The sequence below is a fragment of the Cryptomeria japonica genome, chromosome 9, assembly GCF_030272615.1.
Source record: "Cryptomeria japonica chromosome 9, Sugi_1.0, whole genome shotgun sequence".
NCBI lineage: Eukaryota > Viridiplantae > Streptophyta > Pinopsida > Cupressales > Cupressaceae > Cryptomeria > Cryptomeria japonica.
Window position 1 is genome coordinate 407,896,519 of NC_081413.1, and position 72,089 is coordinate 407,968,607.

The following is a 72,089-nucleotide window of genomic DNA, read 5'->3' on the forward strand; positions in this document are numbered from 1 at the left end:
GTTCCAAATATAGTTGGGAGGTTTCCCATGTGTCGGTGCCTTGGAAAAAGGTATATGAGTTGTCAAAAGATGCCTTGTCCATAGTATAATATAGGAGGGCCATTTTTAGAGATTATATGACACATTTCATGTTAGTTATGAGGGTCAAAAATAAGGGATAAGAGTTTGGACGTGAGTAACTATTTTTAACCTGGTTTTCTTATCTTGGAAAAACAAATGTCAAGGGTGGAAAACATGTTTCATGGAGGTTTTGCCTATGGTATTGTAAAACCACAAATGGTTTCCAGGTTGTAAAATTCCTATGTAATGAGGGCTTGGGGAGGAGTTTGTATGATGGAGTTTGGTTTGCAAGGCTGGGTGCTAGAAGGATGCTAGTGAAGTCTCTCCAAGCTTGAGTTGAGGTGATGCTCTTGTAAGAACTTGCATTGAAAGTTTATTGTGTCTTGTTGATTTGTTAATATATTATGCAGGTTTTAGAGTGTGGGGTTTTTCACCAGTATGGGTTTTCCCCACGATAATCACTGTGTTATGTGTTTATTGTTTTATTTCTACTCTAGCTTCTTGTGATCTTTGTAATAGTTAAGTTGAAATTTGCATAATCGTCCTCTCAAGATTAGCATAGGAAGCATTTCCACACACCTTTGCTTCCTTACATCCATTTTGGGTTAGGGAGACATTTTGAAGAATGTGTTAGTATTCAATTATCAATTATTTATTTGGGTAGGGTGGTTTTAGATGATAGCTTCTGGGTAGACAGTAGTTGATAGAGGTTGGTTTTCTATTGAACAATTGTAATACTAATTTTTTATACTAATTTATAGGTGCATCCCCTAGCTACTATTAATCAATAAAAAAAATTATATTTATATATTTAATAATTTATACTGTATAAAATATAATAATAAATCTATTTTATATATTTCATCATTATCTCCTTAGGCTTGTTGAACATTTTCTTCTATCGTTGTACTCCACAAAATCACATATTAATGGGGTATTTCATCAAACATTCTACTAGCATTGTCCAAAATTCTACATTTAATAGATATGCTAACAAGGTAGCTCATTTCAAAGAGGGTGGCCTAAAATCTAATGACATTCATATGTTTCATATGTTCATGGATTAACTTGCCTTGATGCAAGGCTTTCAAACTTTTATAGCCAAGAAAAGACAAGTGTTTGTATAATATATCTATAATAACTTCATTTCTCTACATTTGTGTGTTTTTGGAACTTGTTGGGTTTTCATTTCCACTTGACATAACATACTCATTAGATTGTTGCTCCTTGTAGACCTAGGGGTGATTCTCATAGTATTTCATTTATTACTCTAGTTCTAAATACACTTGGGCTAAGATAACACACATTTCTATGGCACCATTACCATTGGTTGCCCATGGAGATCAAAAGACAAAACTATGGTTGACAATTCATGATTAGCCCTAAGTAGCCCCAAAAATTCCTCCTTTTCTAAGTTGGTAGTTTATTAAAGATTATAATTTCATGAAGATTTGGTTTCATTTCTCCCATATCCTCTATCACTTTGTTTTCCTATTCATATGGCATCTTTTAAGCATTGTCATAATTTATATTATATTTTGGAGTATTGTTATGTTGGTGTTTCATCCTTTGCGTGTAGAAAAAACAAATTTTCATATTGGAATTTATATTTTGCACTCTAGATTTAGTCGCACATGACCTAGATGACAACATGTGACTTAGACTATAACTCATGACCTAGAGTACAGTGCATTGTGTAAATATCCATGCATCACGACCGCATCTTGGGTAGAGAGCTCCGTCTTTTGGGGCCAAGTTCTTATCTCCCTTCTATTTGTAATTTTGGATTGAATAGATATGCTAACAAGGTAGCTCATTTCAAAGAGGGTGGGCTAAAATCTAATGACATTCATATGTTCATGGATTAACTTGCCTTGATGCAAGGCTTTCAAACTTTTATAGCCAAGAAAAGACAAGTGTTTGTATAATGTATCTATAATAACTTCATTCCTCTACATTTGTGTGTTTTTGGAACTTGTTGGGTTTTCATTTCCACTTGACATGACATACTCATTAGATTGTTGCTCCTTGTAGACCTAGGGGTGATGCTCATAGTATTTCATTTATTACTCTAGTTCTAAATACACTTAGGCTAAGATAACACACATTTGTATGGCATCATTACCATTGGTTGCCCATGGAGATCAAAAGACAAGTGTTTGTATAGCCAAGAAAAGACAAGTGTTTGTATAATGTATCTATAATAACGTCATTCCTCTACATTTGTGTGTTTTTGGAACTTGTTGGGTTTTCATTTCCACTTGACATAACATACTCATTAGATTGTTGCTCCTTGTAGACCTAGGGGTGATGCTCATACTATTTCATTTATTACTCTAGTTCTAAATACACTTAGGCTAAGATAACACACATTTCTATGGCATCATTACCATTGGTTGCCCATGGAGATCAAAAGACAAAACTATGGTTGACAATTCATGATTAGCCCTAAGCAGCCCCAAAAATTCCTCCTTTTCTAAGTTGATAGTTTATTAAAGATTATAATTTCATGAAGATTTGGTTTCATTTCTCCCATATCCTCTATCACTTTGTTTTCCTATTCATATGGCATCTTTTCAGCATTGCCATAATTTATATTATATTTTGGATAATTGTTATGTTGGTGTTTCATCCTTTGCGTGTAGAAAACACAAATTTTCATATTGGAATTTATATTTTGCACTCTAGATTTAGTCGCACATGACCTAGATGACAACATGTGACTTAGACTATAACTTGTGACCTAGAGTACAGTGCATTGTGTAAATATCCATGCATCACGACCGCATCTTGGGTAGAGAGCTCCATCTTTTGGGGCCAAGTTCTTATCTCCCTTCTATTTGTAATTTTGGATTGAATAGATATGCTAACAAGGTAGCTCATTTCAAAGAGGGTGGGCTAAAATCTAATGACATTCATATGTCCATGGATTAACTTGCCTTGATGCAAGGCTTTCAAACTTTTATAGCCAAGAAAAGACAAGTGTTTGTATAATGTATCTATAATAACTTCATTCCTCTACATTTGTGTGTTTTTGGAACTTGTTGGGTTTTCATTTCCACTTGACATGACATACTCATTAGATTGTTGCTCCTTGTAGACCTAGGGGTGATGCTCATAGTATTTCATTTATTACTCTAGTTCTAAATACACTTAGGCTAAGATAACACACATTTGTATGGCATCATTACCATTGGTTGCCCATGGAGATCAAAAGACAAGTGTTTGTATAATGTATCTATAATAACGTCATTCCTCTACATTTGTGTGTTTTTGGAACTTGTTGGGTTTTCATTTTCACTTGACATAACATACTCATTAGATTGTTGCTCCTTGTAGACCTAGGGGTGATGCTCATACTATTTCATTTATTACTCTAGTTCTAAATACACTTAGGCTAAGATAACACACATTTCTATGGCATCATTACCATTGGTTGCCCATGGAGATCAAAAGACAAAACTATGGTTGACAATTCATGATAAGCACTAAGCAGCCCCAAAAATTCCTCCTTTTCTAAGTTGATAGTTTATTAAAGATTATAATTTCATGAAGATTTGGTTTCATTTCTCCCATATCCTCTATCACTTTGTTTTCCTATTCATATGGCATCTTTTCAGCATTGTCATAATTTATATTATATTTTGGATAATTGTTATGTTGATGTTTCATCCTTTGCATGTAGAAAACACAAATTTTCATATTGGAATTTATATTTTGCACTCTAGATTTAGTCGCACGTGACCTAGATGACAACATGTGACTTAGACTATAACTCGTGACCTAGAGTACAGTGCATTGTGTAAACATCCATGCATCATGACCGCATCTTGGGTAGAAAGCTCCATCTTTTGGTGCCAAGTTCTTATCTCCCTTCTATTTGTAATTTTGGATTGAATTTGTTAATTTTGTATTCTAGTTTTTTTTTTTTTTTAAATTAGAATTTTATAACTCCACTCCCATCCTCTTTCACTTAGTTTAAGTAGGAAAGATGAAAATTTATCTATATTAGGTTCTAATTAATATTATTTTCTTGAAACAACAAATTTAGTTTTGAAAATTAAAAATACAAATATATCATTTCATTTAAATCTTGTTGAGCTAATGTGATGTGAGATTAGTTGTTAACCAGGAATTTAGGCAAATAAAACATCATGGGAGATAAAATCTATCACGATCTAAGCTATTCAAATTGATATACTATGAGAGTTAAGTTGTAAAGTGCTATTTGGAAACAACTAACTTGAAAAGAAAAAAATTAAAAAAGACATTCCAAAATTTGAATGAAAATAAATCACTTTACCCTTTCCCTTGGCTCCTCTACTCTTTTCTTCTTAACAAGCCTCCTCTTAACTAACAAAATGTTAATTATTAAATAACGAATATTAAAATATGAATATGTTTTTTATTTATTTACAATGAATGCATTTTATAATTTTATACACTTCTAATATGAATATATATTTAGCCCATAGGCGGCTCGGTCCTATGGGAGGGGCTTGGGCTCTATTTTTATGGAAAACGTGGTCTCATGGAAAAAAATTTTGACTAAAAGATTATTTGGAATCTTCTTCTAAAAATAGGAGTTCCTACTTATTAGATTTTCATTTTTGAGCATGTGCAAATGGAGTGGGGCTGGAATTAGCCCCTACAATTTAGAGATAATTTGTCAATTATAATTTAATAAAAAATTATTGCTAAAATTGCACACTACAAAAATAATTAATCCTTAAATTTAAGAACTAAAATCTGTTCATGAGATCACTAACTTCATAAGAACTTAAATTTTTTAAATAAAAATGCTCACTAACTTCATAAGAACTTAAATTTTTTAAATAAAAATGCACTACAAATTTCATTTCATGAGACCACCCTATCTATTTTTTAAGGATGTCCCCCTCCATAAGACCCACGGAAAATTTATTATGTGCCCTCGAAATTTGTCATCTGGGTGGTTGGTTGCTTCTTCCAGGCAATCAAGCAGCTGAAAACGGAGCAGGTCTACTGGCAGCGGAAATCTATTGCCACGTTTGGTGTTGGCGTGGCTGGCTTTTTGCAAAGGAGATCAGATTAAACTTATCACCGCCATGAGGATAAACTGCCCACGAGATAGATAAATGGAGTATTGCCGAGGAATAACGGCAAAAGGATTTAGGAAAATAGCATGCATATGAAGGCTGTTCATACAACATTTTTCTCCAACATTTTTCATACTACATACGGCAATTTGCAGAAGAACATGGGAAATTCTGGAGTTACAGGAGTATCAATGGTTTATTTTTTTACATTTAACATGTATATTTGTTCACTGCCTTTAGATCTGAAGTTTCCCTTAGTCTTGTTTTTGCTTGAAACCCTACCATATAGACTTTTGGCATAGAAATGATTGGAATCGGCAAGAATGAAACCGTAAACAAATTCCCTGCCCTGGCTAAGGCCTGGCGTTGAAATAGAATACCGTCTTGATTGACTTTGCTCTCGAGAGAGAAAAGGAAGCAAATCCACCTGGAGAATGAATTCAAAAAATTTTGCACACCCAAATTGTTATTCTTCCTCTACTTTTTAGGACACCCAGATGAAAATTGGATGCAATCGGGCTAATTATGGCCTTCACAATTTAGGGGTTGAGCCCTACAAATATATCTTTTAATTCACAGCACCTGCACGAGTCAACTTTGGTCTTAATTTATTGCAATCTCGTCTACTGTTAATGGACAGAGTTTCAAGGGAGGACAAGACATAAAAGGCGCTCTGCAATAAGTAAGTCATTTACACAGCATTGAAAAAGTAGTAAAAGTGTAAATTGCTAACCATTCCCTCCGGTTTACTGGTTACCCCCCACGCAGGGCAAGAATTAGGAGGATGAAGATAGCGGGTCTGCTGTCTACTCTTCATAGAATTTGCAAACAAAAAATAAATATTTAGTGTGCAGATAAAAAGGTAATTGTAAAAGTGTGAAAAAGGAAAATGTTGAGACACGGATATATTAAGGAGGCAAATTATTAATCCTAAGTTTGGAAAGCATGGCTGACTATCTGTTTATGGTGTTTAGCCTGAAAACTCATGGTAATCAATTCCATCATATTATTTGAATTTAAGAAAAGAAATCGATATATCAAATCGATATTGCAAATCTCTGAATTTTTTCATAAAATCTTATTCATGTCACATAGTTTATGCAACAAAGCTAGAAACAACCTGCTGACACATGGTTATCTAGGTTTCCGTTTCCAAGAAAGTTGAAACACATCTACACGATGAACCGTTACTTGGACCAAGAAACGCAAATTGAACAATTCTTTGCATTTCTTATATCTAAGATGAGGACATATATCTGTACAACCCATTGTGGCGAGCATAGCTCTATTTTATTAAATCTTTAAAAAACTAATTATGCAATTTCACCTACATCCAATGTTATGATGGCGGCTTATGTAAAACACAAGGCAAGTATTGCAGCGAATTACATCTCCAGCTTCAAGGAACAGCCACGGTTCCTCTTCCGGAATTCCACCTCTCCTATTTGACACAGGACTCAAACTTCCAAATGTTGTTTCACATAATTACTAATAGCTTTTGGTTCCTATCATTGTTGTTTCACATTATTACTAATAGCTTTTGGTTCCTATCAATGATATATTTTGAGGATTATGATCCTCCCGAACAGCAAGTTCTAATAATTTGTTGCAGATACTCTATGAAGTTCAAATTCCTCAAATGATAATCTACAACACCTATTAAAGATGATGGATGCTTTCTCAGCCGGTCGCTGCCCGTCCAGCCATTCGAGATAGCTCTCATCCTCTGCGAACATAGTGGTGGACTGAACGACATCTCTGTGCGCCAGAAAATTGGGAAGAGATAGAGGAACCACTGCCACAGCAGGACATCGTTTATTGACAGTGCTGCTACTGCTTCCTTCCCTTCCAACTCCACCGTGTTAACCAGCATGTAATCACCTCTGTTTTGCATTTGGCTTTCATACATGATAACTCTTCTAACTAAAGCATCTGAGGCACACTCGGCGTGGTAGAAGAAGATGAGATCGGTTGGCAAAATAGGTGGAAGAGTACCCGGCAAACAGGTGATCAAATTCTTTGGCTTCTTCGCTTCTCCCACTGAAATCACCCACCATAAAGTATTTGTGACAAAATATTTTTGCTTTTGCTGCCATTCCTATTATAAATACCAGATCCACTACCAGCCCCCAAATTATATAGCACAGGCATATTACCTAAATGGACTGAGAAAGACTAATCCTTTGGCAGCAAGAAGTCCTCAATCTGGTGATCTTCAGGATTACTGCCCTCGGACTACATTTTAGACATTTGCACTTTTTTAATTTCCTCGTTTTCCATGTTATTCTCTTGGAAAAAAATGGAAGCGAAGAAACAGAGCAATTCCAAATTGCAGAGCAGCTGAGGTTAACAATAAGCAAATGGGAATTTTACAATGGTGATGGACATTTTAAAGCCTTTTAACTCTGTGGATCATGATGGCAGCACCCTCAAAGGAACCATAAACAAATGTAGCATTAAAATACATTCTACCTGCATTTTATGGCACTGTATAATCATGGGTTTAAATAACCCCCTAGACCAATCATTATTTATAAGCACGATATGATTCTTGTAAGCTGTTCCACTGTACATTATCAAATTTGTGGGACCTTCTCAGTAATAGTGTGTTTATCTATTGCCTTGTGTTTGCTAAATTGGCTTCATGCAGGATTAAAACATTCATTTTAAATATTAGCAATGGGAGAATAATATAGTCATCAACAGTTTGGTTCTCTGTCTCTTTATAATCTCCGTTTCAGGTCTTCACAATCTTTTCCTGTAACATTTATCAATTTCTTCTCTACTCTGCTCTAAAAAAGGATTAATCCAATTAGCGTTGTCTTTAACATCCTCAACATTTGTAGCAACATTATTATCACTCGCATAAGGGAGCAGATTAAAAAACATTGAAGATTAATCATAATATCTATGCTTATGGAAAACCAACCTCATATGCATTATTAGATATCTATGCTTATAGAAGACCAAACCTAACCTCATATGCATTATTAGATATCTATGCTTAAAAAAGACCAAACTCATATGCATTATTAGAGAATTTTTGTAAGGTCCAATTATCTTGTATTTCAATTTATTATTTAAGACTTTCAGGTTCCTGTATTATGAATTCCAGTATTATGAATCCCATGTAACTGTATCTTTGTATCAAAAATCAGTAGGTAGAATCATCACAAGCATTCCATGTAATTGTATCTTTTGTATTTAAAATCAGTAGTTTTTGCTTATGCGCATGCAATTATTGTCATAGTTTTTGCTTATGCGATGCAAGTATTGCCATAGTTTTTGCTTGTAATGCCCTCAACCTTTTGGAAGTTTCCAGAACCTTTTCAGACAGTTTCCAGATTATAGAGATCTATATTAAATTATTTACTGTTAACACCAAATGCGTGGTTATCTTCCACTCAAGCTTAACACTTTTTGTACTTAGGCTTAACACTTTCTGCAACTAACAAGCTTTAAAGCTCTTTGTATTCTCTCTGTCCTTTTCTAACTCTATTAGATGGAAAAGTTCCTATTAAGCACAAATTTCTATTAGCGCACCGTTGCATATATATAAAACAGGTATTTCATTATAAACTTTTTGTATAGACATTAGGTCTAGATTCTTTATCAAAATCTAAAAGGCTTTACATTGCAGGGAAGAAGTACATGTAATGGAGGATATCATCTGACCCTTAAAGAAGTCGATAAGTATTTTTCAATTTTATGCAAAAGAATTTCTTAAAAAAATGGCTTCTCCAAGTATACATTTGGAAATAAAGACATTTGTGCTAAAGTGATCTGGTACTGAATTCAGCACGGCGGCAAAAAAAAAATTTCAAACTTTTCATGATTGGCAGCTTTGTGAAGAAGGCTAAGAGAGCAATATACTGAGAAATACCAGAATAAGAATAAATGCAGAGCAGTGGGAACAAGATTGGGGCTGAGAGCTGAACAGAGGAGGCCCAGGTGGAGGATTCCCATACAGGGCAGCGGCGCCCATGGTATCATCTTCACTGAGGAACCGGCGGACGACTCTGGGTGGGAGTGAAGGAAACATGATAGAATGAGGAACATTCGAATGGTCCAGTCCAAGAAGATGCCCAATTTCGTGCAGAGCCACGGTCTGAAGATCGACGGCGTCGGAAGAAGAAGTCCGCTGCAGGCTGACCGTCCAAATCTCTGCCCTGTCCAAATGGAAACGCCCATCTTCTGGGGCAAAAGCATGGGACAAAATTCCCAACACCCCGTCGAAAGCCCACCCATCACCGTGCTCTCCTTCGAGGAACTCGATCTTGATCATGGCGTCCTCGAAGCTATCGACCTCCTTGAAACTCAGAGGAACCACCGCCGCCCAAGTGTAGAATGCCGCCGCCATTGCAGACCTGATGTCCTGCTCGGATAGAATGGGCGATTGAACAGAGCCAATTGTGGAGGAAAAGGCGTAGGTCAGGTTGCTGCTGCTGGTCCACTTCTTCTGCCCTGCAATCAGATTCCATTGCCCCGCCATCCACTGTTTTCTTGGAAGGAGCATCAGGGCCGCTCCTCCTCGGACGTCTTCTCGACCGCACCTTGGGAGACTCAGGCTGTGGATTGTTGGGCCGTCAAGAAAGCCCGTCACTGGCAAATTGAAGCTGCTTTGGTACAATCTCAAGCCCGCTTCCAGTCGCTCATCGAACAATCCATCGTCTGCCCCTGCATTGCCCTCTATGTAGCCCAGCCTGTACAGTTGAAGCTTTATGTCTGGAAGCAGGGCATGGGTGTCGCCTTTCTTCAGCTCCAGCTTCTTCATTGACTCCAGTTTTGAGATTAATGGCGTTCTGGAATTGGGTGGAATCCGTATGCCCATATCCAGTTCTTCTCCCTGTGAGATGCTGATCTTGGCCACCAGAATTGCTATCAGAATTCCAAAGCCTACCACACAACTGCAGGAAAGAAACCTGCGTCTCTCCATCTTCTTTCAATCACAAGTTCCTTCGCCAACTCATTCACTTCTTGCTGCTACGTTTACCTAGGAGGATGAATGATTTCAATATGCCTTGCATTCCATAAAAATGAGCCTCCAAATTCAAATTTTCTTTTTTCTTTTTTCTTGGCTCGGAGTTGCTAGGTATTACCATTTTGGTTTTTGCCTTTCTTTTTATCTTCTTGGCTTCTTTTTCTTTTGATGAATAGGCCTTCTTTATTAGATAAAAATATTAAAGTACATATTCACAAAAAAACGCTGGGGGATACAAGATCACTCCGCAAGAGTCACATGGAAAGAAGTCGGATTCAAAAAACAAAGCTATTCATCGAAAAAACTTCCTCAAGCAGCCAAAGCAGAGGCAGCCGAGGGGGAGGATCTGGATCATTTTTCTTGCCCCATACATCAGCGGGGCCAAGAGTCGGGTCCGACACAGACCATCCATCTTCAAGGTCTTTTTCTTCTTCTCCTTCCTCGCCTGGGAGGCGAAATAGCCAGAGCCAGGTGAGGAAACTTGGAGGTGGTGGTAGTAGGCCACCTAGAGCCCAAGGCAGAGCCACGATGCGGAGGAGAAGCCGAGCGGCGCCTCTACGCGTCATCTCTCCCATCAGAGGAGTGACAAGAAGCCTGGGACCGCGGGGTCTGAGAGCGTCGGGTAGAGGAACTTCGGCTACGACAGCGGCCACGAGGCGGAGTGCAGTCGATAGAAATAGAATCCGGTGACACTCTGGTGACACTCTGGCAATCGCACAAGGGGTATTGCCCCAATGCTGAAGGAGCTCCTGTAAGTGGCCCACCTCAAGGGCCACTTTATTTGCCTGTAGCTGAATTTGCATTAATACATTATTACAAATGCAAGTTTTAGCATAAAGCGAGACATTAATATCCAAGAGATGTGAGTAAAAAGAATTGCATTTCTATCTTTCCAAAGAGTAAATAGGATCTCCATTCTGAAAGCATGCCATATTTCAGAAAACTTGAAGGGGATTCTAGGCGAATCTTCCAGAAGAGTCATATGCCAAGAAAAGGGCTCAGGCCGAAAAGGCCGAAAGAAATCATGGATCTAGCTCCAATACTGTTGAGCTCTTCTACAGAACCAAAAAATGTGCATAAAAGTTTCTAGGTGACCACAAAAAGGGCACTAGGGATCAGGAACCCCCAAATGCTTAAGTCTGGAACCCAAAGGCAACCCTTGAAAAAACACACATCAAGCAAAGTGTGCAATCTTGGGTTCAGTGGTGGTGGACTAGACAACAAGAAATCCTGAAGACTGCAAATGCCACCACTGGTTAAGAATATGGACCATAGGCAAATGGGGGTACCAACCAGAGATAACCCATTTTGGGTTTATAGCTGGTGAAAGGAGTCCAAGGATACCACTTCCAATCCTTCCACCAAGGTCTGACAAACTGAATGTCAAGCTTATGTAACAAATGTGAGGGTAAGGTCGAAACCAAAAGGTCATAAGTCTGTCGATCAGGTCGAGACAGATGAAATTGGATCTGGAGGTCATCCCATGACCAGAGGCTCATAGAAACTCTGGAAAACATATCCTTAGGCGTTCGAATGTCGCGTTTGTGAAAACGTAGTGTACTAACACCCTGGATTTTGGCCAGTGGTAACCCTTGCACCTAAAAAAGAGGTGACCACTAGAAGTTGTGTTGATTCATGGAGATCCCATCATGAAAACCATCACCCGCCTGCCGAAGCCAAGGCTTAATAGCTTCCCAAGCACACCAGATGCTTTTAACGACAAAAGTACACTGGATCTGAACTGGGTCCTTCATAATGAGCAGGGTTTGAAAACCAATCCCCTTCCAAGCCGGCCTATCGGTAGGAAATCCCGAAGAAATGCAATGTTGAAGAAGGATTTTGCAAGCCTCGTCGCCAAATAAGGCTATGATAATCCATTTAGCACATAAGGCAAGCCCTTGTTTCTGGGTAGAAATAAGGCCAAGCCCTCCGGACTCCTTGGGAAGGCAACAATACTCCCAACTGACTCTGTGAAAACCTTGATGGTCGTAACCAGAGGCCCAAAGAAAAGCTCGCAAAAGTCTTTCCAATTTCATGTAAGAGGTGTTAGAAGGAGCCCAACATGAAGAGTAATAGACATGAGTGGCAGCCAAAACCTTCGAGCAAATTTGAAATTTACCAGCCAGAGAGAGGCTTGGTTATCCAATAGGCTAACTTTTTCTCAATCCTAGCTAAAACAACATTCCAAAGATCCACAGGCGAAGCTTGAAAGGCAAAATGAATGCCCAGAAAGTGAAAAATTTCACCATGATGAAGCCATTTTCAGCCATATTGAAGAATCCAAGGCGGGGCGGGAAGAAAAGACTGCCTATAACATTGCATCTTGTGCCATTGAATGGCCAAGTCGGAAGCCAAGCAAAAAGTGTCCAGACATTGAAGAGCAATCTGAACATTATCTTCTTCCTCAATGAGAGTGAGAAAGGAGTCATTCGCAAAATGGCCATTGACAAGTTGAGAAGGTGACTCAGGTAGGGAGATTCCACGGACACACCCAACAGAGATGGCGTTAGCAAGTAAGTACCCAAAACCCTCTACCGCAAGAACATATAAAGCAGGAGCCAGAGGACAGCCCTAGTGAATGGATCTAGAAAGATCAAAAGCCTCAGACTGACGGCCATTGATGTTGATGCAGGCCGAGGCATCTTCGAATAACATCTGAATCGACTGAATGAATCTAGGGCCGAAGCCAACAACTTTGAGCATAGCCAAAATAAATGGCCACTCAATGCGATCATACGCTTTAGCAAAGTCAATCTTAAGGAAGATTGCCCGTTGTTTGGAGCGTCGGGCCTAGTCCATCCCTTCCCAAACAACAATAATATTATCTAGAATAAACTTGGACTTGATAAATCCAGTCTGCTCCAGATGAACAATCAAGGGTGGGAGATGACAAATCTCGAGAGCCAAGGCTTTGGTAATGATCTTATATGAGACATTGAGCAAGGTAATAGGCCTCCAATTGCAAATGTCCTCCGGATCCCCAGCCTTAGGGATAAATTTGATGTTACCCCAATTAAGCATCTTTCCCAGGGACTGGGAGTGAAAAGCTTCAAGGTAGACCTTATGTAGGTCAGGATCAACACAAGGCCAAAGGGCTTTGTAGAACTCGCAAGGGAAACCATCACACCCAGGGGCTTTATCATCCTCCATAGAAAAAATGGCTTCCTTGAGATCATCAATGGTCAGTAAAAGATCACAAAAGGTTTGTTGAGACTCGGAAAGCCTTTTGGGAACAACAACTAAGCAATCTTGCAAAGCTTGGGCTCTGGCCGGAGAGTTTCCCTGCGCTGTGAACACCTTCTCATAATGACGGACAAAGGCTTGCAAAATATCAGGCAGCTCGGTGAGAACAACATGCCCTTCTTTGATTTTCTTAATCCCTACAGAGGTATGATGGGCATGCAAAGCCAAGAAAAATTCTTTAGAGGCCCTGTCACCCACCTTGAGCCAATGTAACCTAGCTTTGATTTGAGCTCCTTTGGTAGAGTAGTTATCTGCAAATTGTTTCTGATGACAAAGCTGAGCTAATCGAAGTTGCAGGTTAGAATCAAAAAGATTCGAGGCCAGAGCTTCTGTGGCAGCATAAAGATCTTTGGTGGTCGCATCATACGAGCACCTACGGTACATGGCAAGTTGTCTACCATAAATGCATAGAAACCTCGCAGAGCAGGTAATGGCGTCATTCCACCACGCAATCCAACCAGTGTGATGATGAGGCCTTGGTTCCAAATTCCAAACCATTTGAATGTGGGCCATCGTGGCCCAATGATGCAGGAGAGACGTGTTGAGGTAAAACCGCGTCTTGGAAGGACGCGACCTAGCTGGCTGCCATTCAATGCTAAACTTTATGGGGAAGTGATTTGACAATGTCACATCAACGAGAGGAGTGACGGGTAGATCTTGATCTTTAGAAAAAAAAAAAAAAAAGATTGCACATTTATCATAGCACGGTCAAGTCTTTTAAATATTCTGTCTGAGCCAACTCTGAAATTAGACCAAGTGTGTCAAACCCCACCTAGGCGGCGGCGGGTTGTGTTGGGGTTGAAAAGACCCAACTTATTACGCATATAGTACCAGGCTTCCCTCTCGCCAGCTATCCATCGAAAAGGCAAAATTTTGTCCTTATTGGTCGCCACCTCAACCATATTGAAGTCACCACACATGACCCAAGTTGCAGGTGGCAAATTGTCAGCAATCCAACACCATAAGTGTGATCTATCAACCACATCGTTGGGAGCATAAACATTAACAATCCCAACAAAATGATTATCAATTGACAACAAAACCCATACAGCGTGCTGCATGGGATCAAAACCGTGAGAAATAACCGCAGAAAGCCAATGAGGTGAAATGAGAGTAGCAACTCCACCTCGACCAGCTTCATGCTGGGAAGCAAAAACAAGGCTATTCGGCCAAATAACACGACATGCAATAGTAAGCATGAAACCATCAATTTTAACTTCCTGAAGGCAGAGAACATCCAGGCCTAAAACACGTTGATGAACATCTTTAACAGAATACTTTCTGGTGAGGTCTGTGAGACCTCGAACATTCCATGAGATGTAATTCATGAAAAATCTTGCATGTCATCCTCGTCCTTAAGAGAGGAGAAGCTATTGCGCAAAATATCTAAATTGAGATCGGGAAGAGAGTCCCCATCGGAAATAACTTGTCTTTTTTCTGAACCACCATCTACAATCTCATCATGCCCAAAAGGGCTGCGAGAGCAGCACAAAGAGAGTGGAGCAGAAATCGCAGATGCGACCTGAGGAATGCGAACCCAAGGGGGTCGAGCGGCACCTTCAGAAGAATCCTTCCCTTGCTGGCCAGGGTTTGAAACCAAAGCAGACGACGTAGAGACCACCTGGGTAGATAGTGTCTGCGTAGGAGGCTCCGTCATCGGCTGGGAACTTGACCCAACGGGTGGCTTTTGGGCCAAAGCCATAGAGTTTTTGCCTTTGTGAACCACAACGATCCATTCATCCTTCTTACCTCCTTCCACAGGTTGAGAGCCAGTCTCCTTAACAAGGGGTTTTATTTTCGGTATAGCCAAGGGACAATCCTTGATTTTGGGTTCCGTCGACTGGCACCGATAGCAAGTGTTGGGAAGGTTCAAATAAAGCACCTTCTAGGTGAAGGTATTGCCACCCACTTGAATATCAACAGTTTCTTTCAGATCGCGGGAAAGGTCGACCTCAACCCAGACCCTCTTTTGAGGGCGAGCATTAAAAACACAGTCTAGTTCAAGACAAATAACTTTGCCAACAGACTGAGCAATAGTTTGCATGAAAGGCTAACAAGGCAAAGGAAGCCCAGGGAACTCAACCCAGACCGGGACTCGCAACTTTTTGTCATCTGAGACAGAAAAGTCTCGAGACCAACGCTGGAAAACCAAAAGGAAAGACCGAACGGTCCATGGCCCATGAGAGAGGATAGCCTCAACATGCGAAGGGTTCGAAAAGCGAAACAAAAAGAAACCCTTGGTGAGGCTTTGGATGCCATCAAGCCGGACTCCATGAGGAGACCAGACTTTGGCGACCCAGTCATGAAGCATGCTTTCAGGAAGGATCCTACCCACAAAATAACCTATCAAAGTGCATTTTTCAAGCCACTCACATGCATTATCAAAATCTTGAATAGGAAGCACAACATCAGGCGAGGACATACCTCATGAAACACTTTCGGAACAAATTTGCGAGGGTGTTTGTTCTGAGGTGCCATGAGGGTCCATCGCAACAACTCCAGCACCAACATCAATTGCTGGGCTAAAGTTGGCCCGAGCCATAATAAACTCTAAAGTCTCGTAGTAAATGCGGTCTGAAAAAAGAAATACGCAACCTCAAACCCTAGCAGAGCTCATTCCCAACATCTCCCCTTTTTCAAATGTCATCTTATTTTCTTCTTGGCTTCTTTTCTAGAGAAGCCAAATAGAGTTCAACACACTCTCGTATGGAGAAGACAAACAAACTTCTTCAACACAATCATTTAAATTTATGTGAGGCTTATTACAATTAATAACAAGAATTAAGATTTATATGAGGCTTATGAGAATTGACAAAAGGTGTCTTTTTAAAAGAAGATTCTATCATTATTATTAGCAATCAAAGTTTTATTTATTGTTTTATTTTTTATTTAGGTAAAAGAGGAATATAGAAAATAGCAATAATTGTTATTAAAATTAATAGAATGAAAATCTAAAGAAGATTATCATTAGACCAGTTTTAAGATCTATGGTGAATTAATTAGGCTAAAGGAAATATGGAGATTGATAAAGGGATTAGGACTCCTAATTTGAATCATTACATTTATTATTAGCCGTATTAGCCGTAGCAACCCATTTAGTAGAATAATTAACAACAACATTCCATTTATAAATAATATAAACAAAGGAGATGAAATCAAAATTTCAACAAGACAGAGAATATGCTCCACATTGCCACAAAAGGATGCCAACTACTAGAAGTGTCATCAAAACTCCCTTTGTTAAAAAAAAGAAATCAAAATTATGGAACCTATTTCACAAATAACATGTTTCCAACCCGAGTCACAAGTTTATTCTCATGCCACAAGTATAACATAGTCCTCCATTTGATTATTGGTACTAAGTTGCCCCATAATAAAGAAAAAAAAAAGAATCAAACCATTATTATCACATCTAATATCAACAATCTCAACCTCACCAAGATTACCTTAGGAAGAACCATCAATATCTATTAAAAAAAAATTCCAATAGGAAAAAAGACCATTTACTAACTCCATCAATCTTATAAAAAGATTTTACCTAAAGAGTTAGAAGGAATAGATCCAACTAGATGACCCAAATATATCTTCTTCAAAATCAAATTACCAAAGAAAAATATGACTTGATCAAAAAGACACTTAGCAACCAAATTTTCTCTAATGCGTCTATTTGTTTTGACCAAACATGCCCAATAAGACTCCTATATCCCTAGAATATCCTATGATTTTTCTCCAACTAAATTTTCCCAAGGTTTTAAATGTAGGACAAGTATCTCAAGAAATCAAAAGGAAAAAGGAAAATGTAGGAGGGCACCCCAAACTACCCAAAAAATAAAAAAATAAGTAGCATAAATAAGGGATCAATTCTATATATGCCATCACTACCTCCAAAGACCCTAAAAAAAGTGGCACCAAAAGAAAAAAATAGAACACATTTCTTATTAACCTCACAGAGAACACATTTAGAAGGGCCTTTAAATCCCCTCTTTCTAATACTTTCCCAAGTACAACATTTGGATAAAGAACTCGAAGAAAAAAATTACCCCTAGGCCAACAAAGTTTATTCTAGATCTGTTTTCACCATAGGAAATTTTGAAGCCATTATTTTCCTCTTCTAATAATTAATATCAACTGCAAACTTAATAAACCCTTTAAGACCGTAGCCTTGAACTAGAACATCAACTGCTTTTAAAAAACAAGGTTGATTAGCTCATATAGAAGCAAGGGGAGCACGAGACTTTGGATCTCCACCCATAGTCCAACAACTCATAAAAAATAACTTACTCAAAGGGTGGAGAAGATGGAAACTAGAGAGTGTTGGCAACAACAAAGGAAAACTGAGAGGGGGGGAGGGTGGTTTCAGTTTTAACTGAATCAAACAATTTAAGGACTATCTCAGATCTGATCAATTGCAACAAAAAGAAAGATAACGACCATAATAGAAACACACATAACATCAATATTTTTTGACATGGAAAACCCGATCAAGAGAAAAACCATGGTGCAAACCTACCCACAATGAGATGATCCTCTGCAGTAGTATTTATAAATATTACAATGGGTAATGCACATGCATTCAGGCACACTGCATAGAGTTCACTGCTCAAAATACAATGACCCAGAAGGATACAACCCTCAAGGAAGGTTCACTACCTTACAATAATGTCTGGACTACAATCTAGCAAAGATGAACTTCAAAGATAGCATCTGCTAATGCTTGATGACATTTTTAGTTAAGCTCGTATGTCTGCCCTACAAAACTCTCTGCTCAAAACACCACACCAAATGATGAATTTGTTGTCTCGTACATGCACCACTCTCTAATAATGCAGACTCAACACCAGCACATAGATTACATGAATATAACACCTATTTATACAAATCATCAACCTTGACTACAAGGTCAACCAAACCCTCAACACCTAATTACAAAATTACATCACCCGATACATAAATTAACCACCGAACCAATATAATATCATAGACAACATAGCATTGGCCTAAATCAACTCCTCGCATGCTCACCATCACCGAAAATCCTGCCAAGATCAAGCGCAACACCTTACACCATAAAAAATACCGCATAACACGAAGAATATCACCAGACCTATAAGATCATCAAGAACATGCACAATGATCAATGTGGGCCATCAAAACAAATAAGACATGATTAGGAAACACCAACAAGCATGTTAGAATCATCTGCAATAGCTACACGAACATCACAACCGAATCTTCATCGCTCAACATGCTAACACTCAAGAACACTTATTAGAAGCAACTCAGACAAGAAAGATAGCTTGCAGAGCATTAAATCATGCATTGTTTGAAATGAAGATACACATGAACATCCTAAACACTCTCACAAATCCACAACATAAAATATGATCATACTGGAGCACAATGGATCAAACACCAAAACACTACAACATTGAACACTTAAAACCAAACTCCATACCAGAATCCTCAACTTGATCAAATCATCACATAACATCATGGAATCAATAAAGAATGAAGTATCTCTAGTTGAATCAACATCCCAAACAAACAAACCAACCAAATCAACTCACTACGATACCAGATCACCTAACAACTTTCAATAATATCAAAACACAGAAATATGTTGACATCAATGACAACAACATATCCTAGCAGCAACAATATCCAACATAGAGGATAGAGAATTAAGATCCCATGAATTAGTCCAACAAAAGTCGAATCACCTAATTTAATAATCAAGAAAAGACCTCACTTAACAAGAGAAACAACCTTCTTGATAGTATTCCAAACCACAAAGACTTGCCTAAACAATTCAATTCTTGGAAACTCTTCAACAATAGCCTTATGTAAATATTTGTAACTAAGAAGTTTAACACAAAATTGATCATATTACATGTACATCGTTTTTAAAAAAATTTAGTTGTTAAAGCTTGACTATTAGTTTTTTATTTTGTAAGATTGAGACCACCACTTCGTTTATAATAAAAAACCTTGCCCCAACTAATAAGATGAACCATTAACTTGCAATACATGGTTTTTTCTAAAGGAGGATCAGTGTTGCTCCTTCTTAGACATCTTCTGTCCTGCACCTTGGGAGAGACTCTAGACTATTAGGCTATTAAGAAAGCACATCCCAAGGAAATTGAAGTTAATTTGATATAGCCTCATGCTGTAAGGTTCAAAACCCAAATTTATCACATAAATCCAAATAAATATCATATATACAGTATTGACAAAGTTTATTTTTTATTACATCAACTAATGAGCAATTTCTCAATACATGCTACATCATCACGCATCATAATATCCAAATCAAGAACCATAAGTACATTTTTAAACATGGTACAATAATTGACTTTGGCCGTCCATTGCCAAGAAGCCAAATAATACAATTAAGAGTGCAAGTGAAGTGTGCAAACACTGGGATCTCTAATAGTCCAATCCAATGATCTTTTGCAATCAAAGACAAAAACATGGTCAAGGTTCTTTTTCCACCCATCCACAAAGCTTACGCTTCCCTTGAGAGTTCTTCCTGACATGAAGAACCCCCTAACCTTGCACGAAAAAAAAATTCATCTTTTGGTGTGGTGTTTTAAGCAGAGAGTTTTGAGGGGCAGACATACGAGCTTAACTGAAAATGTCATCAAGCATTAGCATACGCTATGTTTGAAGTTCATCTTTGCCAGATTGTATTACAAACATTATTGTAAGGTAGTGAACCTTCCTTGAGGGTTGTATCCTTCTGGGTCATTGTATTTTGAGCAGTGAGCTCTAGGCAGTGTGCCTGAATGCATGTGCATTCCCCATTGTAATATTTATAAATACTACTACAGAGTATCATCTCATTGTGGGTAGGTTTGCACCATGGTTTTTCTCTTGATCGGGTTTTCCATGTCAAAAAATATTGATGTTATGTGTGTTTCTATTATTGTCGTTATCTTTCTTTTTGTTGCAATTGATCAGATTTGAGATAGTGCTTAAATTGTTTAATCCAGTGAAAACTGAAACCCCCCTCCCCCCCTCTCAGTTTTCCTTTGTTGTTGCCAACACTCTCTAGTTTCCATCTTCTCCACCCTTTGAGTAAGTTATTTTTGATGAGTTGTTGGACTATGGGTGGAGATTCAAAGTCTCGTGCTCCCCTTGCTTCTATATGAGCTAATCAACCTTGTTGTTTTTTAAAAGCAGTTGATGTTGTAGTTCAAGGCTACGGTCCTAAAGGGTTTATTAAGTTTGTAGTTGATATTAATTATTAGAAGAGGAAAAGAATGGCTTCAAAATTTCCTATGGTGAAAAAAGATCTAGAATAAACTTTGTTGGCCTAGGGGTAATTTTTTTCTTCGAGTTCTTTATCCAAATGTTGTACTTGGGAAAGTATTAGAAAGAGGGGATTTAAAGGCCCTTCTAAATGTGTTCTTTGTGAGATTAATAAGAAATGTGTTCTATTTTTTTCTTTTGGTGCCGCTTTTTTTAGGGTCTATGGAGGTAGTGATGGCATATATAGAATTGCTCCCTTATTTATGCTACTTATTTTTTTATTTTTTGGGTAGTTTGGGGTGCCCTCCTACATTTTCCTTTTTCCTTTTGATTTCTTGAGATACTTGTCCTACATTTAAAACCTTTGGAAAATTTAGTTGGAGAAAAATCATAGGATATTCTAGGGATATAGGAGTCTTACTGGGCATGTTTGGTAAAAACAAATAGACGCATTAGAGAAAATTTGGTTGCTAAGTGTCTTTTTGATCAAGTCATATTTTCCTTTGGTAATTTGATTTTGAAGAAGTTATATTTGGGCCATCTAGTTGGATCTATTCCTTCTAACTCTTAAGGTAAAATCTTTTTATAAGATTGATGGAGTTAGTAAATGGTCTTTTTTCCTATTGGAATTTTTTTTAAATAGATATTGATGGTTCTTCCTAAGGTAATCTTGGTGAGGTTGAGATAGTTGATATTAGATGTGATAATAATGGTTTGATTCATTTTTTTTTCTTTATTATGGGGCAACTTAGTACCAATAATCAAATGGAGGCCTATGTTATACTTGTGGCATGAGAATAAACTCGTGACTCGGGTTGGAAACATGTTATTTGTGAAATAGGTTCCATAATTTTGATTTATTTTTTTGACAAAGGGAGATTTGATGACACTTCTAGTAGTTGGCATCCTTTTGTGGCAATGTGGACCATATTCTCTGTCTTATTGAAATTTTGATTCCATCTCCTTTGTTTATATTATTTATAAATGGAATGCTGTTGTGAATTATTCTACTAAATGGGTTCCTACGGCTAATATGGCTAATAATAAATGTAATGATTCAAATTGGGAGTCCTAATCCCTTTATCAATCTCCATATTTCCTTTAGCCTAATTAAACCCTCAACACCTAACTACAAAATTACATCACCCGATACATAAATTAACCACTGAATCAATACAATATCATAAACAACATAGCATTGACCTAAATAAACTCCTCGCACGCTCAACATCATCGAAAATCCCGTCAAGATCAAGCGCAACACCTTACACCATCAAAAATACCGCATAATACGAAGAATATCACCAGACCTATAAGATCATCAAGAACATGCACAATGATCAATGTGGGCCATCAAAACAAATAAGACATGATTAGGAAACACCAACAAGCACGTTAGAATCATCCACAATAGCTACACGAACATCACAACCGAATCTTCATTGATCAACATGCTAACACTCAAGAACACTTATCAGAAGCAACTCAGACAAGAAAGATAGCTTGCAGAGCATTAAATCATGAATCGTTTGAAATGAAGATACACATGAACATCCTAAACACTCTCACAAATCCACAACATAAAATATGATCATATCGGAGCACAATGGATCAAACACCAAAACACTACAACACTGAACACTTAAAACCAAACTCCATACCAAAATCCTCAACTTGATCAAATCATCACATAACATCATGGAATCAATAAAGAATGAAGTATCTCTAGTTGATTCAACATCCCAAACAAACAAACCAACCAAATCAACTCACTACAATACCAGATCACCAAACAACTTTCAATAATATCAAAACACAGAAATATGTTGACATCAACGACAACAACATATCCTAGCAGCAACAATATCCAACATAGAGGATAGAGAATGAAGATCCCATGAATTAGTCCAACAAAAGTCAAGTCACCTAATTTAATAATCAAGAAAAGACCTCACTTAACAAGAGATACAACCTTCTTGATAGTATTCCAAACCACAAAGACTTGCCTAAACAATTCAATTCTTGGAAACTATTCAACAATAGCCTTATGTAAATATTTGTAACTAAGAAGTTTAACACAAAATTGATCATATTACATGTACATCGTTTAAAAAAAAATTTAGTTGTTAAAGCTTGACTATTAGTTTTTTATTTTGTAAGATCGAGACCACCACTTCGTTTATAATAAAAAACCTTGCCCCAACTAATAAGATGAACCATTAACTTGCAATACATGGTTTTTTCTAAAGGAGGATCAGTGTTGCTCCTTCTTAGACATCTTTTGTCCTGCACCTTAGGAGAGACTCTAGACTATTAGGCTATTAAGAAAGCACATCCCAAGGAAATTGAAGTTGATTTGATATAGCCTCATGCTGTAAGGTTCAAAACCCAAATTTATCACATAAATCCAAATAAAAATCATATATACTGTATTGACAAAGTTTATTTTTTATTACATCAACTAATGAGCAATATCTCAATACATGCTACATCATCACGCATCATAATATCCAAATCAAGAACCATAAGTACATGTTTAAACATGGTACAATAATTGACTTAGGCCGTCCATCGCCAAGAAGCCAAATAATACAATTAAGAGTGCAAGTGAAGTGTGCAAACACTGGGATCTCTAATAGTCCAATCCAATGATCTTTTGCAATCAAAGACAAAAACATAGTCAAGGTTCTTTTTCCACCCATCCACAAAGCTTACGGTTCCCTTGAGAGTTCTTCCTGATATGAAGAACCCGCTAACCTTGCACAAAATGCTTAACAAAAAGGAATCTGTGAACATGAGGGAATCTAGTGCATGCCTGATATTATCTACATGCATAATCGTATCATACAAGAACATGCTATAATCGAATATAGGATATAGCAATGAGCAATATATATAAATAAATCCATTTATTTCAATGGCCTAAAGTAGCTTGGCCAAGCATATACCATATACAGTAAAATAAAAGTAGAATTGGAAAAAATAAATCTATGCTCCTATAACCCCATATTCCGTACCCATCCCAAAAGGTAAACTTTCCAAAAACACTCATGAAGACAATATTTCTCTAATTTAACACCATAGCTTGCATGAATAGCAAGGAAATTTTAACATAGCTTGAAATACATAGAAAAACATGCATTTTTCATTCACTTGCATACATTATTGACTAGTTCAATTTACCAATTTTTCTTAAAAGAAAAATCTCATACAAATCATTTGTGTGCATTGATTTCCCTATTTTTAGTAATTTTTTAATAAATTCCTAAAATGTAAATTTCAAGTAATGCAATGAAAAAAATCCATATTCATAAACGAAGAAATATATTATATGTGTATATATGCACACATGGACACCATGATTATAACCAAGAATAAAATAAAATTATAGTTCCAAAACAAACAAATGTATTTTTTAGCCATTAATATTGCAATCAACAACAAGCATAAACACATAAACATTTTCAGATTTGCATACATCATTCTAACAAAAATATTAAACTATATATCATAACTTTAGATTGACAACCATTTATAAAATAATTAAATGATTTGTTTAAATATATTGTTTAAATATAATCATAATTTGCATACACAATCTACTTGTGCATGCATATAATTGGTATGCAAACATACATATTTATCTTGCATTTCTAAAAACAAAGATAAAAGTCAGCAAATAATATTAAAATCTTACTCTACTAAATAAAATCTTACTCTACTAAGTAAACTAAAGTATATTTTTATTAAAAAAAAACAATAAAATTTTAGTTTCTTATTTTATTTATTTTTCATTCTTTTAAAATTATATATATATATATATATATATATATATATATATATATATATATATATATATATATACACTTTAAAATAAAAATGAATATATTAAAATAAAAATAAAAATATTAAAAAATATATTTTTTATATAAAGAACTAAGTTTAGGTTTAAATGTAAATATAATAAATATTAATATTTATTTATTTAATTTACAAATAATAATGAAATAACACATTTTAATTTATACATTTAATTTATAATAATTACTCATTTAGTTTTTCATTAATAAATAACGCAATAATAGCTTTCATTATTTTAAATTATATATTAAAAGAAAATTCATTATCAAATAAGAAGACTTATATCTTTTTTAATTTTTCATAATATTCATTTATTGAAATCAAATTAACATATTTAAACACATATAGACTAACTGTTTTTTTAATTTTCGATCAAACAAAAAATATAAACTCGCAGTCATGCTTGACCATTATTATGCAATGCAAGAATGAATAAAACTATGCGGTGTGTGCAAGATTCCTTCATATTCATTGATTTCAATCGGCTAAACACCCATACCTTGCCCATGTTTTCGTCTTTGACATTGTAACAACATCCATTCACATTCAATTTCACATTAGTAGGGTTAGTCCATAAACCAACAAATGAAGCAATACATGTGCATTATATCATCATGTAATTTAACTTATGTGTCAAAATCAAATACATCTGTCATCCATAACATCACATGTATATCAACACACGATACTATGTGGGGGAAAAATGTGCGTGTTAAACTAAACAATTGAAATAACAAAGAAAACAACCAAACAAACCATTAAACTCGACACTTCGAGATAAGAATGTTAAAATCAAAATGAAGAACACAAATGACAAGCAATGCAAACCAATATCCTCGCTTTGATTCGCTTATTCCAGGATTTGATGTGTGCTCATGATGTCAACGGATGTTCGATTATGCTCCATGGATGCAAATATGAGTGAATATGAAAGTAATAATGAGGACGAGTAGTGATTTCGACAAAGTAATGATGCAAGTGAATGAAAAGTGTATCCTTTGCATAGAAAATGGATGGTTTATATAGAAGATGAGAGGAAGGAGAGGGGGTGTGAAGAGGAGACACTTGTCCTCAAAGGGGACAATTGGCTCAACTAGAGGGGAAAGAGTGACATGTGTTCCATGTCTATTTTGGGCAAAGCCACCCAAAATAGGATATTTTCCCCAAAAAGGGGGAAAAGAGGTTAGGATGTGCACATATGGAGGTTTGGAGGATGACTAGGTTGGGGGAGGTTAGGATAGATAGGGTTGGTTGGGAGGTTTGGAGGATGACTAGGTTAGGGTTGGTTATGATAAGGGTTAGGTTAGATGGGGGGTTAAAGTTAGGAGCCATGTACTCAAATGTGATAGAGAATTAATTAAATTAACTGATTTAATTATTTCATGGTATTGGGAAAGAAGGGGCATTGATTAATTAAATTAATTAATCAAAAGGGGGAAAATGGACATTAATTAATTAGAGGAGTAGGATTGGGGGATTAATTAATTAAGAATTAATTAATTGGAGGAAAGGGGATAGGGAAATTAATTAATCAGAGGAAAGGGATTTAAATTTGATTAAATTAATTAGTCAAATTTAGGTGTCTACATTTTTCCCCTCTTTGTGGTGGTGCTAAAATAGCGTCAGTGCGAAGAAAAATAAAATACCCGAGAGCGAGGAAGCGAAAAAAATTCCCCAAGCCCGACTGACAACGAAGGACGATGGAAGGGGTGCCCCCTCGAGAGGGTGCACGGGAAAAAAGGGGCCCAGGTGGCATCTTGAAAAAGACATTGCTCCAACCAACAAAAAGAAAGGGTACAAAAAACTGAACCAACAGGTGAAAATAACACCTCAAAAGGAGGTCTGGGGAAGGAGATATGCTCAAAACAATTTTATGGGGGCGCAAGGCGAAGAAAAGAGCTAAAAATGCACTATATAAGGCAAAAAAGTGCTTTTTGAAATTCATTCGTGCATGCTCATTTTCAGAAAAAAGAGCTTTGGAGAAGAAAACCTAGTGAAGGTAAGATGGCGGAACGGGTGAGACCGAGGCACCAAATGGACATGGTGCGGAACGTGAGGTGGCACGGGAGACCAGATTAAGAGGTATGTTCTAAAAAACAAGCTCTTTGTTAAATTTTTCACGAATTTTGGAATTTTTTCTATTTTGAGCAAATCAGTGTTTGCGGGGGAGGGGGGGGGGAACAAGGGGGGCAAACGTGGGGGGCAACCCTACGATGTGGGGGCGCAAGCCCGCTAACATGGGGGTTCATCCCCATTAACGCGGGTGTGCAACCCTGCTAACGTGGGGGTGCATCCCTGCTAATGCGGGTGTGCAACCCCACAGGCATGAGGGCGCTTCCCCGCTGACACCAGGGTGCAAACCCCCCGACGTGGGGGCACAAACCTGTGCACAGAGGGCCACACGGAAAGAAAGGGGGCGAAGAAGAAAAAGAAAAAGATGGGAGCGGGAAAAAGAAAATTTTCCCCATGGGTAGACGTGGTCTCACAAAAGGGACTGATAGATGGGCCGATGAAAAACACTTATTCATCGAAGAAGGGAAAGCAAGTTGCCAAAAAGGCGAATGAGGGGCTGGGGAAAATAAAGGCAAAGGAATGATAAGGTGTTGTTTGCTTGACGTGCAGTGGAGTGTGGACATTCTTATGAGCCGCGAGAGATATCTCAGGGTACTGAGGCTCAGAGAGGAGATAAGTGATGCAGAGCGGGCACACGTCGATGCGATAGGGCTGGGCTATGTGGTGTGGATGCCACACATTCGGTCACATATGACGATGCTAACAACATTGATAGAGCGATGGAGGAGCGAGACCTCTACCTTCCACTTGCCTATAGATGAGATGACTGTGACTCCTGAAGACGTATATCAGATCATGAGACTGCCGATACGAGGAGTTTGGCGTATTGCGAGGAGGATCGAGCAGGTGGAGGTCGTCAGACTCCTAACTGGAGGAGAGTTTCCCTTGCATTGGAGGATGCTATCACTGGAGCATGCGGCGACACAAGCACCGCCAGATAGATTGATATACATCTATATCTGTGCACTTGTTATTAGCTACATCATTCTAGATCGTGGCAAGAGGCCTATCGTACTGGGGATGATCCCAGTGGTTGTAGAGGCAGTGGATAGCAACGAGAGACCTATGGCTTGGGGTACCTTGGTTCTGATGGAGCTATACACAGAGCTCCATGAGATTGTACATCATCCGGGAAGGGGATTAAAAATTTTCACACTCTTACAGGTATGGGCATGGGAGCATATTGTTGTCACGTGACTAGTGCCCAGATTGGATAGGGAACCAGCCGAGCCCGTGGCATTCAGCTAGAGGGGAACGTTGAGATACGAGGTTATTGATGATATTAACCATTGGAGGAAGACGCTTGATAGATTGACAATAGATGCTATCACATGGAGACCATATATGGGGATCACTCCATGGCCAGAGGATCAGTGACACATGTCGTACATGATGACAACGGGATACATCGTTGGGAGGTGGGAGTGGTTGATCGAGATGTATCGTCTGGACCGACTGCAATGATAGTTTGGGCAGGTATAGGATGTAGGTGCAACACCACATAGATTCTGACGTACCACCCGAGAGAGAGTGGTAGAGTTTGGGTCCTCAGTACAGGATAGAGCAGGTATCATTTCCACGTGGACTCGGATGGCTCCAGTTACATGGGATCCACGAGGGGGACCTGCAGATGTAGGGGTCACAACAACTTATAGAGAGTGGTGGGTGGAGGCTAGACCCAGGCCAGTCGGGAGATTGGGATTGGCACCACTCGCAGAGAGGAGGACATAGCCACTAGCCAGGGGGAGTAGGATTGGACACTATCAGCCAACCAGATGACCAGCCGAGACAGTGGAAGAGCGTGTGTTTCAGACAAGGTCCAGATCAATAGCAGGGTCTCAGAGGAAAGCAAAGGAGAGGAGAGAGGAGAGGAGAGAGGTGGGAGAGGAGACAACACCCATGGATTTGGACTCATCACCATAGGCAGAGATAGGGGGATCAGAGGAGGAGGGGAAGGCCAGAGGTAGGAGCTCAGTAAGACCGATACCCGCCAGGATAGACAAGAGGGATGAGAGGGGAGAGGGGTCTGAAGAATCACCAGACCAGGCGACACATATTCGCACCCTCGATGAGGCACTAAGGAGGTTAGAGCACAGACTACAGGGTGTCACTATAGAGAGAGACAACCTGCATAGGGAGAGAGAAGGACTACACGAGGAGAGAGATGTTGTAGAGAGGGCTAGGAGACAGCTGCAGATAGATAAAGATAGGCTCCTCCAGGAGAGGGACACAACAGAGAGTGCCAGGGAACAACTACAAGTAGAGAGGGACAGTTTCCTCCGAGAGAGGGATGCAACTATAGCTGCGAGAGAGGTGATGGAGTACTCTCAACGGAGGACAGAGGAGACAGTGGCCAACTATCAAAGGGAGAGGGATGAGGCCAAGAGATAGGAAGGATCGAGCAGCAGAGGAGGGGGGGAGATACTGGCAGGTATGCTAAAGAGACAAATGGCCGAGATAGAGGCTCTATCTCATCAAGCGGGATGGTATAGGGCCAAGTATGAGCAGGTAGTACCATCAAGGCAGAGGAGGGAGGGGGTGTTGGCATGATTGGCATAACTGATGCAGATCAAGAATGGTGACTGGACCGATAAAGGACTGTTTGTGATGACATTGTGATGAAGAGATTGAGATTGCATGATCGGATGACTTTGATTAGTTATTTGTGTTGTCATTGATGGCAACTAATGTTTACTATGTTATATTTTGTCATCTAAGTCTTTTTGGTCTACCGTAAATGCCTTACCGGTATTATAGATAGTGAACTAGGAATTCAGACCTTAACCGATAAACGAGGAATGTTTTGATCTAATTTGGCGATTGGAGATGATTAAAGTGTTGTGGTTTGGAATGTGAACTTTTATCATTGTAATATGTATATGACCAAAACCGCATCATGTTTTGGTTATCAGAAATCATGTTTATGAATTTTGTTGTATTTTTGCTAGGGTTTAAGGCTTGGTAAAAAATTCTCTTAACCAGTAATGATTTTTGGTTTGGCGGTGATCTACATCAAGTTCAAATGTTGGTGATGATGTGGCACAAACCGCGTGAAGTGTTTGAAATATGTTTTGGCGCGTTTGGAGAGAAAATTTCTTGGGAATATGCAAAGTTCTTAGCGAAGTGTTCTAAGGGTTTGACTTTGTATGAGATCGAGATGCGATGATCATTCAATGGTTGTAGTTGATTTGTAATTGATTGTAATGATCCATATGATGATCAATGATGATTTGTAATGACCTATAAAATGTTGGTGATGATGTGGCACAAACCGCGTGAAGTGTTTGAAATATGTTTTGGCGCGTTTGGAGAGAAAATTTCTTGGGAATATGCAAAGTTCTTAGCGAAGTGTTCTAAGGGTTTGACTTTGTATGAGATCGAGATGCGATGATCATTCAATGGTTGTAGTTGATTTGTAATTGATTGTAATGATCCATATGATGATCAATGATGATTTGTAATGACCTATAAAAGATCTGTGATGATCTATGTTGTAAGTCTTAGGGTTTTGTAACCGACTAAGTTGAAAAGGTTATTTATGTCGGTACAGTTGATGTTTGTGGTGTCGGTGGTTTTTGAGAAAAGTGTGAAGTTGAACCAGAGTATAAGATCTACCAGAGTGTAACATATTTGGAGCTTAATTGGATCTGATCAAGAAAGCAGTTAAGTGTTGTACCCAGATCATTCACTGTTGTTCTCTAACAATTGCAGCAATCAAAATCTCTTAACCGGGTAGGTCCTAATAGGCCTTACATTGTAAATCCCTTAACCGGGTTTCTCTATACCAGAGTGTTAAATCCTTAGGTCAAAGCTCCTAAAAGGATTCATCATCTAAATCCCTTAACCAAATGACTCGTAACAGGGTCTGCTCCTAACAGGGCATGTTCGGAAAGAGTGCACATTTTTTGTGGGCACCAATTCCCATCGTGGTTTTTCCCTATTTAGGTTTCCACATGAAAAACATGGTGTTCATATGGTGAATTTTTTTATGAGCTATTATGTTTTACTTTCAGTTTATGCATATTGATGAACACTTAATGAGTTGTTCTGATAAACCGGTTTAACAGTTGGTTATTAGTGATTGTCGATAATGGTAAAGAGTTTATTACTGGTTTATGTTTGATTTGAAGAAGTTTTATAAGTTCAAGTTTTAAGTTTGAAATTATTGTTAATGCCAATTCAAACCCCCTCTCAGTATTAAACGGATCCTCTAAGATTATCAATTGGTATCAGAGCATTTGTCCTCTATGTGTAGAAATATAAACAGCTTGAGGGAAAGATCCTGAAGAAAGTTGATGAAGGAGGGTCCCAAGTTTACCAAGGACAACTACCGGATATGGAAAGACCGAATGAAGGTATACATTTAAAGATTGGGTGCTCAATATTGGAATCATGTGATGAACAAGTATGTTCCTCCTACTACTAGCCCCTTGACACCAGATGAGCTTAAAGAACAACAAGAAAACATTCAAGCCTTGGAAGCAATTGTAATTACTTTATTTGATTCTGAGTATATAGAAATTCATGGATTAGAAACTGCATTTGAGGTATGGGAGAAATTAGAATTGATTTATGGAGGAGATGAACATGTTCAAAGAGCAAAAGAAGAAAGTTTAAGAGGGAAATTTGATGACATGAAAATGGCTAATGGTGAGAAAATTGCACAATATGGTCAAAGGATTAAAGAGGTTGTAGGTGGCATTAAGAGTGTTGGAGGTAAGATTGATGATGATATTGTTGTTAGTAAAATGCTTAGAACTCTCCTACCACAGTATGCTATTAGAGTTTCTACAATTCAAGAATTGAGATCTATCTCTAAAGATAAAGTCACTATTGATTCTCTTATTGGAAAGTTGACTGTGTTTGAGTTAAACAACTTTGATAATAATGTTTCAAAACCATCTGAATGTTCTTTTAAAGCTTCTGTTACCGGTACATCTATTAGGAAAGGAAATGATATTTGTCATAATCATGACTACTGGTCTTGTCATGGCGGTAGTAGAGGCGAGGATGATAATTAAGATCATCTGATGGAACTTGAGGCACTATTAGCTAACAGATTTCCTAGAGGCATTGGTAAGTATAAAGGTAAATTAACCTTGAAGTGTTTCTCTTGCAATAAAATTGGACACATAGCTACTAATTGTCCTAACACTGATAAGAAAGAGAAGTTCTGGAAATTGAAAGGAAAAGGGCAGAAACATTGCTATGTTGCAGTTGATGAAGGTGTGATTGACGAAGAATCAAAAGTTGAAGACAATGAGGAGATAGTGTTTGTTGCTGTGAAGGAAGATCCAACTGATGAAAAGGCATTGGTGTCTCACATGGATAGCAGTTATGAATGTATAATAGATAGTGGTTGTTCACACCACATGACCAATGATAGAAACAAGTTCTTATCCCTTGAACAATTTGGTAGAGGTATAGTAAGATATGGTAACAACTCACCCTAAATGGTTAAAGGTAAAGGAACTATTTCATTAAATGGAAAACGCAATGCAGATGATGTCTTTTGGGTTGATGGATTAAAGCATAACCTTTTGAGTGTTATTCAATTAAATGACAAGGGTTATCTTCTAGAATTTAAAAGTGGAGTGTGCAAGATTCTTGGAAATAATGGAGAATTGATTGCTACTAGAAAGCAGACAAGAGGTAATCTTTTTCATCAGAATACTAATGTGAATATTTGTTTGGTGGAAAAGATTGAAGATAACTGGTTATGGCACAAGAGATTTTGTCATGTTAATTTTGACAATTTAATAAATGTTAGTAAATCAAGTATTTTGAGAGGTTTTCCCCATCTTGTTAAACCAGATAATGTGTTATGTAAAGATTGTCAGATGCGTAAGATGACTTATCTATCTTTCAAGAGTAAGTCATTCTCCTCAGAAAATATTCTTGATTTGGTTCATACTGATCTTTGTGGTCCTATGAGAACTAAGAGTTATTTTGATGATAGATATTTCATGATTTTCAATGATAATTTTTCCAAGATGGTGTGGGTAAATTTTCTGAGAGAAAAGTCAGAGGCATTCAGTAAACTCAAAGCATTCAAAGCTTTAGTTGAGAAAGAAACGGGGAAGAATTTGAAATGTTTAAGATTTGACCAGGGTGGAGAATTTACTTCTTTGTGAAGTTCTGTGATGAACATGGAATCAAGAGGCAGATGTCAGCTCCTAGAACTCCACAACAGAATGGGATAGCAAACAGGATGAATAGAACAATTGTTGAAGCTTCTAGAACCATGTTGATTCAAGGTGAAGTATCGAAAATGTTTTGGAGATAAGAAGTTAGCACTGTTGTTTACACTTTAAATTGGGTACTTGTCAAGATAGGTAACAACAAAACACCTTATGAATTATGGCATGGAAAGACTCCTACTATAAGTTACTTTAAATTTTTTGGGAGTAGATGTTTCATTAAACGTGATGATTACACTGGAAATTTTGATGCAAAGTGTGATGAAGGTATTTTTATTGGTCACTCTACAAAGAGTAAGGCTTTCAAATGTTATAACAAGAGAACAGAAACAATCATTGAGAGTGATAATGTGAAGGTAGATGAACTCTCTAAGAAATATGATGAGACTAGCAGATCTGAACCTGAGAAAGATGAAGATAAACTTGTGTTTATTAAACCAGAGGTACAAAAGAATGATGAGCAGAACAATGTAGAAATAGGTGCTCGAGCGGTAAATGAAAAGAACGATGGAGAACATGAGGCAGAAGGCACAACATCGAAACTGGTAATACCAAGATATATTAGACTGAATCACTTAGAAGAAAAAATTATAGGAGATAAAAAATGTTGGTGTACAAACAAGAAGGAAAATCAGAGAAAACTCCTATCTGATTTCAACTATATAGCCTAAAATAGTAAGAGAGGCATTGCAAGATGATGATTGGATTAATGCCATGAATGAGGAATTGGATCAGATTGAGAAGAACAAGACATGGACACTTGTTCCCAGATCAAAAGACAAGAATGTGATCGACACTAAATGGGTCTTTAGAAACAAGTTGAATGAAGAAGGCAAGGTTGTGAGGAATAAAGCAAGGTTGGTATGCAAAGGATATGCACAAGAAGAAGGATAAGACTATGGATAAACCTTTGCACTGGTGGCGAGGTTGTAAGGAGTAAGAATGTTACTTGCTTATGCTGCATTTAAAGGATTTAAGGTCTACCAGATGGATGTTAAATCTACTTTTCTTAATGGAATCCTTGAGGAAGAAGTGTACATAGAACAACTGGATGGATTTGGTTTAACTAAGGATAAAGATATGGTTTTTTAAATTACATAAGGCACTGCATGGATTGAAGCAGACACTGAGAGCATGGTTTGAAAGATTTCATGCACACCTGATCAAGATAGGATTCTAGCGTACCAGTGAGGATATTAACATATATCTTAAGACTGATGGAGAGAAGGTATTGATAGTTGAAGTATTGGTAGATGATATAACTTTTGGAGGTGATGATGATTTATGTATGGTGTTTGCTGAGGAGATGAAGAAAGAATTTGAAATGTCTCTTATTGGTGAAATAATGTTTTTCATTGGGTTTCAGGTCCAACAAATGGATGGTGGAATATTTATCTGTCAGAGTAAGTATGTAAAATAAGTGTTGAAAACATTTTGCATGGAGCATTGTAAACCGGTTGGTACTCCGATGGTGATAGGTTGTAAATTGTTTAAGCAAGATGATTCACCCTTTATTGATGAAAAATAATACAGGTCCATGATTGGTAAGTTGCATTATGTTGTTCACAGTAGGCCTGATATTTCACATGTTGTTGGTTTTCTTTCTATATTTGAGAAGGATCCCAAGTAGGCTGACTTGGTAACAGTGAAAAGGATATTCCGATACTTGAAAGGCACAATAGATTATGGCCAATGGTATCCTTATAAAAATGATTTCTCTTTGGAAGTGTTTACTGATGCAGATTGGGCAGACAATGTTGATGACCGGAAAAGCACTACCGGTGGAGCTTTTCTTCTTGGAGGTAGATTGGTTGCTTGGACAAGTAAGAAGAAAACATGTGTATCACAGTCAATAGTAGAGATAGAGTATGTTGCAGCATCAATGAATTGCACGCAGACAATCTGGATGAGACATGTATTAGAAGGTTTTAAACTTGATATGTCTGAATCGGTAACTATTTATTGTGACAATGCAAGTGTCATTAATATTTCAAAAAATACTTTGTTACATGAAAGGACAAAGCACATACAATTGAAATATCACTTTCTGAGGGAGAGAGTCTAGGAGAAGCAAGTCAGAATGGAGTATGTGACAAGAAAAGAACATTTAACTTACATTTTTACTAAACCATTGCCGAAGACTACCTTTGAGTACCTCAGAGGTAAATCAGGGGTCAAATCCCTACACAAGAAGAACTACGATGCAGGAGATGTATCAAGTGGGGTTACTAAATATTTTTCATTGAGGATTGATGAAATGGTGGCTACTCCGTAGGGGGAGAAACTTAGATGAGATTTGATGACTGACGATGCATATGCACCTTTGACATTGCTGTCAAAGGGGGAGAATAAATATATTAGCCTAAGGAGGAGAAGATATGTAATAGAAAGGGGGAGAAGAAATGAAGATTTAGTTCCAAGTGAAGAAGAGTGAGTGAACCGACAAAAGAGTAAAGTACAACAGAGAAGTTTCAGAACCGAGCAACATGATTTTAGTTGCATATGTTGGAGTTTATGTTGGTGTTTCCATCAATGCCAAAGGGAGAGAATGTTCGCATGATGGGCATAACTGATGCAGATCAAGAATCGTGACTGAACTGGTAAAGGACTGTTTGTGATGACATTATGATGAAGAGGTTGAGATTGCATGATCGAATGACTTTGATCAGTTATTTGTGTTGTCATTGATGGCAACTGATGTTTACTATATTGTATTTTGTCATCTAAATCTTTTAGGTCTACTGGAAATGACTTACTAGTATTATAGACAATGAACTTAGAATTAGGACCTTAACTGGTAAATGAGGAATGTTTTGATATGATCTGGCGATTTGTAATGATTAAATTGTTGCAGTTTGGATGTGAACTTTTATCATTGTAATATGTATCTAACCGGAACTGTATCATGTTTTGGTTATCAGAAATCATGTTTATGATTTCTGTTGTATTTTTACTAGGGTTTAAGGACTGGTAAATAATTCTCTTAACCGGTAATGATTTTTGGTTCAAAAGAAGTGATCTACATCAAGTAAAAATGTTGGTGATGACGTAACACAAACCGTGTGAAGTGTTTGAAAGATGTTTTGGTACGTTTGGAGAGTGAATTTCTTGGGAAGATGCAAACTGCTTAGTGGAGTGTTCTAAGGGTTTGACTTTATATTAGATCAAGATGCGATGATCATTCAACAGTTGCAATTGATTTTTAATTGATTGTAATGATCCATATGATGATTAATGATGATCTATAATGAGCTATAAAAGATCTATGATTATTTGTGTTGTAATTCTTAGGGTTTTGTAATCGACTAAGTTGAAAAGGTTATTTATGTCAGTATAGTTGATGTTTGTGGTGTCGGTAGTTTTTGAGAAAAGTGTCAAGCCGAAACAGAGTATGAGATCCGCTAGAGTGTACTAGATTTGGAGCTTAATTGGATCTAATCAAGCAAGCAGTTAAGTGTTGTACCTAGATAATTCACTATTGATCTCTAACAATTGTAGCAGTCAAAATCCCTTAATTATAAACTGCATTTGAGGTATGGGAGAATTTATAATTGATATATGGAGGAGATGAACATGTTCAAAGAGCAAAAGAAGAAAGTTTAAGAGGGGAATTTGATGACATGAAAATGGCTAATGGTGAGAACATTGCACAATATGGTCAAAGGATTAAAGAGGTTGTAGGTGGCATTAAGAGTGCTCGAGGTAATATTGATGATGATATTGTTGTTAGTAAAATTATTAGAACTTTCCTACCACAATACTTTGTTAGAGTTTCTGCAATTCAAGAATTGAGATCTATCTCTAAAGATAAAGTCACTATTGATTCTCTTATTAGAAAGTTGACTGCGTTTGAGTTAAACATCTTTGATAATAGTGTTTCAAAACCATCCGAATATGCTTTTAAAGCTTATGTTACCGGTACATCTATTAGGAAAGGAAATGATATTTGTCATAATCATGAATATAGGTCTAGTCATGGCAGTAACAGAGGTGAGGATGATAATTAAGATCATCTGATGGAACTTGAGGCACTATTGGCTAAAAGATTTCCTAGAGGCACCAGTAAGTATAAAGGTAAATTACCCTTGAAGTGTTTCTCTTGCAATAAAATTGGACACATAGCTACTAATTATCCTAACACTGATAAGAAAGAGAAGTTCAGGAAGTTCAAAGGAAAAGGGCAGAAACATTGCTATGTTGCAGTTGATGAAGGTGTGACTGATAAAGAATTAGAAGATGATGACAATGAGGAGATAGTGTTTGTTGCTGTGAAGGAAGATCTGACAGATGAAAAGGCATTGGTGTCTCACATGGATAGCAGTGATGAATGTATAATAGATAGTGGTTTCTCACACCACATGACCAGTGATAGAAACAAGTTCTTATCCCTTGAAGAATTTGATGTAGGTATAGTAATATTTGGTAACAACTCACCCTGCATGGTTAAAGGTAAAGGAACTATTTCATTAAATGGAAAAATAAATGCAAATGATTTCTTTTGGGTTGATGGATTAAAACATAACCTTTTGAGTGTTGGTCAATTAAATGATAAGGGTTATCTTCTAGAATTTAAAAGTGGAGTGTGCAGGATTCTTGGAAATAATTGAGAATTGAAAGCTACTAGAAAGTAGACAAGAGGTAACATTTTTCATCTGAATACTAATGTGAATAATTTTTTGGTCTCAAAGATTGAATACAACTGGTTATGGCACAAGAGATTTTGTCATGTTAATTTTTACAATTTAATAAAGGTTAGTAAATCAAGTATTGTGAGAGGTTTTCCCCAGCTTGTTAAACCAAATAATGTGTTATGTAAAGATTGTCAGATGGGTAAGATGACTTATCTATCTTTCAAGAGTAAGTCATTCTCCTCAGAAAATATTCTTGATTTGGTTCATACTGATCTTTGTGGTCCTATGAGGACTAAGAGTTATTTTGGTGATAGATATTTCATGATTTTCACTGATGATTTTTCCAAGATGACATGGGTAACTTTTCTAAGAGAAAAGTTAAAGGCATTCAATAAATTCAATAAATTCAAAGCATTCAAAGATTTAGTTGAGAAAGAAACCAGGAAGAATTTGAAATATTTAAGATCTGACCAGGGTAGAGAATTTACTTCTGATGAATTTGTGAAGGTGATGAACAGGGAATCAAGAGGCAGATGTCAGCTCGTAGAACTCTACAACAGAATGGGATATCACAGAGGATGAATATAACAATTATTGAAACTGCTAGAACCATGTTGGTTTAAGGTGAAGTACCAAAAATATTTTGGAGAGAAGAAGTTAGCACTGTTGTTTACACTTTGAACCGGGTACTTGTCAAGAGAGGTAACAAATAAACACCTTATGAATTATGGCATGGCAAGAATCCTACTGTAAGTTACTTTAAAAATTTTGGAAGTAGATGTTTCATTAAACGTGATGATTACACTGGAAAGTTTGATGCAAAGTGTGATGAAGGTATTTTTCTTGGTTACTCTATAAAGAGTAAGGATTTCAAATGTTATAACAAGAGAACAAAAAAAGATCATTGAGAGTGTTAATGTGAAGGTAGATGAGCTCTCTAAGAAATCTGATGAGACCATTAGATTTGAACCTGAGAAAGATAAAGATAAACTTGTGTTTATTGAACCGGAGGTACAAAAGAACGATGAGCAGAACAATGCAGAAATAGGTGCTTTACCGGTAAATGAATAGAGCGATGGAGAAGTTGAAGAGCATGAAGCAGAAGGCACATCACCAGAACCGGTAATACAAAGATATGTCAGATTGAATCACTCTAAAGAACAAATTATAGGAGATAAAAATGTTGGTGTAGAAACAAGAAATAAAATCAGAGAAAACTCACGTCTGATTTCAACTATAGAGCCTAAAACAGTAAGAGAGGCATTGAAGGATGATGATTGGATTAATGCCATGAATGAGGAATTGGATCGGATTGAGAAGAACAAGACATGGATACTTGTTCCTAGACCAGAAGACAAGAATGTGATTGACACTAAATGGGTCTTTAGAAACAAGTTGAATGAAGAAGGCAAGTTTGTGAGGAATAAAGAAAGGTTGGTATGCAAAGGCTATGCACAAGAAGAAGGAGAAGACTATGGAGAAACCTTTGCACCAGTGGCGAGATTGGAAGGAGTAAGAATGTTACTTGCTTATGCTACATTTAAAGGATTTGAGGTCTACCAGATGGATGTTAAATTTGCTTTTCTTAATGGCATCTTTGAGGATGAAGTATACATAGAACAACGAGATGGATTTGCTTTAACTGAGGATAAAGATATGGTTTTCAAGTTGCATAAGGAACTCTATGGATTGAAGAAGACACCGAGAGCATGGTTTGAAAGATTGCATGCACACCTAATCAAGATAGGATTCTAGCATAGCAGTGAGGACAATAACATATATCGTAAGACTGATGGAGACAAAGTATTGATAGCTGAAGTATTTGTAGATGATATAATTTTTTGAGGTGATGATGATTTATGTATGGTGTTTGCTGAGGAGATGAAGAAAGAATTCTAAATGTCTCTTATTGGTGAAATTAAGTTTTTCAATGGGTTGTAGGTCCAACAATTGGATGGTGGAATATTTACCCTTTAGAGTAAGTATGTAAAGGAAGTGTTGAAAACATTTGGTATGGAGGATTTTAAACCAATTGGTACTCTGATGGTGATAGGTTGTAAACTTTATAAGCAAGATGATTCACCCTGTATTGATGAAAAAGAATACAGGTCCATGATTGGTAAGTTGCATTATGTTGTTCACATTAGGCCTGATATTGCATATAATGTTGGTTTGGTTGCTATATTTCAGAAGGATCCAAAGTAGACTCACTTGGTAGCGATGAAAAGGATATTTTGGTACTTGAAAGGCACAATAGATTATGGCCTATGGTATCCTTATAAAAATGATTTCTCTTTCGAAGTGTTTATTGATGCAAATTGGGCAGGCAATGTCGATGACCGGAAAAGCATTATCGGTGGAGCTTTTCTTCTTGAGGTAGATTGGTTTCTTGGACAAGTAAGAAGTAAACATGTGTATCACAGTCAACATCAGAGACAGAGTATGTTGCAGCATCAATGAATTGCATGTAGACAATCTGGATGAGACATGTATTGAAAGGTTTTAAACTTGATATGTCTGAATCGGTAACTATTTATTTTGACAATGCAAGTGCCATTAATATTTCAAAAAATCCTTTGTTACATGCAAGGACAAAGTACATAGAATTGAAATATCACTTTCTGAGGGAGAGAGTCCAGGAGAAGCAAGTTAGAATGGAGTATGTGACAAACAAAGAACAATTAACATACATTTTTACTAAACCATTGCTGAAGACTACCTTTGAGTACCTCAGTGGTACATTAGGCGTCAGATCCCTACATAAGAAGAACTAAGATGCAAGAGATTCATCAATCCAGTGGGCTTACTAAATATTTTTTCACTGAGGATTGATGAAATGGTGGCTACTCCGTAGGGGTAGCAACTTAGATGATATTTGATGACCGACGATACATATGCACCTTTGGCATTGATGTCAAAGGGGGAGAAGAAATATATTAGCCTAAGGAGGAGAAGATTTGTAATAGAAAGGGGGAGAAGAAATGAAGATTCAGTTCCAAGTGAAGAAGAGTGAGTGAATTGGCAGAAGAGTGAACTACAACAGAGAAGTTTCAGAACCAAGCAACATGATTTTAGTTGCATATGTTGGAGTTTATGTTGGTGTTGCCATCAATGCCAAAGGGGGAAAATGTTCGCATGATTGGCATAACTGATGCAGATCAAGAATGGTGACTGAACTGGTAAAGGACTATTTGTGATGACATTGTGATGAAGAGGTTGAGATTACATGATCGAATGAATTTGATCAGTTATTTGTGTTGTCATTGATGGCAACTGATGTTTACTATATTATATTTTGTCATCTAAGTCCTTTTGGTCTACAAGAAATGCCTTACTAGTGTTATAGACAATGAACTTAGAATTAGGACCTTAACCGGTAAACGAGGAATGTTTTGATCTAATCTGGTGATTTGTGATGATTAAAGTGTTGCAGTTTGGAATGTAAACTTTTATCATTGTAATATGTATCTAACCGAAATTGCATCATGTTTTGGTTATTGAAAATCATGTTTATGATTTCTATTGTATTTTTGCGAGTGTTTAAGGACCGATAAAGAATTCTCTTAACTGGTAATGATTTTTGGTCCAAAGGCAGTGATTTACAGCAAGCTCAAATGTTGGTGATGATGCGACACAAACCGTGTGAAGTGTTTGAAAGATGTTTTGGTGCGTTTAGATAGAGAATTTATTGGGAAGATGCAAAGTGCTTAGTGGGGTGTTCTAAGGGTTTGACTTTATATCAGATCGAGATGAGATGATCATTCAACAGTTGTAATTGATTGTAATGATCCATATGATGATCAATGATGATCTGTAATGAGTTGTAAAAGATCTGTGATGATCTATGTTGTAAGTCTTAGGGTTTTGTAGCTGACTAAGTTGAAAAGGTTATTTATGTTGGTACAGTTGATGTTTGTGGTATCGGTGGTTTTTGAGAAAAGTGTGAAACCAAACCAGAGTATGAGATCTACCAAAGTATACTAGATTTGGAGCTTAATTGGATCTGATCAACCAAGAAGTTAAGTGTTGTACCCAGATCATTCACTATTGATCTCTAACAATTGCAACAGTCAAAATCCCTTAATCGAGTAGGTCCTAATAGGACTTACATTTTATATCCCTTAACCGAGTAGCTCTATATCAGAGTGTTATATTCTCTTGCAAGGTTGATCCTAATAGGTCAAAGCTCCTAATAGGGCTCATCATCTAAATCCCTTAATTGAGTGACTCCTAACAGGGTCTGCTCCTAAAAGAGCATCATTGTAAGCTTCTAACCAGACTAGGCTCCTAACAGGGTGCATTCCGAAAGAGTGCACAATTTTTTTGGGTACCAATTCCCACCATGGTTTTTCCCTATTTGGGTTTCCACGTGAAAAACATGGTGTCCATATCATGAATGTTTTTATGTGTTGTTATGTTTTACTTCAAGTTTATGCATATTGATGAACACTTAATGAGATGTTCTAATAAACTAGTTTAACAATTGGTTATTAGTGATTATTGGTAATGGTAAAGAGTTTATTACTGGTTTATGTTTGATTTGAAGAAGTTTTATAAGTTCAAGTTTCAAGTTTGAACTTATTGTTAATACTGATTCAACCCCCCTCTCAGTATTAACCAGATCCTCTAAGATTATCAATTGGTATAAGAGGATTAATCCTTTGTGTGCAGAAATCTTAACAACTTGAGGAAAAGATCCTGAAGAAAGATGATGAAGAAGGAGGGTTCCAAGTTTACCAAGGACAACTACCAGATATGGAAAGGCCAGATGAAGATATACATTAAAGGTTTGGGTGCTCAGTATTGGAATCATGTGATGAACAAGTATGTTGCTCCTACTACCAGCCCCTTGACACCAGATGAGCTTAAAGAACAACAAGAAAACATTCAAGCCTTGGAAGCAATTGTAAGTACATTATCTGTGATGAATACTAAGAGGGGGGGGGGGGGTGGGGGCTAAATTAGTATGCCAAAAATTACTATACTTAAACACTTTACTAGACTACCAGTAAACCGGTAAAACAGTTTAGCAAACAAACCGGTTAGCACACATGCAAACCAAATAGCAAATAATGCATTCACCCACAAAAGAACAAACACCATAACACAAGAGATTTTGATGTGGAAACCCAAATGGGAAAAACCATGGTGAGATGAAACTCACAAGTAACTATCTGCATAATAGGAACCAAACCGGTTAAGGTTATACAATGTTCTTTACCAGAATAGATCCTGTTAGGAATCTCAATCTCTGTTAGGAGATAAGTCCGATTAAAGACTACATTGCTAGAGGATTTTAGATCCACAGATGTGAACCACCTTTTTAGAGGATTTACAAAAGGATTTGTGGGCCTACCCGGTTAAGGGCTTCAGACTTGTCGAAGATGTGAGTAATCAACAAATGAGTGATCTAGCAAATAACACAGCTTGCTTGGTTAGATCCTTGATAGCTCATTCCTAATGCATTCCAACATTACTTCAGTCTTCAACACATTAACACTTTGCCTTCTCTTACAGATCTGAACTTCTCTTCTATGTTCACCCTTACAAAAACTCATCAAGCACCTTAAACCCTAGCAACAACCTAAAACCCTAGACATGATGTCCTTATCAAGGAATCTGATTTCATGTCAGTCCAATAGGATTACAATACAATTTCCTAGGTTCAATGCATCTAGAAATATTTGGTAACACGACACAAAAAGCGCCGCCAAAGTGTCTGCACCGCCAAACAATTGATGGATGGTAACTCATCACAAAATGCTGGTTGGTAACTCATCACAGAGTATTACCGGTTCATACAAAATACCGGTTTAAGCAAAATACCGATTGCCAGTTTGACAAAATGAAGGCTGGGAAATATGAGTTGTGCCGCTTCGTTCCTTCGTACCACTTGAGATCCTCGAACCGCTTGGGGTCTTCATACCGCTTCAGATCGATAAACACTTTCTGCAAAACACTGATATCTAAAGACTATAATACATCATACCAGTTGGAACAAATACCGGTTGAGCTTTAACTCATACATACAAAAAGTGATCTCAAATCAAGTGTGTGTCCATCAATGACAATCACAACATCAATCATAAAAAATGCCAACAATCTCCCCCTTTTGCATTGATGGCAACACTTAGGAAACTTTTGACATATAAGTGTTTTACAACAAAAATATGCCATAATCAAAATTACTCCCCCTAAGCATATACACTATCCCTTTACAGAAAATACAATGTGTACTACTCCTTAACATAAATAACATGAAAGTATACATCAAAACATTCAAAATTTATATCAGATTTATACTTCTCCCCCTTTGCCAACAATGACAAAAGTATTGCAGACTAACCCCTATTTCATTAGTATTAAAATAATAAGTGTTTATGACAGTAAAGAGTAAAACTTGTGAAAAACTGATTTAAAGTCCTACAAAAATTGCTTCATGGATAAGGACCATGAGCCAAGTAGGGAGGTAGGCACCTCTTTCTCTGTCTGCATCTGGGAGACCTGTTCTTCCATGGCATCTATCATGCTCATCTCTTGAGTGACTGTTAGGGCATCAAGATTTAGATAGCATTTCTGGAGAATTTGCAGTCTTGGCAGTAGGACCAGTTGAAGTTCCTGCAAATTTTGTGTCTGGTTGCTTATCTCTGCTTCTAGTCTTGCAGACTGAAGTTGAAACCGGTGAATAGTTTGACCATATATGGAAAAGCAATCATATGGCATCTTGAAGGTGCTAATAAATGACTGCATATCAGATTGTAGTTTGTCCTTCTGAGTGAGCACATCATCACAGAATAAATGAGGTTGGCAAATCTTGCTGAGTAGTAGATTGCCCTCATTCATTGCATCTCTAATGTCCTTTTGTGCCTTTTGGAGATCAGACCGGAGCTTTGTTAACTTTCTCACCAAGGTAGTGTCCAGAGCCTTTTGATGTTCCTTCTTGGCATTTTCTTCTACAACCCCTTCCAGGCTTTGTACTTGGTCTTCCACAACTATGCATAGGAGCTTCAATTGTGCAAGTGTGAATCAGTACTGGGAAGGTTCGTACCGGGTATCAAACTGGTAAGTGTTTCCACCGTAGTTTGGATAACATCTTCCTCCTTTTTCCTCCTTAGAGCATCCAATCACTCTTGAGAAAGGTTAATGCTCTATAGTAGCTCCAATTCATTTGCAGACTGGAGGTCAATAGGACTGGTAATGTCAGCTAGTTTAGCCTGACTATCGGTTCCCATTGGGGTCTCCACCTATGTGCACTTTTCCGCTGCTTCCTTGTCCTTGGCTTTTTGTTGGTCTTCTTGAGCCTTCCTCTGCTCCTCTTCTTCTTTCTTTCTTTTCTCTTCTTCTTGTCTCTTCTCTTCATCATTTCACTTCTTCTCTTCTTCATCCTTCTTCTTCTCCTCTTCCTTCTTCCTCTTTTCCTCTTCTTGTTTCTTCTCTTCCTCTTTCTGCTTCTCCTCTTCTTTCTTTTCCTCTTCCTTCTTCTTCCTCTCTTCCTCTTGTTTCTTATTTTCCTCTTCTTTTCTCTTTTTCTCCTCTTCTTTTCTTTTATCCTCTTCCTCTTTCTTCTTTTTCTCCTCTTTTCTCTTATCCTCTTCATCTGCCCGTTTCTTCTTTTCTGCTTCCTGTTGCTTCTTTTCTTCTTCTACCTTCTTTTCCTATCCTGTTCCTTCTGATGGTGTATCCTGAGTAACATTTTCACCATCTAAGGCATCAACATCAATGGGGTCCATTTGTTCTGTGACCGGTTCTTCTTCATTGTTATACACCTCATCTGGTTTGCCAGTTTCCGGTTCTTGCTCAGCTTTTCTATTGGCTCCAGCCACTTGATGCATCTGAAGAGCTTCTTGAGCATGAGTATGTGTATCTTTGATCACTTCATGAACCTTTCCTTCTAGTAACAGGAGTCTTCTTCATCTCATGAAGAAGAGGCCTTTGTATTTATTCATAACTTCGAAAAGTTCTGAATTTGATACATCAGGAAAATGTTGAGCAAATATTTCCTCCCTCATTTCCTGTTCCTTTTCTATGGCAATGTGCCATTTATTGTCTAGAGAATTATACAAAGAATCTGGTGTCTCAGATCTAATTTCTGAAGACGACTGGTCATTAACACATAAATACTTAATGATTTCCTATTCAACTTCTTCCTTTTCATCATCATTGAAGTCATCAAAATAATTAATTAAATCATTCAACACTTTTTGCCTAATATTCTTTATAGTTCTTTGACAATGTTTCAAAGGTTTGTAAGAAGAAATATCAATATTTACCGGTGCAGATGATGCCGGTTCACTCTTTGTATTTTTCTTTGTTTGCTTGATCTTCTTAGGCGGTTCTTCTATACAGGTTGAGCTTTAAATCATACATACAAAAATTGATCTCAAATCAAGTGTGTGTCCATCAATGACAATCACAGTATCAATCATCAAAAATGTCAACAATCTGATTCTGAGTATATAGATGTTCAGGGATTAGAAACTGCATTTGAGGTATGGGAGAAATTAGAATTGATTTATGGAGGAGATGAACATGTTCAAAGAGAAAAAGAAGAAAGTTTAAGAGGGAAATTTGATGACATGAAAATGGCTAATGGCGAGAACATTGCACAATATGAGAAAAGGATTAAAGATGTTTTAGGTGGCATTAACAGTGTTGGAGATAAGATTGATGATGATATTGTTGTTAGTAAAATGCTTAGAACTCTACTACCACAATATGCTATTAGAGTTTCTGCAATTCAAGAATTGAGATCTATCTCTAAAGATAGGGTCACTTTTGATTCTCTTATTGGAAAGTTGACTGCGTTTGAGTTAAAAATCTTTGATAATAGTGTTTCAAACCCATCCGAATCTTCTTTTAAACATCTTTGATAATAGTGTTTCAAACCCATCTGATGGAGGCACTATTGGCTAAAAGATTTACTAAAGGAACCGGTAAGTATAAAGGTAAATTACCCTTGAACTGTTTCTATTGCAATAAAATTGGACACATAGCTGCTAATTTTCCTAACACTGATAAGAAAGAGAATTTTAGGAAGTTCAAAGGAAAAGTGCAGTAACATTGCTATGTTGCAGTTGATGAAGGTGTGACTGATGAAGAATCAAAAGATGGTGACATTGAGGAGATATTTTTTGTTGTTGTGAAGGAAGATCCGATTGATGAAAAGGCATTTGTGTCTCACATGGATAGCAATGATGAATGGATAATAGATAGTGGTTGGTCACACCACATAACTAGTGATAGAAACAAGTTCTTATCCCTTGAAGAATTTGATGGAGGTTTAGTGATATTTGGTAACAACTCACCCTGCATGGTAAATGAACTATTTCATTAAATGGAAAAAGCAATGCAGGTGATGTCTTTTGGGTTGATGGATTAAAGCATAACCTTTTGAGTGTTGGTCAATTAAATGATAAGGGTTATCTTCTAGAATTTAAAAGTGGAGTGTGTAGGATTCTTGGAAATAATGGAGAATTGATTACTACTGGAAAGCTGACAAGAGGTAATCTTTTTCATCTGACTACTAATGTGAATATTTATTTGGTGGCAAAGATTGAGGACAACTGGTTATGGTTCAAGAGATTTTGTCATGTTAATTTTGACAATTTAATAAAGGTTAGTAAATCAAGTATTGTGAGAGGTTTTCCCCAGCTTGTTAAACCAGATAATATGTTATGTAAAGATTGTCAGATGGGTAAGATGACTTCTGTATCTTTCAAGAGTAAGTCGTTCTCTTCAAAAAATATTCTTTATTTGGTTCATACTGATCTTTGTGGTCCTATGAGAACTAAGAGTTATTTTGATGATAGATATTTCATGATTTTCATTGATGATTTTCCAAGATGATGTGGGTAAATTTTCTGAGAGAAAAGTCAAAGGCATTCAATAAATTCAATAAATTCAAAGAATTCAAAGCTTTAGTTGAGAAAGAAACCAAGAATAATTTGAAATGTTTAAGATATGACCGGGGTAGAGAATTTACTTATGATGAATTTGTGAAGTTATGTGATGAACAGGAAATCAAGAGGCAAATGTCAGCTCCTAGAACTCCACAATAGAATGGGATAACAGAGAGGATGAGTATAACAATTGTTGAAGCTGCTAGAACCATGTTGGTTCAAGGTGAAGTATCTAAAATGTTTTGGAGAGAAGTAGTTAGCACTGTTGTTTACACTTTGAACCGGGTACTTGTCAAGAGAGATAACAACAAAACACCTTATGAATTATGGCATGGCAAGAATCCTACTGTAAGTTACTTTAAAATTTTTGGGAGTAGATGTTTCATGAAACATGATGATTACACTGGAAAGTTTGATGCAAAGTGTGATGAAGGTATTTTTCTTGGTTACTCTACAAAGAGTAAGTCTTTCAAATGTTATAACAGGAGAACAAAAAAGATCATTGAGAGTGCTAATGTGAAGGTAGATGAGATCTCTGAGAAATCTGATGAGATCAATAGATTTGAACCTAATAAAGATGAAGATAAACTTATGTTTATTAACTGGAGGTACAAAATAATTATGAGCTGAACAATGCAGAAATAGGCACTCGACCAGTAAATGAAGAGAGCGATGAAGAAGTTGAAGAACATGAAGTAGAAGTTGATGAAGGATAGTAACATATATCTTAAGACTGATGGAGACAAAGTATTGATAGCTGAAGTATTTGCAGATGATATAATTTTTGGAGGTGATGATGATTTATGTATGGTGTTTGCTGAGGATATGAAGAAAGAATTTTAAATGTCTCTTATTGGTGAAATTAAGTTTTTCAACGGGTTGCAGGTCCAACAATTGGATGGTGGAATATTTATCTGTCAGAGTAAGTATGTAAAGGAAGTGTTGAAAACATTTGGCATGGAGGATTGTAAACCGATTGGTACTCTGATGCTGACAGGTTGTAATCTGTCTAAGCAAGATGATTCACCCTCTATTGATGAAAAAGAATATAGGCCCATGATTGGTAAGTTGCATTATGTTGTTCACAATAGGCCTGATATTGCACATGATGTTGGTTTGGTTGCTATATTTCAGAAAGATCCCAAGGAGACTCACTTGGTAGCAGTGAAAAGGATATTCTGGTACTTGAAAGGCACAATAGACTATGTGTTAATTTGTGGTGACTGATCAGTAAAGTACTGTACACTCAGCACATATTCTCGCCGGGGTACTTGAAAGGCACAATAGACTATGTGTTGATATGTGGCGACTGATCAACAAAGTACTGTACACTCAACACATATTCTCAGGATATTTTTTTTGCAATTTTTTTGTTGATGAAAACCGACATTGTAATAAAACCCTAAAAAGGCCGACTTTGTTTGTTGCCCTAAAATGGATGTTATAAGCGGCTGGGATGCTTAAGGCATTGTAAGATTGATGTACTATTTGTGTTGGATAATAAGAAAGGTTGGATGGCTATGTATGGTGGACGTAACCCATTTTGGGTGAACCACGTTAAATCTCTGTGTTATCTGTGTCCTGTTTTATTTCTTTATCTTTTGTATTTAAATCTGCATATAATTGTTAGTTCATATTTGCTTCGGATCTGCTTGAATCCCTAACACTATGGCCTATGGTATCCTTATAAAAATGATTTCTCTTTGGTTCAATGTTTATTGATGCAGATTGGGCAAACAATCTTGATGACCAAAAAAGAACTACTGGTGGAGCTTTTCTTCTTGGAGGTAGATTGGTTTCTTGGACAAGTAAGAAGCAAACATGTGTATCACAGTCAATAACAGAGGCAGAGTATGTTGCAACATCAATGAATTGCACACAGACAATCTGGATGAGACATGTATCTAGAGTGCCTATGACATTTCACATTTACATAAATTGTCTTGTTTTGACATTGAAACTTGGGAGTACGAAAGAGTTTTCTTTGAGTGACTCAAATAAGTGGAGTATGCAGAGTACAAGATGAGTTACTTTACCTAGTGAAGGCCAACTCAATTTCTTTTTTCCGACAATGTGTCCATCCAATCGTTTATGTTTATTATTGTGAAGGGAAATGTGCTCACATTATGCCTTCTACGGGACCAAAAAGTTGTGTGGCACTTTTTGGTCCCCCATATTTTTTCACTTACCTTATTGCTTGCTAGGACTTAACACTACTACCTACTTAGACTAAGAACTACAACCTATTTGAGCCAAGCACTATTACCTATAGAGCCTAAGCACTAGCATCTATGTACTTGATGGAATTAAATTTCACCAATGAAAAAAATATTTGATTCTTCTTAATTTCCCCGCACCATGTTATGGATCTAAGATATTCTGAGATAAAGTTGGGCATAAGAAAAGAGTGTGCTGTTTGGTACAATACCTTAATAAATTCACTAGGATGACATATTTCAACTCTGATAGTAGCACTAGAGGGAAAAAAGGAGTGTCCAACCTTATGTTGTTGTAAATATGGCATTGTCTCTATAAATCCATTAGAACGGTGTATTTCAACCTTGATAGTAGCACTAGAGGGAAAAAAGGAGTGTGCAACCTAATGCTGTTGTAAATATGACATTGTGTTCAAATATTTTTAGTCTAAAAAATAAGACCAAAGGGAGATGACAGGGTGTGGTGGTGTGTGTGGTTAATATAATGAAAAGGGATAGGAGTTTACAAAAAGAGAACAATGGAGATTAGAAGGATAGAAAAAGTCTTTAGATCTTCATAGGGATGGATATTGCAATGGCTTTGGGCTATATATTGTTGTTGTCATTTCATGCCCCCCTTCATTTACCAGCTATTATAATTGATCTAAGAAATTATTAAAAGAATATTCATGCTTAACATGTGTTGGAGTTGATCCCTTGAGCCCACAACTCCCCGATCACTTGAAATCAAACACCTATCACACACATAGAGAAAAGTAGGCTATTGGGACAAAAGTGATTTGAAAAGTTGAATCATGTTAATTATACAAACATATCAATACCCATTATGAAATAATTTTACAATTAGTCCTTATAAGGTAAAACTAAAAGATAAATAAAGCAACCCTAAGGAAACCCTAGGTGAGGATAAGATTAGACCATGACATGTGCCCTCATAATATGACTTGAGAAACCTAAAAAGAACATGACTTAGGTATTATTAAGCTCCAGAGTACTAAATTACTCTAACAACCCCCCTTAATTGTAAATTAGGGAGAAGCTAACAAATCTAAATGTGAATGCATAAAATGCAAATAATGGGTCTCGACAACTAAATGCTTGAAGAGGTAGCCATGAACAAATGAAAATTATCTCATACTCAAATAAAGGGAGAAAACTCATAGGCAAAAAACTCCTCTCCAAAAAAATGAAAGATTGAGGAAGGAAAAAGAAGCCTCCAAAATCACATCACAAAAAAGAGGAGGAACATGAATAAAATCAATAAAGCATGAAGAAGTTGTGGACAACTATCAACAAAGGATCCCTATAGTGGTGAATGAAGAGCCTCCTCTAAAATTAGGATGAAGATCAAGATCAATAAGACACCAATATACGTGAGTTCCCTCGATGACACTACTCAAAAAATGATCAGATGGAAAATAAAGGTAAAACATATATCATTAGAGGATATAGATGGCACATGAATCTACACGAGCGAACCAAATGACACTCCTCAACAATGCAATCATAAATATAAGTACTAATAGTTTGAAGAAACTGATTAATTAAGAATGGAAGGTTTCCTCTACAAAAGAGGAATGCAAGAGTATCTATCTAGTAAGTGATTCATCTCACCAAAATGCATGGGTTAGGGTAACTAGTTGTTGCATTCATCTAGTACACATGAATAAATACTAGATATGTAGCCTCAAAAGAAAAACCAAGGAAGTATTAGCACCAACAACAAAACCCCTCCACAATGCTAACAAGGAAGAGGAATAACAAGTCCAGTAAAATTATGTGTCATCATATGGTGCATGAAGGAGAAGAAACAACATTTGAATGTGCACAAACAAGTACTTGCAACTAAAAAAGGGTGTTCAAACAAGGACACACACACATGAGGAAAGAATCACTAGGATTATATGTTGTCATGGAAGGGACACTCAAAAATTGACAGAGGTGTGATGGAAAACACAACGGCACTAAAAACACCCCCCATGACACTTTATAATATAGTGTGAGTACAAAATAAGGAACAATGAGATATACAAAATCTCCAAAAGGATGTACAATAGTTGAACTTTATCTTAGGGCATCTAGAAAAGAAAAAGGTGTATTCAGAAGATGCCTGTAATATCCAAAAAGGATAAAATGCTAGAAATACATATAGCCCAAATGAATTCATCACACACAAAAAAAACTTCAAAGAGCCAAAACAACCAAGTAATCAGTCAAAATGTGAAAATAAAAAGATAAATAAAATATATCATGGAAAAACATTGGTAAAAGTGTATGGATAACTATGAAGAGATCCAAGAGACCTTTCCAATATTACAAGAATGATTAAATAGAAAAATTGACCAAAATATATGAGCTTGGGAGTGAAAACAACATTTTTGAATTTCATAGGCAATGCAACATACTAACAACAAAAACAAAGAAAACCATCTACACTACTAAAAAGAATTCAAAACCAACTTTAAGATTATATCTTGTTTGTAAAAATCTAACATCATATGCCCAAATTATGATCAAAAGAAAAAAGGTCTTCGTTAGGAACAATTGAGGGGACTAGGGGCCAAGGATGAAATACCGTGTTGAAAGAATATTAGCTCTTAATGGAAAAAACATCAAGTGATGAAAAAAGTAACTAAGAAATGGTCAAGCCGTTGAAGATAAATGCAAGCCCTCAAAAAAATAGATACATTAGAAAAAAAGAAAATTGATGAAAAAATGAGAATGATAGCCAAATAACCAAGTCAATGTGATGCAAAAGAGACAAGTTTTTGCAAGATGTAAATGCACTCAAAATAATGATACAATTGAAAAATATGCATGAATTGCCAACGAAAAAGAAAACAAAACTTCACCAAGAATAGCCAACATGGATAGGTGAAGAAGTTCCCCACACCCAAAATTTTCAAAAATATAACTACCACAAGATTGAAAAATTCATCCCCCTAACTTGCATGGATTTAAAATCCAGTCTGTGCAAGGACTAGATTAGCAATAAAATCACCCACAATGTGTAAACTTGCAGAAATGGCAATCAAAATGTTGATCTGGAAAAAAATCAGCAATGCATGGAGTGCAAAAAAAAAGGCCACCTGAGATGCAATAAGAGGCAGCAAAGTAAACAAGCACCCATGCACTTTCTGGAAATAAAAAAGAAGACATCGAGAATACTAACTCACGTCGTAGATTTCTCCAGAAAGGGCCTTCAATATAATAAATCCCCCACCACATGCAAAAAGGCTTCATAACCTCCAAGAGACACCACAGAAGAGAGAGAGGAGTGATAAGAATAACCATTAAAGGATCAAATGCCATCAAATAATTGACCCAGTCCATACAAACAATCTTCCACCAATGTATGTGCTCACTGAAAGACATTGATCCAGTAAGTAAAAATGTTGGTAGACTAGTGATGCCCCCCTAGGTTAAAAGATTTGAGCAATTAAAAAATGTCGCCTAATAGTTGGATTCGCCCTCCAATGAAAATATCACATAGTAACTAAATGAATAAACTTGTGGGTGCAAATCTAAAACACACAAACTTCTAAGGAAAGAGATGCACATACCCATCAAAAACAAAGCATATGCCAAAATATTTAGATCTGCTGCCAAAGACCTTCAAAATTCACTTTAAAACCAGAGAATCTACTTTAAAAAAAAAATTCAGGTGCTAATCGAAGGGAGTAATTTTCCCCCTGAAAATATGTATAGTTTATACAATGTATAGATCTGTACAATTGTCCAAATTTTGATGCCAAAAACTACTCTCAGCTACAAAAATGCTTTAAAAAATTTCAATCTTTGAATTCAATGAATGAATATCCAATTTTATGTTTTTCCACCCTTTCAAATGTAACGATGAGGTCCATTCAGGATCAAGATTCAGGAAAAATTAATCCAAGATCATATCTCTAAAAAAGGTAGGGAATTGTAGATCTGAACTCTAATATCATGTTGGAGTTGATCTCTCAACCTGACAAGTCCCAAGGATTGCTTACAATCAAACACCTATCACACAGAGAGAAAACTAGGCTATGGAGACAAAAGTGATCTAGAAAGGTGAATCATGTTGATTATACAAAAATATCAATATCTAAATGTAATGAAGTAATGTTACAATGAGCCCTTATAAATAAAAACTAAAAGCTAAATAAAGCAACTCTAAGGAAACCATAAGTGACAATTAAGATAGATCATAACATGTGTACTCATCATATGAATAGAAACACTTAGAAGGAACATGACAAAAGTAATCTTAAGAATGTACTCTCACAAAATGCGCCTCTAGTTGTATTGTTCCTCTCTTTTGTGTTTTAGCCTAAAATTTGTCTATTTATGTAAAAGTTGTTAACTCCAAAACCTATGTTAGCCCTTGATAAGGTTGTCACAATTCCTTCGACTCTTAATAAGGTTCTTAAAACATTGTCAAAGATCAATGTTAGTCTTCTAATTTTTTTAGAAGTGGAGTCTTCTAATTTTTTTAGAAGTGGAAAAATCACTCGAGTGTTTAGTTTTTTTATGGTTTCATATGGTTAGAGAACCTCTCTAGGTTCCTAAAATTGGCTTGACTATTGATCAACCTCTATCAACCAAAAGAGGGAGAGAAAAACATTAGGTATTTATTTTCTACTAGTTTCATAGGTTTCAAAATCATCAATACTTGACAAGGTTGTCAAAACCATCCCAAAGGTTGATAAAATGAATAAATAAAGAAATTTGAATAAGTATGAAACTATCAATGTACTATTGGAATCAATGAACATTGAGAGGGGGGCTGAATTAGTTTTCTACAATTAACAAGTTTCTTAATTTGATTCTTTAACCACCAGATACAAATGAATGAAACTAAAGTGCAGAAACTGAAACCAAATAACCACAAAACCATAATACCATAATTTTTACGTGGAAACCCAAAAATGGAAAAACCACGGTGGGATTTGAATGCACAATATTATAATACTGTGATGGGGAGTATAATAATATTACAAAAGGGGAATGCACATGCATTCAGACACATTGCCTAGAGCTCACTGCTCAATTAAAAAAGGGCTACAACCTGAAGGAAGGCTCACTGCCTTACAAGTGATTACAAATAAGAACCAAAATGTCTGGTAGCATCTACATATGCCAAAAAGAAGTTCGGGTTAAGTTCAATTAGACTTATGCCACCATTTTGTCTCTTTGCTCTATTCTGCTGCCTTGTCATATACCAGAGCACTAAAACCTTTAATGACATTCGCAAAACTTTGCAAATTTTCTCATACAACCTTCCCATATTGATACAATGTCACAACACCTATCAAATTGCTCAAACGAATTGGTCTTATATATCTGCATCAATAAATTTAATCAATTTCCATGTCGGCTTCCAAAAATTGCATAACACGCAACATAAAATGTGTAACCATAAGTCGGCTCAATCTAATTATCAATCCATACGTGGACCCAAATAAATTGATAACAAGCTTCACACATGTTGGCTCAATCACCTCAAACTCGAATACAATCACCGAAATCATCCCAATGATTCTGCATAACACATTATACCAAAACCACTTTGTTGTTCCTAAATTACCGGTTATCGGATCTACTAACTTGCATGAGATTCAATACCAGAGGCTAGGATCATGAAACAAGTTGCCTCAAACATCTAATCAACTAATCCTTTCACCGCAACCAAAACTACTCAACTGCACAATATATCTGTACTCTGTATTCCACCTTCTAGACTAAAATATAAATGAATATCAGGCTTCTCAAATTTCTAGTAGATCAATTCTATATATATCGGATATGATATATGATTTGAGTTGCCATCAATGACAACCTTAGAACAATCTACAAGCATTAATCTTCATCGGTACATTGTCTCTTGCCAACAATCTCCCCCTTTTGCATTGATGGCAACACTTGTGAAAAATGACACTATCACTGCAATACTTCAACATTTTAAAACTGCAACAACTCAATAAGTTCCCAAGCTCCCCCTAAGAATCTACATCATTTTTCATACCTCTCTCTCCCCTTTGACAACAATTCCAAAGATAGGAATCCACCAAAATTTCTATAGAAGAGTATACACAGTTACAAAAATTTGAAAATATCTATAAAAAATGTTTTTAGGGATAGCAAGTGATCATCCTAACCCTTCTTCAAATTCTCCAAAATATTTATCATAGAACTAAAAATATAGGTGTGCATCTCTGCTCCTTTATGATCTACCCAAACACTCTTATTCAGAGCATTCATTGCATCCTGCAGACTTCTCAACAAGGTGTCTAACCAGGGAGTTATCAAATTCCAGAGTTCTCCCACTCTGCCAATTATTTTATCCTTTTCTTGATTGAGGCTCTTGATTTTGTCCAATAGAATCATCACCTAAGCTTCACAAGTACTAGCAAAAACTGATTGAGAAGCATAAGATTGAGATATGTCGGCTAACATTCCTTCACATTCCTTAATCTTCTTATCTATTTCCACTGTGAACTTGGGCAAAATAAGACATGACTTATATATTTTACCGCCTTCATCCAATGCATCTTGAATAGTCTTTAGATCAGTAGTCAAACTAACATTGTCGCCTTCAACCATCTTCAAAATTGTTCTCAGTCGCATAGCATTAAATTGACTCAAAACCTTTGCATAAACCGCTTTCTCTAAGGATACAAAATGAGAATCTACTGCCTTCAACATACTTCTCAACTTACTAGAGGGAGTATCAGTTGTATCTGGTTTGAATGATGGCAAAATTTTCTCTAGCACATATGTTGCCATAGAGATCAGCTCTTTGTCTTTTGAATGATATTTCAATAAATTCTCACTTGCCTTGGCCTATGCAAGAGTTGCAAGCTTCAGTGCTTGGATCAAAGATAGGGAGTTAAGATCAATAGGTCTTGTGGCGAGATCAACTGTGTCCTAGTGATTACTTGCTTACCCTTGTCTACAGCCACATTGTCTCTTGCCGCTGGCACATGTTCAATCTTGTCTCCATCTGTCTCCTTCTCTGCCTTCTTTTCTTGTTCACCTTTCTTTAAATCTTCTCCCTTTCCATCTCCAACCTCCTCAGCTGCCTTCTCAAATCTAACATTTGTTACCAAAGTATTCTTGTCAAGTTCACCGAAGTCATCAACCTTAACAGTATTAGCAGTATCATCTGCAATTGTATCCTGATCAATTGTTTGCACATCCGAAGCGGATGTAGCATCCTGTGCATGCACTTCCGGAGGAGTATCAACTTTTGCCAGATTAACCTTATATCTGTGCTCTCCCAAAAATTGTTTCAAATTTTTTTCGGTCTCCTTGGCAACTTCATCTATCTTTCTGAGCATGATCTTATTTACTCTTGTTTTTCTTTCGAATCTATTCTTCATAATCTTTAGCAATCTGTCAACTTCGGCCTTAGAAATCACATAAGTTAACTAATACATATTCTTTTATTCTCTCATCCTCCAAAGTAGTCGTATGCCTTCTGGAATCTAGAATATCATACAAACCCTTCAGAATCATAGATGACAATTTTATCAAGGATTTGCTAAATATATTCTTGTACTGTACAACAACTTCCTCTAATTCTCTTTGGTCATTTTCATCGCAATTCTCATAATGTACAGATATATTCTTCAAATTTTCTTCCTTTATCACTTCATCAACTATTTCACTTAAGGACATTGGGGGCACAACAATATAAGTACCTTATACTTTGTCAGATTTTAGAGCATCATCAAGCTCAGACTTAGGGTTCTTGTCGGGACAAGGTCTGTCGGATTGTTCAGCTCCAATTTTTTGCTTCTTGCTTGTCTATCCTTCACCGGATGGTGACTTTCAGACTACCTTGGTAGAGGTAGCAGTCTTCTTTACTTCCCACACTACTTTATCAGACTCTATTTCTTCCTTAGCAGTGGCCACCACATAGACTCTCTCAGGCTTCCCTTTCTTTCTCTTCTCTACTCCACTGGTTGATTTGGTATGAGGTTTAAGTGGAGGGACATGCTTCTGTGCACTGGAAGAAGGTGTTGACTTTTTTTACCTAGAATTTAGAGGAGTAGAGGTGGGATTAGTCATCTTAAGTTGGTCCATGTCCTCCTTCTTTAGGATATTCTACTCTCTAGCCCTACGGACATCTTCCTTTGTTATACCCATGTTCTTAGTGATCTCTTCAACTTCTTTCCTAACCTTCTTCTACAATATACTGGGCTTAGTAAATTGAGAATGTAAACTTAGAATTTTCTCCTTATAGGTACCAAATCTCTCTTTGTTCTCATCTACTAGCTTGCTCAAAAGATGTTGAGCATACATTGCAGGAGTGTTTGCATCGACTTCATACTCCATGGGCATGATCCATACTGTTCTAGGTACTATCGCTTCCATCAAACATTGTTCAATCCCCATCATAAAGCATATGGTGTCCTCATATTTCTCTACAATCTCCTTCGAGACCCTTTCCCTACTCTACATCATGCCTTGGAATGGTTTTAAATAGCCCCACATAATAGCTTTTTGTGCTTGTGCATCACCCAATCCTTACAAAGCTTCTTTAATCTGCACAACCACCGGTTTATCAAATGCCCACTGTACCTTACCTACACTGGGGATTTCATTCATGAAATATACTACCAAGCAAACAATCAAGGTGCCAAACTTAAAGACATGCTTCTTATCTTTCTTAATCTTCTTCAAGTTGCTCTTTAATTCACTCAGTAGTACTTCGCACAAGTCATATAACTTGTTCTCCTTCAGGATTTGATATGCTGCATAAATAGAAATACTAGAGATTGAATTAGCCCCACTAGATTGATATACTTTGTAGCCTGTCACCATGGATGCAATCTCACATCATACTCAACAATATCACTAATTGTCATGGATCTATTGTCATGCTGTGAGACGGTAACCTCTGTTACAGTCATGTTCTTCACATTTCTCAGATCGGGGACTTCACTGGTAGCATTCAAACATGTTACTACCCAGATAGAAGTCTTAGTAATCTTGTAGGGTTTGTCTAGCCATATGAACTCATCATGTACTCTACTTAGAATATACCTAACCCATTCGGGTTCATCGAAAGCTGGAAAGTTCACGAACTGAAAAAAACCCTTATATTACAAAGATTTGAAATCAGGTTTGAGATTACCCATACCATCAATCATGTGGGTTAGTGCAGGATCATGGGGGGCCAAAAAGTGGCGATGTGAAAAATAGCCTTTTCCACTTGCCTAAAAATGCGAAAAATCTATGTTGACTTTTTGCTTGGCTTGGTTGTTAGTACACCTTGGCATGGTAAACACCTAGGCAAATCGGATATCCGAATTTTATACGTAATTTTAAATTAAAAAATAAATTATATATTATAAAATATTTAGTATATAATATATTATTATATTTTATTATATATTATATAATACATATATAATATATTATTATATTATATTTGGAGACACCTAAGATTGTCCAGTCTAATTAAATAAATATCTTTATTTGTTTAATTATTTTATCCTAATTCTTCTATTAATTATATAAATCTTTATTTATTTAATTAATTCATTTATCCTTTTCTAGTCTTATTTCTCATTTAAATAAATACATTTATTTATTTAAATTATCCTTTTTTCTTAAATTAAATAAATATCTTATTTATTTAATTGATCCCACTTCCTCTGTTAATTAAATGAATCTTTATTTATTTAATTAATTCATTAGCCTTTTCTACCCATGACACATGTCATTCATCTCTTAATTCCTACACTACCTACCCTCTTATTATTTTCTTATTTTCTTTACCTACCTTCTAATCTTAGCCGACCATTTATCTTTTACACCTCTCAATCTTATCCCTCCATTTCTTATAGTGTCTTCTATATAAGGATATTCTTCCTTCATTATCAACCCCCCGCTGACTCCGATGACTATCTGATTTCTCTACGCTTTCGAACATTCATATGTGATCAAACCTACTTGCAACCACATTTCTGTTCTTTGTTGAGCTCTTGTGCACACATAAAATCCGAGAACAAATATATCAAGCAAGATCAATGGAGATAGGAAGAATGGAGATCCAAACCCTAGTGGAAATGTGATGGTATAATCTTTATGATTTTATTTGATTTGCATTGTCTTAGGTAATCTTCATATGTTATGCTGGATCTTTGTTGTTGTTAGGCTAGGGTTTTGTGGTTGAATTCATTTAGTCTTTCAATATTGTTGTATCCATTTTCACCATAAACATTTTGGCACACCCCGTGGGACATGGATTTTTGTAAGATATGTGTTTTTTGCAAGTTTTTCTAACCCTATATTGTTGTTTTGTAAAACAATTTGGAGAATAACCTTGTGCAACTAGGGTTTTGGACACAAAATCAAGATCTTGGAGAGATTTGATCTGATCTCACAAATAGCTTGAAATTTTTGCACAAAATTATTTTGGCATGTTGAAGACAGTATCAAGATCTCTCAATCCAAAATTCAGAATTTTTGGAGCACATTTTCATTTTCTAAATTTTTTTTATGATTTTTCATAAAAATATTAATTTTGAGAGCAAATGTGTGAATTTTTTGGATTTTCTTACATTTTTGGAAATATCTCATAATTATACACATGATCTATTCTTTGTGATTTTAATTTTGATGCAAAATATTTCCTAAAAAATCGGATCTTTAAAAATTAAAGTTTTTCATTATTTTTCTTATATCTCACAAATGGCTTTGAATTTTGGCATCAAATGCTTTTTACAAGTCAGGAAAATTATTAGAGGTGCTCAGTAAAAATTTCAGATTTTTTGGATCAATTTTGCATTTTATATGAATTTTTTATGATTTTTCATAAAAAATTAATTTTGAGAGAAAATTAGCGAATTTTTTGGATTTTCTTACATTTTTGGAAATTTCTCAGAATTATACATAGGATCTATTCTTTGTGATTTTAAATTTGATGCAAAATCATTCCTAAAAAATCGGATCTTTGAAAATTAGGGTTTTGCATTATTTTGCTCATATCTAACAAACTACTTGGAAATTTTGCAGGAATTTTTTTATGCGGGTTTGGAAGGTCATTAAAAGTGTCCAGTAAGAATTTCAGATTTTTTGGATTCATTTTGCATTTTATATGAATTTTTTATGATGTTTCATAAAAAACTAATTTTTGGAGCAAATTAACAAATTTTTTGGATTTTCTTACATTTCTGGAAATTTGTTGAAATGTTACAAGTGGTATTTTTTTGTGATGAATCAGATCTTTGAATTGGTCAAAAAAATGCATTGTTGAAGGCCCCTATTTCACAAAGTCTTTTGGATCTAAAATTTACCTAACTTGTGTGCTTGCAGGAAGGGGTGATCATTTGAAATAATCCAAAATACTAATATATCTTTGTTGCAGGACCTTGGCAAGGGTTTTTGATCTTTCATTGTGTTCCTTGTTTTCATAGATTAGCAAACACTTTAATTTGTGCACTAAAATTGAACCAATGTCATTTGTGTCTTGGGCAATAGGCTCTTTTTGTTTCATCTTTAGAGGGTCTGTCTCCCCGTGTGGTCATTAGGACTACTAGTGAGGAGAGAACAACCCAAGTGGTAGCGAGGAAGACCCACCTCTTCCGAACCACTATAAACAATTGTATCTAATGGTGAAAACTATGGATAACGTGTGTTGATTAGTTCATACCAACACTATGTCTCCCCATAAACCCGTTTGATCAAATTTATTTGATCATTTGTAGGGCGTAACCCCTACTGGCTAGGAGCCTTTTGTATTTACAAATTTGAAAGTGTTGCATGTATGGCCACACGAGCGGATGCCCTTACTAGCACCTTTTTGTTTTAGAATCTAAAATCCTTCTAGTTGTTGGGGTAGGAGGTCGGACCTCTGGAGCAGCCTACACACATACCGTTCTTAGTAGAGATACAAAGTTCGCCACTAGGTGTTTTTGTGGGGACTGATGCCTGGCTGCCCCAAGAAGTGAGTGTCGAGGGTGAAGCCAGTGGGGTCAAGTATCTAAATATCCACTTTGAATAACATAGCCTCATGTGGGATCAACAACTATTGTCCTGGCCAACCATAAGAATTGTGCTTGTCTTATTTTGAACAAATCAAACATTTAAGACCAAACATCAAAACATTGTGTCTTTTGTGTCTTCAAGTGTATGCAAAACATTTTTACATCAAACAACACATTTTTCTTTGAGTCATTTTGAGTCTAAACACTTGCAAACATTGAGTCTTTATCAACATTGTGTCCTCTTGTCACGAAAAACAGCCAAAAATTCAAATTTGGTCACAACAAACAACTTCACAAATTGGAAAAATCTATAGTCCAACAAACAAGAGCAATCAGTTTCAAAATTCTTGAGCTTCCTAAGTTATTTCTCTAGATTTTCATCTAGCCTTCAACCTGTCTTTGGGTCTCACAAAGTCCATCATTGCTTTACACCTTGCATTACATTCACATTTTTCTAAACTTGAGTCAAAAGGTCACTTGCTTGTCCTCATCATACTTTGTCAACACATTACATACAACAAAATTTTGCTAAGTGGTCCCTCATCAAGGTCTATCACCTTTGGGTCTCATTTGGTCTTACTTAGAGTCAAGGTCAACTTACCTCATCAAGAGAAACTATCATCTCTTTGGTAGTCACACCTACTCTACTACATACATACTTGGTCTTACACTTTGGACATTGCAAGTACACCTCAGATTCATTTACATTCCATCCAACTCTTGGTCTTTCATACTCTTTCCATTTTCATCTTGTCTCCCACATCTTGGTCAATACCTAGTTCATGGTTGAAACCCGTTCCCAAAAATCTAGGATAGAAACTAAAGAGGCTCAAGAGTCCGCAAACATGAGTGCCCATGAGTATGAAAATGGTGTCTTTTTCAATTCTGATCATACCACATTACCTAACATGGACGCTTATAGAAACATTCAAAATGTTGAGAACATGGATAACACAAACAACAATGACACACAATGACAATATGGACAACTTTTCCATACATTCAACAGAAGTGGAAGACTCCATTATGGATCCTCATTTCAATCGATTGGTTGAGGAAATAATGAGGAGAGATAGACAATACTTCTTACAAGTGATGGCACAAAGTGGAGCCACTATTCCTCATAATTTTGACATGTCTCAAATAATGGAAAATCAACCTTTGCAACAACCTCACCTCAACATGGATCAAAGGAGGCCTAATAGTGGAGGCAATAGAGGACCACATATGGTGCCTGAATCGCCATCATCTTTGTTTCAAAAACCTGAGGTCCCATACACCTGAGAATTCTACCCAAAGACCCAAAATTATCCTAAAAGGAATTGGATCTTCTTCCGAACCAACCTCTGAATGTAATGTTACAACTCGTCAAGGTAAATTCACTTTGCAAGGTGCTCCAGCTAAAAACACTACTTCCTCATCAACCAAACCTGAGTATGACCTTGTAGAACAGTTAGGGAAGACACCTATGCTTATCTCAATCCTTGAGATTTTATGCATATCCCCCGCACATAAATCCATTCTTGACAAAACTTTGAGAGACACTTTTGTCCCCATTGATCTCAACGTGGACTAGTTTAAAGCCATGGTGGGATACCTTTCCATTCCACACCCCGTTACATTCACAGAAGCTGACGATGCCTCCTTGAGCCAACCACATAATGCACCTTTACACATTGAATCCTTCCTACACAAACATCAAATAAAGCAAGTCCTGATAGATGGAGGAGCTGGTCTCAATATATATACTTTAAACACAATAATACAATTGGGATATTCAGACAAAGTTGTGAATGCTACAAACAAAATTACCATCAAAGCATATGATGACGAAGAGCGCTCATCCAAGGGCATAGTCACCTTACCTCTCAGAGTTGGGCCAGTTACAAAAGATGTGGTTTGTCAAGTCCTAGACATGGATCTCACATACAACATATTGCTAGGACGTCCATGGATTCATGAGATGAGCGCAGCCCCATCTACATATCATCGATGTATCAAGTTTCCACATAATGGAGTTGAAGTGACCGTCAAAGCTGACCCAAATCCATTGATATATTGCAACAATCTGCGACCTAAATTAGAAATAACAATCCTAGTCAATCGAGAGGCTATTCCTTCATCAACATATGTTGATCCAGAATCGTTGAAAGCTTCTACATCAGAGCAAGAAGAGCTCAAAGAAAAATTCAAGTTTAAAGACATGGGATGTGGTGAGTATATCTTTCATGTTGATCAACTCCCACTGTCTCCTAAGTTATTCAGTCAACAAGAATGATCTACAAACAATTTGCAAGGAATTGGGTGTGAACCACCTAGTGTTGTGGCTACTAATTCTGAATGCAAATCTCCTCCAGTGGTGCAAGCAACTCTTGATATCAATAATCCTAAGAGTGGTTCCAACAAAGAATCTATTGAGTGTATCGCCAACCCTCTTGAGAGATCACATAGCTTTACCATATCATCCACTCATTCCATTTCCACTCCGCTCCTAGATTTGGATCAACAAGAATTACAAAAGCCCTTACTCATCAGGGATAGAAAATCAAGCTTTGGAAAGAAAAATCTAAAAGTCAAAAATAAAGAAAAGTCCTTTAGTCTAAATCAAAATCAAAAGCTATTGGACTTTGAAAAAATAAAGGTCAAGGATAAAAATTCTATGAAAGAAAAAGAGAAAGAGTTGATCTCCCCTAATATCAAAATAACTAGGGGCAAAAGTTCTAAAATTTCAAGTAAAAAAGAATACTTGTTGATCCTAAGTCTCCATCATGCTATCCTACTTTCACTTCTTTTTACAATCATAAGCCTTCATCACTCATCCACTTGTTTCACACATCCCTTCCCTTCTGGTGATACATCATGGACCTTTAATGGAGCTTCCTCAAGAGACTTTGTTATCAGGGATGCCCAAACTTATTTAGGTGACATGCATATGGGCCTAAGCAGTCCACACACTACTAATTCTATCTCAGTTCCTTTATCAAGGAAGACAGTCACTTGAGATACACATCATTTAGTCAAGGAATGAGGCATCTACAATCATAAAGTCAAGCCTCACATATTTGAGGTGGGTGACTTAGTTCTCAGAGAAAATCCTAAAAATCAGCAAGACAAAGAAAAGAAGGGAAAGTTCGAACCAAATTTTCTTGGTCCTTACATCATCACAACAACCTATAGATCAGGTGCATATCAGCTCTCAACTTTAGATGGTGAACCTTTGGAGGATCCTATCAACAACATGCACCTTCATAGGTTTTACACATAGCTCTTCAGAATATCCTAATTCAAAAATACAAAAAAAAAAAAAAAAAATCGTTACTTGGTGAAAAATTGGCAAACAGGCGCCTTGTGACACACAAAAAAAAAAAAAGTGAACAAAAGCATTTCGTCCAATGGTGAAAACCACTTCGGTGGTGCCCTGGGAAAGTACCATGGTGAAAACTAGGTCACTAGCACTATGTGTAGAGACATTGCTCCTCCCTCCTTCAGGATTCCATTTCATCATTTCACTTCACACACTCACAACTTATCCATCCATAATAAACATACCCATTCCCACCATGGCTTGTCATTGATCTACCTAAGATTGGTTAGCCATCCATAATAATCCTTCCTTTTCACCCCTTTTTATCCATAATAAATCAGATCCTATCTATGGCTATGGCAAATCCTACGTCTAGTGACGGGTGTGGAACTAAGAGCATAACATGTTTTGAGGAGTACAGTTTCTTCTAGTTTTCTTCAGTCTATCCGCACACAATCCGCAATAAAGTAGTACTTGCATCACATATCCGCAATAAAGTTCCGTCTTCTCTGTAATAAAGTATTAGTTTCATGGATTCAGTCAGTTTCAGATGAGACACATCAACAACAATGGGCTTCAACAAATCAAATCTTTAAACAGACTTAGACAACATTATGGTTCAGTGTTGTCTATCTTTTTGTGAAAGTAAACATTGTGACCACAATCAAATAGACTTATACAAGTGACAAGAGACACTAAACTTGAGGACTACAGTGGATGTTGGTGTCAAGTCTTGGTTTTCTTTTGATTTTATCTTTTGGTGACATGTCTTTTAGCTTTTCCAGGATGTCTCTGACTAGAGATTTTATCTCCAGGATGTCGTTGACTAGAAAGGCAAGGATGGGATATCGTCACCTATTTTTCTTTGCTGTTTGTGGATTGTCTCTTAGTAATGCTATGACTTGTCCAAGGATATGAGGACACTGAGATTCTAGTGTGAACTGGGGCATTCCTTGTTTGCAACAGTCTGATCTCCATGCAAACAAGTACAATGACTTTCTGGGTTGAACATATATCTAGATTGTCATAACCTATTTTTCCATAATAAATCTCAATGATGATAACACACAAGAAGCTCTTTCACTTTCATATCCTCTATCTTCCATCCCCCTTTCTTCATTGACTTCCATCATCCTTCTTGAGTCTGTGTAGCCTGCTATCTCACGACTGAGTATAATGACACGCCAAAAATATTTGCATTTCGTGTAGTTGCACCTGCATTACCACATATGAGCATTTCATACATACATATAGATATCACAATTGCATCACATTCTGCACACAACACATGTTAGCACATCTTACATTTTTATCATGTAAATAGTTATTTGCATTATCATATTAATCTACATTTCATACATTCACATTTTCATTGGCATAATATATAAAAACATAAAAAATAAAAAATATTGCATTTCATTATGTACATATTTGCATCCATATCACAACCATCACATAGAAACATACATCATGAAACATCTCATCACATAGGTACACATGCATATAGTTTCCGCAAGGATGAATCTCATATATATAATCATAAATGTCATGATACAATGATGTCAAAATACATATGGTTACAACCAACCTTCGTGTCGCCCTGTCCGGACATAGGAACCCATTGATCACTCCTGCCAATACTACTGGTAGTGTTAATCATGTCTGTGTCATGGTATCCCAAGCCACATGTCCTGCCCTCATCTCCAGCCCTGGATCCTGAAACACTCATCTCAATGCATCCCTATCTCTATTTTGATCGTAAGGAACTAACTCCCCATCGATCGGTATCCTCAGTATCCTGTACACATCCTCTAAGGTGACTGTCATCTCACCCATCGACAAATGGAAACTACAAGTCTCTGAGTGCCATCTCTCAGCCAGTGCAGTTAGCAATCCCATGTTCGTTCGAAACTCAGGCACATATAGAATATGTCGCAGGCCCATAGCCTGAATCGCTGCTCTCTCCTCATCTGTCAGCTCTGCTCGCAAACTCTGAGTCAACAGGAATCTCTCCCATGACTCCAGCATAGGTAGATACTCATGTAGTCAAGCAAATCAATCATGTCAGTCATAGTGGCATTCCCTGTTCATCACAAAATGTTGCTCTTTATCCTAGTGATTATATTTATCATATGGCGCTCTATGCTAGTGGTACTCCCTGTTCATCACAAAGTGCTGCTCACTTTTGCACTCCCTATTCATCACAAAGTGCTGCTCATATTAGTACTCCATGTTCATTACAAAGTACTATGTCTTGGTACTCCTTGTTCATCACAAAGTGCCTCGATCTATCCTATCCTAGGGCCTCTCCTTGAGTGTATCCTCTTGAGTAGTTTCCTAATTGGCAACGTATGTTCTATCATAGAATTGTCAATCCTAGCCCTATCTGCTATCCTATTCTTCCTTAGAGGACCTACTTGAGTGTATCCTCTCAGCAACTTATCTAATCGACAATGTATGTTCATCACATAACTATCGATTTGGCCTAGAAGACATAAACGCGCTTACATATTGCACATACACGCTTGCTCTGCACAAACACACTTGAAATACATAGATGTGCCTATGCTCTGCACATACGCGCCCATATAGCATAAACGCGCTTGAAATACATAGACGCACTCGCATTTGACATAAATGCGCATTCATGACACAAACACACCTAGCCAACCCAGACGTGCTGGCACCAGCATAGACGCACCTTAGTGTTTTTTGAACTTGTTTGACATATCCTAAAGTGCATTTATTTCCCTACCTAACATGCATTTATGACAATAATTAATGTAGCAAAGTACAAGGAGGTTTTGCATTACTTACCGGCTCTCCTGCATCTGCTGGCCTCTGAAATCAGTGAACACGATCGAATCTGTGAACCAATGCCATCGATGCTGACTGTTGCTGCTCTATTCTCTCTCTGCACTTTGATCTCTTTGATGTGTGGATGACAATGAGGATTTTTTCCCCTTGTGGTCTATCTTATAGACTACCCTAGCTCTAGCCCTAGCCCTAGTCTCTTGTGTCAGTCTTCATTATCCCATGAGTCTGTCACTCTATCCTATCTGGTTAGTCCATTCTACCCTTTATTTTTTATCGAGAGATTGTTTGCGATCTTTTCAGACATTTTCATCCAATCTCTTGAGGGGGCATATCATTCCCATATTGGGGCAACTTTGTATCAGTTCATCTTATCTTCTTTGAAACAACGCGACAAGATGCATTGTCTCAAAGAGGGGCAAAATGTAGACACCTAAAATTGTCCAGTCTAATTAAATAAATATCTTTATTTGTTTAATTATTTTATCCTAATTCTTCTAGTAATTAAATAAATCTTTATTTATTTAATTAATTCATTTATCCCCTTCTAGCCTTATTTCTCATTTAAATAAATACATTTATTTATTTAAATTATCCTTTTTCTTAAATTAAATAAATATCTTATTTATGTAATTGATCCCACTTCCTCTATTAATTAAATGAATCTTTATTTATTTAATTAATTCATTAGCCTTTTCTACCCATGACACATGTCATTCATCTCTTAATTCCTACAATACCTACCCTCTTATTATTTTCTTATTTTCTTTACCTACCCTCTAATCTTAGCCAACCATTTATCTTTTACACCTCTCAAAATTATCCCTCCATTTCTTATTGTGTCTTCTATATAAGGAGATGCTTCCTTCATTATCAACCCCCCGCTGACTCCGATGACTATCTGATTACTCTACGCTTTCGAACATTCATATGTGATCAAACCTACTTGCAACCACATTTCTGTTCAAATATATCAAGCAAGATCAATGGAGATAGGAAGAATGGAGATCCAAACCCTAGTGGACATGTGATGGTATAATCTTTGTGATTTCATTTGATTTGCATTGTCTTAGGTAATCTTCATATGTTATGGTGGATCTTTGTTGTTTTTAGGCTAGGGTTTTGTGGTTGAATTCATTTAGTCTTTCAATATTGTTGTATCCATTTTCACCATAAACAATATTATATATTATATAATACATATATAATATATTATTATATTATATTATATATTATATAATATATAATATATTATATATATATATTTTTTTGATAGGTAATAGGCCAAAGCCGCAATATTTTGAATTATTATTATTATTATTATTATTATTATTATTATTATGTTTGATTAGATTGACCCATGACCATCCCCATTATGGAAGGCCAAGAGTTACAACTTAGAAATCCACTTTAGATGTCCCTATTGGGAATTGAACTTGTGTCTCCATAGTGAGAACCCAGTGTTTTAACCAATTAAGCTCAACCCCTTGGACATAATATATTATTATATTATATTATATAATATATAATACGCATATATAATATATAATATATTATTATATATTATTATATTATATTATATATTATATATTATATAATACATAATATATAATATAATATTATATTATATAATATATTATTATATTTTATAATATAATGTTATTTTAAAATAATTTAACTATAAAAATCAAATATATCGGATATCCAATTTTTGATTTCTCTGAGACAATAAAAGAGGACCGTGACAACCCGTGGGTTATTTTTTACCCATGGGCTGCACGAATTCAAGGAAATCCAATATCCGGTTGGACCCAATATCCAATTTTGTGACCCAAATTTGCAAAAAAAATCAATAAAAGGTAGGACTTTTATTGTTTTTCATCATTTTCATTCAAATTTTTGCATTTTTTTAATGTTTATTTGTTTTTTCATTCAAAATATGTTTTTTCATGAAAACTAGGTTTTTAAAAATCAAATACCAAATTGTTCAAATTTGTTAACTAAATTCAATTATTTACATTCAATTCGGTTAAAAATGGAGGATAACAGTGAAAACATTGATCAACCACAACTGCGACAACAAAACCTCCTACACAAAACCCTCATTTGCCAAGCCCCCCCTCAATTTAGGATTTAATTATGCAAAATTTGAACCAATTGAGGGGGATTGCAGATGTCTATCGTAGGATCCCTCACCTGAACCCAATGTTTGATCCTCTCACATCCATCGTAAAGAGTATAAAAACTATCACTGAGGAGCACAATGCCACTCTTTTGTGGCGAGATTCTATGAGGGAACAATATGCAGATGGCTTGTTCTATAAGGAGATCAAGGATCTAGAGATATCCAAAGTCGATATCGCCACGTTATTTGTGAATCCCTACACTGGTCAACCCGTAGACCCCCAAAAAATAAAAATTTCTATTAAATGGCACACAAATGATGATATTGTGAAAAACTTTTGGGATCGTTGGAGGATGGTTTTCGATAAACCACCCAACAACAATCTTGATGTCCCCTTCTACATCAAAAAATTGTATGTTGAGTTTGTTTAGGAAAAAATGTGAACTACTTTGACATCCAACCTTTTGAGGGTGTGGGTTTAGGTATGCCCCAAAATAGACATGGGGAAGTCAGAGTAGTCCAGGGCCCATATGTTCCCCCTCCTCCTGTTGATCCCCCACCTCCAGTGCAGCATCTAGATATCATCTGTGAGGCGGCGTCACGGACCATATCGGCTATTGACTCTTTGAGTAGCCTTTTGGTTTCTCAGGCTGGGGCAGTAGCTCAGCCTTCTTTTGATGGTAGCAGTGCATCCGGTGGCACTGACACATTCTCCTCGGCTCCACACATTTGTGTGCCCCATAGTTGTGTCATGTGCGGGCACCTATGCTTGGGTCCAGTTGGACAACTTGTTGATCCTCCTGCACACATTGTAGATTATGAGGTGCATGAGATGCATGATGCACCAAATGTTATGATGGGGACTAGAGGATACGCTAGAGATTCCTCACATGCTAGAGGCAAGGAGGCACCTTCATCATACATTGATGATGTAGTGGTAACATTTTTATTTTCACAGTTCACTCTATATTTTAAATGAATATTTATAATCTAGATAATATTAAGTACTATGTTTATTTACATGGTCTATTTAACAGTTGATGACAAAGGAGGAGTTGACACAGATCCAGGAGGGCACCTTGACGGCCATTTCATTTGGCCTTGATATCTTTATGGTACATATATTATTTCACCTAGTCATTTGTATTTTATTGTACATGCATGCTCATCATTTATATTGGCATTAATTAGATTATGTAGTAACTTGCATGTATATCTTATTTTACTATTGTAGGGCACAAGTAGCGCGAGTGTGGGGCTGTGTGATTCGGGATCTAGCAGTGCAGTTGGAGATAAGGGAAAGGTAATTGAATGCAAATATGATTGAACAAATAGTTTAAATAACTTATAATGATTATACACGTCTAGACAAAGATTGATAGTTTCACATACTTGTTGTGTATATGTACAGAAAATTCTTGGCTTCACATCCTTGTTGACTACACCCACTATACCTGAAGATGAAGAAGAAGAAGAAGAATAAGAGATGCCTCAGGTACATGTGTTTATTTTATTTTGTGTTTAGTACATATAATTCGTTATTATTAGTGACAATTATATGCTAACTTGTATCAATGTCATGTTTGTGAACATATGTAGGTTGTGTATGAGAATATTGAAAACATACCTCCTTTACCAAAGACATACATCAAGAATCCTCTAAAGCCAAAGAGAAAACATGGAGATGAGGTAAACAAGAATAGTTCAATTATAGTTCATTTTTATGTTAACTTTTCGAATGTGAGTTATATAATATAACTAATCTTAATCGTGGTTTTTTTTTTCTTGTGTAGGATCCTTTAGAGCCGAGTAGTGCGACGAAGAGGATCAATTTTGATGATCTATCAGTACTTAGGATGTTATAGATAGTTTTAGGATGGTTACATGTCTAGTTGGCATGTATATTTTGTATATGAACATACACTCATGTATATAGACATACATTTTGTTTGAGTTGGTGTTTATGCCATATTTGTGTATGGACATACACTTGTAATCATTTGACATTTTCATATATACAAAAGTTGATATTTGATCATATAAATTGTTGCTCATGTGTGCATGGTGTTATCATTTTAAACTTTAATCTTCAATCCAATAATTATCAATGGTTAATATTATTTAATGAACAATATAATTTATTTCATTTCATCGTAAGTGCTATTTGTATAATCTTCAGATTATATATAATTCATTTCATCTAAATTGTAAGTGTTAAATTTGGTTGCCTTTGGCAAATTCACCAAATTTAATGACCTCCTTGCTCATTAGACCTCCACGAGGTCAAATTTGGAAGACAAGTGTTTTGATGGATTCTCAATGTAAATAAGGTGAAATATAATTATTTTTTATGTAATAAGGTCATCTAG

The 72,089-nt window shown here is 36.5% G+C and overlaps 2 protein-coding genes across 2 annotated transcripts; one reads left to right on the forward strand and one right to left on the reverse strand.

The window, feature by feature from the left end:
- Positions 1-8,821: 8,821 nt before the first annotated feature.
- On the reverse strand, positions 8,822-10,229 carry LOC131073357 (metalloendoproteinase 1-MMP). The gene has a single exon (XM_058009765.2). It carries the CDS (start codon positions 10,072-10,074, stop codon positions 8,995-8,997), a length of 1,080 nt encoding a protein of 359 aa, XP_057865748.2. The 5' UTR covers positions 10,075-10,229; the 3' UTR covers positions 8,822-8,994.
- A 16,837-nt stretch (positions 10,230-27,066) lies between these two features.
- LOC131858417 (protein MAIN-LIKE 2-like) lies at positions 27,067-27,744 on the forward strand. The gene has a single exon (XM_059211651.1). It carries the CDS (start codon positions 27,067-27,069, stop codon positions 27,742-27,744), a length of 678 nt encoding a protein of 225 aa, XP_059067634.1.
- The last annotated feature ends 44,345 nt before the right edge of the window (positions 27,745-72,089 follow it).

What these genes read in the sequence shown, in the direction of transcription:
- LOC131073357 (XM_058009765.2), bottom strand. Translation starts at nt 10,074, where the DNA reads ATGGAGAGACGCAGGTTTCTTTCCTGCAGTTGTGTGGTAGGCTTTGGA.
- LOC131858417 (XM_059211651.1), top strand. Translation starts at nt 27,067, where the DNA reads ATGATAAGGTGTTGTTTGCTTGACGTGCAGTGGAGTGTGGACATTCTT.